Genomic DNA, 58135 nt, shown 5'->3' on the forward strand with positions numbered 1-58135 from the left:
GTCGATTTTCTTTTGACCTTGAAATTCAAATGGCGGCTGCCAATTATATAACACATTTTTGGCATATAGGGAGACAATTCAATCTTCAAAAACGCTCTTATCACACACTATAAATAACTCTTTTCACAGCAAGTAGCCCGTCTTGAGGAAAAATAGTTCAACAGCAGAGCTTAAGGTAAATTATTAAGATTACTGAAAATAGGCCAAAACACCACTATTTATCTATTTGTCTCGACAACATTTCTTTTACTCCGCCCAGATGTGTTAATAGTATCTAATATGAATATTTTTTTTAGTAATTGAAATGGCTTCATATATTTCAATTTTATTTATTTATTTATTTATTTTTTTGTTTTGATGTCAAAACATGAATAGTGATAAAACTATTTCTTATACATCATTGGATAAACGGTGAAAGTGGCAGTCTCTTTGTCATTCGTATTCTGCATGATAATGTCACTCGTCGAGTGTAAGTCAGATATATGAACTGAGGCAGACTGAAAAAGTCAAGAACTACGCTGATAGCTAGCTATGTGATACAGTTAAGAGTTTAACTTTTGTTCATTAACGTATGTTCATTTTTTTAACAGCACACACTATATATATATCAACGCATAACAAGAGGTTCCAGCTGTTTCGCATCAACATTATTTTTGTGTCTGTTTTTAAAATGTTGCAATATTTTTAAAACGAGATTTTATCCAATTTATATGTAGCAGATCATTGGTGAAAAGACCTATTGTTTTGTTCTGTTTCTCCTTCTTCTTCTTCTGCACTCGATTTTGTGAAAACATTGGGGCCAAAGTGGTAAGAGTTATGTCAATGGCATTTCTCTAACATTACATGACATATGTCAAAGGGGTATGGTCATCTTTTACCAAGTAGGTTACAAAATCCAATATGGCCGCCATGACGTTATACCTAAAAAGTTTAAAATGGCCATAACTCAAAAAGTATTCATCATACAGTGGTCATGTAATTATATTATTTGTAGATAATGACTAGGGCTAATTTTTATATAATTAAGTTTAAGGTCAAAGGTCAAATAAAAAAGCTCGCTAAGGGGTCAAGTTAGTCTGTTTTTAAAAAATCTTCATTTTTTCATTTTTTTCAAAAAATTTAAAATTATGATGCAGTACGTCATTCTGATGATTTTTATGTCTTAAGTTTTTTCGGTAACATTTGTCGTTAACGCGACACATTATTTTGAATATTTCCCTTTATATTTTATATATGCCGTCAACTCACATTTTAAGTTTCTTCCTAAATTCCACCAGTGGGATTCAGCACAAAAATGACTATAAGATGGTACTGACCAAGTCTTGTTGGGGTCGGTCCGAAATCCAATATGGCCGCCATGACGTCATGCATTGAAAAGTTTAAAATGGCTATAACTCAAAAAGGTTTTTATTTTCCAGATGTCATGTAATTATATTAATTGTAGATAATGGCTAGGGCTAACCTTTCTCTTTCTACAAGTTTTAAAGTCAGAGGTCAAACAAGAAACTTCACTATGAGATCAAAGTCACCAAATTTCCAACTTTTTCATTTTCATCAACTTCATTTTCTATCGAAATACAATAACTGCTTAGAAAACCATAGCTCAGTCGGCATAACAGCACATCAGACAGTGAACGTTACCAAAAACGTGTATGTAAAAAAATACAATTTAAAACTCAAATCACAATACAGACCAAGTACAGTGGAAATTTTAAGTGGAGTATGAATTATCACTCTTTATTTGTTAGCTTTCAAATCTAAATGTAAAATAGTTTGCAAATTTAGGAAACAGTTTCACAACATAAAATAAGAACCTGAGATATAGTATTGAATTTTTGAATGAAATACTGTTCTCAAATTATCAAAGTTGAAACCTGGAACAGTATATATATTTTAATACAGATGAGTTTCATCAGTTCTGCTTTAATATCGATGACATTTTCTTAATAATTTATTTAAAACTATGATCATTATACCTAACAACTTTGACATCCTAGATTTCAATAATGCCTTATCAAATATGTCCTAATTACATTCAGAAAATTGAGAGTAGATATTGTGTGAGAGTAGGGCAATATTTTTAAATAACAATAATTACTCTACAATGCATATATATTAGATTTCGAGAATGACATGAAATTACCTTAGTATTAAAAAATAGTGAACCTTGTATTTGTTATACTGAAAAACAATAAATTACCAATAAAGTACAAATACATTTTTTTTCGCTTTTCTCATATTGACCCTCTAAAGGCTTAAGCATAAAAAAATATAGATAATATATAATGGTTTCCCGTTGACTATATCATATATTTCACGAGTATGACAGAATATCTATATTCTCAAGTGGGCGAAGCACGAGTGAAAAATATCGATATATTCTGTCCTTCGAGTGAAATATAAGTTATATTCAACGGGAAACTATTCAATTATTTTATTGCATTGGATTGCATGGCATGAATGATTATTATTATTATGCAGATTACCAATTTATTGTAGATTTGTTTTCTGAACTATTTTTATTTTTTATTTTTTTTAATTGTAAAAGCTATGCGATCAGTACTACCCATGTTCAGTTCATAGAATTGGACAGTTTACTTTGTCTATACCGCTGCAGTCAGAATCGATATACTTTGTTTAACATGCGCGTACATGGCTAATTACCGTCTTTTGCTAAAATAATACTCTACATTACTTTGTTTTGATTTTCCCTATCACATTACTGTATGGAATTATATTCAGCATTCAGCATAATGTATCTTTCACTAAATTCATATTTGTTTTTTGTCTTGTACTTTGTTAAGCACGTATTTATTTAGTATATTTAACATCCTGGTCCTTATTTGAAATGCATTCTGATCATGTTATATTTTTAAATTTGACAGAAGCAACATAACCGAAATGCTGTAGATGATTTGGGATGGTTTAGGATAAATGTAACAACATATTTAACATGAATCTCAATGGATATCGTAACACAAAGAATCAAGTTCATGACTTAAAACTTTAAATTGTAATAAGCGTGAAAAAGATTCAACACACTGGATGTCCTAGATCTATATTTAGAACACAAGAATCCGAAAACAAAGTGATAGTGGTAGGCAAGTTGGCAAGGCTAAGCTCAAGCTCCCTCCATTTTACTCAATATGATTGGAAGGTGTATATTGATCTATGTAGGAGTGACCACTTCCCTATTTTTCACAAGAATATTGGGACTCCTCTTGATGAACCACTTCCTCGATGGAATGTGCACAAAGCAAAATAAAACAAAACCTACAAAATCCCTATTATCTCAATAATCTTTCATTAATAAATCCGGTCGAAATGCAGCTCTAAGACGGTTCTTTACTTCCCCTAATGTTGAATATTACCATAATGTTAAAATTTGTAGGGCGAAGGTTCGGTAATTTATTTAATCTGACAAAAAGAGTAGCTTGAGTGAAAACGTTTCTAAAGTAGCTTCAAACACATCATCTAAAAAGGTATGAGATAAGGTACGAAAAAATAAGGGGAAAAGAAAAACAGCAACATCCCTAGCCCACTTTATCAATAAAAACCAGGTTTTATCTTCTAAATTTGAAATTGCAAATGCATTCACCAAAAATATAGTTAAACTCCTAAACTTCCATACTCTCAAAAACAACTGGAAAGAAAAGAAACGTCTTCACTTTAACTCCTCCAATTCCAATTCAGAAACCGCAGAGGACCGGTAGACCATCTAGTTCGATTAGAAACCATTATTCGAGAAGCTTTCACAAAGATGGAACGTCTTCTTGATGTATTCTTTGATCTTGAGAAAGCGTACGATACTACATGGCAATATGGTACATGAAAGTATTATGAAAGACCTGAAAGAAGTTGTTGTACGTGGGAATCTCCCAAAAATAATTTCAAATTACATATCTGACAGACATCCTCCCTCAGGGTTGAATCCTATCCGTAACTCTTTTCGGTCCAAAATTCAACAATATAACTCAACTTCTCTGTAAGTTAACTGAACGGTCTCTATTCGTAGATGACTTCTTGATCTATAGGGCGAAGAACAAGCAAGCACACGGTAGAACGACAACTTGTTTAGGCAAACTACAAACATAAGCAAATGAAAACGGCTTTAAATTCTCCAGATCAAAAACTACTTCTGTCAAAAACGAAAACCACACAATGATCTAGATCCAACATTAAATGGTAGCAAAACTCGATTTTTAGAGCAGACTAAACTCCTCGGACTAATATTCGATTCGAAACTCTCCTTTATTCCACATATTAAACATCTGAAGGATAAGTGTTCGAAGGCTCTGAACATTTTACGCGTACTATCCCACATTGACTGGGATGCAGACCGTGAAATGCTTTTGCGCCGTTATAGGACAGATCCTGGATCCTATCCAAAATCAAGGACTACGCCTAGCATCACCAGTGAAAAGCCTTTACGTAGAGGCAAATGAGCCATCTTTAAATGACCGCAGGAAAACATTGGTTTTACAATATGCCGCTCCATTGAAGTCAAACCCGAAAAAAACCCGGCTTTTAATTTTGTTTTCAATCCGCAATACAGAGACATATATTCACTCAAAACCAAATACTCTTATCAACATGTCGCATACGAATTTCAAACTTTCTTCAGGAACATAAGTTTAGACACCGTAGGCGAGTACACCGTATCTGATGTACCGTGGCTTGTGGAAACACCTGATATCAACTTTGCTGACCTTAGCAGCATACCACACAGATCACCATTGCTCTTCGATCATTTTACCAGATGGTGCCACTATTTTCTCTGCGGAAGCATGTGCCGTCGGTTTTGCCCTCGACCATATCGATGAACACCGCATTAAAACGGCTAGCATTTGTTCTGACTCCCTTTCTGTCCTTCAGAGTTTATAAAAAATGCTTTAAATATCCATTAGATAAATATCAAGCTACCATTTACAGATCGACAACCTGTCATTTGTACTGTCATTAAAAAAAGGCAGATACGCTGTTTCTTGAGACGAACAACAACTTTTTTAAAGTTCAACCGAACCTTAAATCATCAATTCCAAGTTGGAAAGATCGTAGAGAAAAAGTTTACCCTCTCTCGATTCCGTACCGGGCACACACATTCTACACATTCATTCCTTTTTAAAACGAGAAGATCCACCAATATGCCATACATTTTACACTCAATTTACAGTGGAGCATTTTTAATAGAATGTTCCAATTTCGAGCACATTCGTGATAACTACTTTAGAGTCCTGGATATGCAAACTTCTTTTCAATTCCGTGGAATTCGAAAGCACTATTTAGCTATTTGATGACATCGATTCATTCTATAGACTTTGATGTCCATTTACCTTACTCTTTGACGTTTATATCATAAAGTTCACATAATCTATTCGTGTTGTTTTGTATTATTTCAACCCCGTTTTTTATCATAATGATCTAAATACACCATACGATTTCTTTTAGAAATGACATTTGTTATCTGATTTTAAACGCAAACAAAATAAAATAACAATATATTGTTTGGGCTTCAATGACCCTAGGTGTCGGTGCGACGTAAAACCTAAACAAACAAACTAAGCTAAACTCAAGCTTCAAGACTTTATCTAGACTTGTCTGTTCAACAGACGGTAATGATCATGGTATGTATAAAATGACACGGACAAATATATATTAAGTTAAACTCACTTTCCTCAAACTCGATACTCCAGGAGTTGCGTTCATTTTCGTTCTCTTTGCACTACTAGAATGTTCCATGGCGAAATCGAAGGCAGAGTCATTCCCATCTTGTGATTAAAGAGAATATCGAGGTCGTCATTCCGTTAAATCGACTGACGTTGGACTTAGTTGTCGTTTTCCTGCATTCCTAAACAGAAAATTGAAGCAAAGCAAATAGCTAGTATTGTGCCAACGATTATTTCTTGGGTGAATAGATCGAAAGTGAACGCCATTCCTTGAGTATCGAGGAAGCACTCTCCTTAGCTGCAGGGTATCCTAAAATTACATAACTCTCATGAAACATAGCGATAAGCTGGATAAGGCTGCTGCTTCTCTATGTTAATGTTGTATGTAACGTTTTGGTAAGAATCCGTCGGTCAAAATGCCAGCAAACCTCCATTTGATATAAAATGATGGTTTCTTGAAAAGAAAAAAACAAACAAAACAAAACATGTTGACTTGTAGTCAATAAAGGTGAGATATAGGAGATGGATATTGTCAGGTTTTTTTTCTATCATTTTATTATTTTCAGCAATGGACCGATTCCTGTGAACGACGTTGGGTTTTTATCCTACACGTCGATAGAATGGCTGACACCTATTGTCCTGAAAATGTTCAAAGACAGAAAAAAAGAAATCCGAGAAAGTGATGTGTGGACATGCTCAGAATTGGAGTCTTGTGTTACAAACACACAACGGTATAAAGCATGATTTTTTTGAAGCATCGTTTTCTTTACATGTATTCTTGATAGTCGTATTCATGTTTTGAATATTTCACTTGAACATCTGAAAAATATATAGTGTGGAAACAACAATGTACCACACTAAGCTTTTGAATTCATTCGAATAGTGACACGATGTTATCAACACTTAGGCATCAGTGATACGTTCTAGATGGACAATATAGATGTAGTGTTGTATAGTTTATTTTTGCTCTACTGCATCTATCCCTCAACTCGTCTAAAAGGATGCTTATTTTTTTATAATTATCTTTTTATTCAGCTTCCATGCAAAGTAAATGAAAGACAAATACTCCTTTACATACTTGCTTATGCATTTAAGTCCTATTTAAATATCTTATTTGCAAGTTCGCACATACATACAGAAACTATTATATGAAATTCGCACATATTATATTATATATACCTATTGCTTGCATACTCACACACATTGACATACTCTTATGATGTATAGATTTCGTACTTGCATACTCCCAGACATGTACACACATCATATTTGACATATAGATATCTTATTTGCATACTCGCATATAATCTTATGTAAGTATATATCTCATTTGCATACTCGCATACTTTTACTCGCATTTAATGATGTATACAAATGTACACACATCCTGTAAGATATTATATGTCTTAAATGAATATTCACACACACAAATATAAACAGACATATATATGATCGAACTTTTTAAAATAGTACATACTCCTCGAGATACTCATATTTATGAACCGCAAAACATCAAACACTGAGAAAAGTATGCTTGGATCGTATAAATGTCTATGTACATACAAAATTGGAGAGAAATGACACCACACATATCTCCACTATTTATGGATAATAATGGAAAAAATAAGTACATTGCATTGGTAATAGAAAAGGAATAGGAATTGATAGATGCAAAGAAAGAATAACAAGGACTACAGGAAAACAAAACAGAGAGATGGGAGAAAAAATAAATGGGGCAATTTGGGGCGTGATGGGGACGGAGGAACAGTATTGAACAAACGCTCACACAGATAGATGTATATTTCACATTTTAGAACTATACTATATTAGTAATGTTTCTGTTTATGGAGGGCTGAAGCTGAGAAAAACAAAAGTGATACATGTACTAGTAAATGAAAATATACATAGATGCATAAGAGAATGAACAAGCAGGCTAGGTGTTGCTAAAGCCCCTGCTAAAAATAGTAAGAGTGACATTGACTTTGACCCAAAAACCCTGAAACTCGAACTTCAGCTGTCACGACTCATACTGAAGTTACATAGCAACATACTTCGAAGCATGGCTAAAATCTATAGTTCCCCTAGCTTCCCCCCCCTCCTCCTATATATATATATATATTTATATTTTTTGACATTTTCTCCACTTATTTTTAAAGTTATGTTTTGTTTTTTAATCTTTACCAGTGGCAATGTTTTTTGAATTTATAAAAAATCGATTTTCAATTAATTATGCAATAATCTCATATTGTAAACATACTGCTTAATGATAATTTTGAATTCTTTACCTTTATCTTAAAATTTAAAATTCAATCGACTAGTCGACGCTGCATACTTTCAGCAGATTTTTCAAGAAAGTGTGCATCCGGGGTATTCCTGCACTATATGTGCTGGTTAATCATTACAAATCGGAACATTGGAACAGTACAGATCAGTTACAGTACTTTTTTTTAAACGATTGCACAGCGAAATGCCACAGTGGAGTAAAGTCGATATGATGTACAAGAGATAATATCCCGTTTAGTTGGGCGTCTTAAGTCACATGGAGATTTGGTGACCGTCCCAGCAGCGGATGTCGAATGCAGTGGCTGCTTGCAATGCTCCCAGGAGGTTTCGTATGGCCCATTTGAGACACGTATTGCTCACTGACGAGTCTCACTTTATACTTTACATGTCAGATGGACGACAGTGTATCTATAGACGTCGTGGTGAGCGATCGTCTGACGCTTGACTAACGGAAAGCGACAGATTCGGGGAAGGGTCTGTTATGTTAAGGGAAGCGATATCTCAAGGCGCGAAAACACAGGAGGGTTAGGAAGCGCGTCAACGTCCCATATGACGTCGCTCAACTCACGCTGGCCCTTATTCAGGAGTGGAATAATATCCCTCAAAGGGCAATAAACATCTTTTTGGGGTCGATGTTAAGGAGAGTAAGAGCAGCGACTAATGCCAGGGGAGGACACACACGCTACTGATTGGGATCAGGGAACGGCGTAAGGTACCCTTGTTTTAACGATATTCACTTAAACACCGTTAGTGATAGGACAACAAAAATCATCAAAATGTATTCAATAATGACGAAATAATCGAGAAACATACACCATGAACCCATCATCAAAGAATCATATAAAATGATAACTATCGAAAATAATCTTGCGTTTCTTTTTACTGCTAGTATATATATGATGTGTATGATATAATGTATATATGAATGATTTTAGCAAATAATGACATTATAGCTGAATGCCTATGTCTAATGATTCTCAAGCATATCATACGATAAACCTAACTTTGCTGTACACTTTACCCGGCCCCACACAGTCGAGTACATATACACGCCGGGTAATATACATCTAAATACTGCATTTAACCTGTAAGAATTGTCTAAACAACTACAGTAAACTCCGGTTTTCAAGAAGTCAGTCGGACCATGAAAACAACTTCGTAGAAACCGGACTTCGTGAAACACGACCAGTCCTCCCTGTCTAAAATTAGTATCGATATATATACCGTTCACCAGCTGGCTAGCTAGGCCTAGCGTAAATGTGTAAACACTAACTGTATGATTAGTATTTAAAAACAACAATCACTGGACATTTTGTTAAACTTGTGTTACATTTTGATTATTATTTACAAATTGTTATTAACACAACGTAAGCTAAACGCATGCATTGAATCATGTGTACATTAGCCTATATGCAGTACACGTGTACGTATCAGTTACACAGGAAAATATACCGGCGAGCGATCATCGAACATTGTTTTTCATACTTTCGTAAAAAGTCAGTCATTTGTTTCTGTTTTGAAGAATAATGATACTTGTCAGCAAAGTCAGAAAGTTTGGTGATACACGCAAACATTGTTTCATCGACATTCTCGCGTGACTCTACGAACATTTTTATTTTGTCAACACTGTCCACGAACTCTACGAGAGTATTATAAGCTGATAGATCTAGTTATACCGAATAACTTAACTTACCGCAAGCTGTGGTCTGCGCTTTGAACAGATATTTAGCCCTCACGCTTCAATGTCAGATGTTTTCGTCCTTTACCTGCGTGTCCCCTGTTCTCACCTGCTCGCGCTTGTGTAACCTACCTTTGTTATTACGATCTAACGAAAAAAGCGCGTAATTCAAAATACAAATACATAAATACATGAAATATAGACAATGGCATGTGACATTCACGAATACACGAGAGCAATATGCCCACCATTATTCAAAATATGTACAATGTTGTTATTATTGGTGAACAATTGCATGATATCTTACGTTATTTCTCTTAAAATGACATTTTCTTACCGATACATATGTGGTCATCAAACTTGTGTTGTGTTAAACATTAGCTTGGCCAATATCACCGTATTTCAAATTCACCTTTCATTAGATTGGAGCCAATGTGGATTGACGAAGTAGCAACCCATGGACGACACAAATGTTCAGTTTCAAGGATTTGGCTGAAATTCATATGGGTTCGGCTACTGATTGTATTCACTGGCATATGTTTTAACACTGTTGTTACCTTTCTTGTGACGGTAAGATTAACAACTTGTTTTTTTTTAAATTATTATTTGTTTTTTTCAAGTTACCCTACCTGCTCAGCTTTATGTATTATGCGTCTATATATATAGAGAGAGAGAGAAAAATTGTCTTATTGCGGCTATCCAATTTTCTTTTGCGCCATTTTCCCATTACACTCATTAACCTGCTCTGTTATATTATGTTTACCTTTGAAAGTGTCCTAGTCCCACACCGAAGACATTACATAGCTGAATCCCCCCTCCACCCCCCCCCCCCCCCCCCCCCCCCCCCAAAAAAAAACGAAGACGTTTACTCTTCATAAACATTATTTTTATATTTGTTTATTTGTCCCTAAATTTTCCAAATCAATTTTAGGGTTATATCACGGACGTCGTAACACAGTACTTAGAGGGATCGGAAACATCGGTAGCTTACGCTACAGGAATGGTAATAACTGTCGCTGTTGGACAACTTCTACGATGTGTTTCGTATACATTTCTCCGTATATATGGGACACAAACAGGCAAGTTGTTGACTTTCCTTGAAAATCTTATACATATTTACTAGTTTAAATGTATGTATACTACATGTAGCATTCAGATTGAGGTTGAGAGTTCGTGTGGTAGCTTGTAGATTTGATCTGAAGTAATGACTCCAGGCTACACACTTGATTCTGTTGCATTTTATTATACACACAGCAATAAGGTTTCGAGCTGGTGTACTGGGAATGGTGTATAAAAAACTCCTGAAATTAAAGAGTATGAGTGGAAAGGTTGCCTCTGAGGTAAGACATTGTTTTAATGGTACTACAAAGTTAATAACACGGTTTGCTTCATGCAATACAACATTTTAACGGCTTTCTCCTGCTGCATTATTTACCTAAATCGTTCAATAATTATGTAATCGTATAGTAGAACAATTCCTCCTTCTTAGTTTTTTTCACCTCGCAACGGAGCCGTAAAATCAAACGTTTTCGTCGCTAAAATCGATATAAGAAATTATTTTTTTCTGTTGTAGGTTATAACAATATTCGCGTCCGACGCCCTGAGGGTGTTCATAAACACTCAGCTGTTGATATACATATTGTCTATGCCAATATATCTGATCATCGGAATTGCCTACACCTACTACCTCATAGGAGCTTGGTGCTTCGTAGCATGTGCAACATTTGCCGTCTTCTATGCCATACAGGTATTGTTGCTTTTGATCGATTGGAAGTTTATGATAATGTTTGAGTCTGTTCTCGATTCCAAAGGAGTGTTGTCCGATATGGAAAAGAGTAATGAACAAATGACTTAAAATACGCTTAAAGAAGATTGCATATTACAAAATGTTTCCGGTAGCATGTGCTTCTCTATAGCTTAGAATGTTTTGGTTTAACTAAGATAATCATTAGCTAAACGTGCCAATGGCCATTCATGGTAGGAAAATACAACATGTAGAAACTGCGAAGCTCCCTGGCGTAAAACTAGAACACCTCTTCTTTTTCTGAGCATATAAACTCTATATTGGCATAGTTAAACGGTGGTCTAGGATCACTATGGCATATCAAGTAATTTGAAGACTGAATATTTTAATTCATGTGTGTATTTTCACATTTTGTGTATTGTTACATTGTATGGGGAGGCTTTACTAATATTGTAATGAAAAACAAAGAACACGCTTGATCTTTTATGCCTAAATGTTTTGACAGTTGAAATGGATACCTATAGAAATACATATGAAATACATATACACTTTAAAATCACTTTGTCTTTGTGTAAATGAACATGTGTAATGATTTGTGTCCTCGTTTTAATTCTTGTTAACAGTGTTCATTCTAGAGTTACACGCCAGACAAAATATCGTTTGTACATACCAAAGGCATAGGACTCAATTTTACTCAAGCAATTTTATCGCGCTGTTAAATCTGGAATAAGCTTCCTAATGATGCGTGATCGTCACCTTGATTGACCGTTTTCAGAAAGAGAACCATTCCGCATTGTTGTGATATTTACGTTTAGAATACAAAACCATATATGCTATTTTGGTATGCTTTCTAGCAATGTATGTATTTTTGCAAAATGTGCATGCATGTGTAAGAGGTTCCGGCCATTGAACTTTACTATAATAAGTATATTTGTGCTGTTTGACTTCTAGTTGTATATCATTGTATATAATGTTATTTTTATTTATATTCTTGTATTTTAGTGCATACATATATCTTTATCCAAACAAGTTTGCTTTTTTTAAATTTAGAATGTAATGTATACTAGTATTTAACTCCTTTTACTAATCTGGAGATAAGCCTTCGACTAAATCAGGTTTAACATCCTCATTTCATAAAGTCTATTTTTGTTTCATCATTATCATGGAATATGTGCTATATGTTTTATTAGAATGTTATCTTCGATTCCCCAATTTAACGTTAAATACTCCCACATGAAAACTCCGCATGCGCTTCCTTCAGGACCAAAAAGAAATTATTTATATAAGTTGTTATAAATTGTTGTACATTAAAATTTACATCACAATTATTTGTTTTTTCTCTCTAATATGCACATTTGTATTATTTTCTACCCGTCGATATAAAGAAGGACAAGAGTTTAATTAGATATAACCGATGGTGATGTCTGTATGTGTTACAATATATTGATATTCTTTAAAACACATACAGCTGTTTTAATCTAGAGTCACGCATGACCAAATACGGGTTATGAGGTACTTCTATATGGCACGTACTTCATTTAAAAAACAAAAAATTCATATTTTTGTGTCTAAAGAGTGTGCCAAAATGGTTGTAACGAAATCAGTTATACATATTTTTTTCTGTGTCCCAACATTTACCGAATGTGAAAATTTACCCAAAACATAGAAAAAATAATTTTACTTATTTTTCAGAGCAGTATTAAAATTGCAAATATTGTGTAGATTACAAACACATATGCTTTATTAGAGGTAATATGTAGGGTTAACAGGCAATGTTTACATATCTAAAACATATGCCATATTTTTCGAAATTGGGCATTTTAACTGTACACTGCTACCATATTCTCTAGAATTCGTTGCAATCAAATTAGTAATAGATACGGTAATCGCCGAAAAGCAAATGAGAATTAGAAGCGGTATTTGTCGAATATCAAATTATAAATAGGAACATTATTCGCCGAATTTCAAATAATTAATGGGTGCGATATTCACCCAATATCAAATTAGAAATACATTTAGATATACAATGTAGTGTTCACTGAATAGAAATTAGAAATAGATCAAGATTGTAATATACGTCTAACATCAAATAAGTACTTCAAAGACCGCAAACGTCTGTTAAAATATTAACCAAAAATCTGCTGTTTTTTTCTAGACTGTTCTTATTGAAATAATGTCTGTTCTACGCCGACGGACGTTGATCTGGACCGATACGAGGGTACGTACTAATGTTACGTTATACCAACATTTGATTGTTTGGCATGCTTTAGATCTCGGCCACACACTGTTTGATACCTACTTTTAATCTAACGTCTGTCTATAATGAAATACAATACAATCGAATGAATTTACTGCACAGCAACTTCGGAAAATAAGTATATATATATAAGTGTTTCTTATTTTTATTTACTTCTGCAATTTTCCACTTAGATGATCACGAGAAACAATAATCAGCAGAGTTTAACGTGTAAGCATATTACATTTCCTACTTGTAAAACGAATTCCATTGTACCATAAAAGTATGGTTATTCAACATTGATGTTGTCGCTAACAGATACGAAAGATGAAGGAAGTTTTGGCTAGCATTAAGATGATAAAAATGTATGCATGGGAGGAAGCATTTAAAACATCTATAATGGGTAAGTTTAATTTTACCAGAATAGCAGTGTAGAATGAATGAAACTTTTCGACTATATGGTCAAGCCAGAATCGATTGATTTTGGTTTAAAATAAATAAAAAACCGTAATAAGAAATTCTTAGAGTGAAAAACTGCGACCAAATTGTTGAAAAGATAATAAAATTGAAACATATCAAGTTAAATATGGATATTTAAATGACGAATGCAAGATGTACGCATGTGTGAGGACGACATGCTGTTAAAGAAATAAGCGTCTGTCCTTCTATGACTCCTCACTGATGTTAAGGACACCATACCGCTATTTCGTCCTTCTATGACTCGTCAGTAATGCTAGAGACACCATTCAGCTGTTGCGTCCTCCTATGACTCGTCAGTAGTTAGGGACATCACACAGCTATTTCGTCCTTCTATGACTCGTCCGCGATGTAAGGGACATCACACAGCTGTTTCGTCCTTCTCTGACTCGACTCATCAGTGATGCTCGGGTTATACAGCTATTTCGTCCTTCTATGACTCGTCCGTGATGTGATGTAAGGGACATCACACAGCTGTTTCGTCCTTCTAGGACTCGACTCGTCAGTGATGCTCGGGTTATGCAGCTGTTGCAAAGGGCTTAAATTGTTGATACTCAGGAAACGACTACGAAAACTCAAAATAAGTCAAACAAAATGTCAAAATCTGGATGCGGAAGTGCCGTAGGTCCCTTTTTCAATAAAGCTTTATCATATGTATAAAAACCAATGCCACACATAATTTAACGAATCACAAATTTATTTTTAACAGATATTAGGACCTGGGAGACGAAACCGCTGATACAAGCATCAATATTTAATCTAACTTTCAATGCCATCATGCTTATCACCCCATCACTTGCTACTGTACTCACCATAGCCCTGTATGTAAACGCTGGAAATGAACTAACAGTGTCCAAGGTAAATTTATCATCATGCATTATTCTATAATAATTCTTAAAATTTAACTAATGCTTTGGATCATTTACTGATACTGAGGTGTTAAGTTGTCTAAAGATGATAAAGGAATTATTGATTCACATAAGTAAGGGGAATTTTAGTAATTTCTTGAAAAGTACACGAAAATACTCCCAAAGACCCCTTAATGATGATTGGAGATTCATAGAATCTTACTTGAGTCCGTTCAATGCATAAACTATCTCAACACGAATGTAAGGGTTTGACTTGTAGACACAGTACGACAATTACCAAGGGCTAGCCAACCTTACTCTTATACAATGGTTGAAATATCGCTGTCAACAGAACATATCCATGTGTGATTATTTTTCTCACATACTTACAAATTAATATGAATCTTATTTGTCCGCCAAAAAGCAAAACCCTCATGGTTGAGAACGGGTTTTCGTCATGCACAACAACAATTGCATGACTGCATGAAAACATTACATTCATGTCACATTACATTCATATTATAACATTCTGTCTTTTCTTACCCCGCGTGAGATCGATGGAATCGTTCACCCTTGAAAGGGGGGGGGGGGGGGGGGATCTCCCCCGAGGGGAACGAATTTATCTAATAATGACGTTACATCGATGCGAGACAATGTTTATGTAACGTGATTGAATTATCGACATGACGTCATTGTACCATATCCATGTGCCGTGACGTCATCGTGTTGCTGTCGTGGCGTCATACAATTGTTGAGATCGTACAGAGAACACTTGCATCTTGTCTCAATCCTAGGGTGAGATTAACAGAGTCCATCATATGTAGGTATGTGGCATAGGGAAATTCTATCCGAAGGTGTAGAATTTCCGGTTCTGACCCCAAATTCTACACCCTCGGGTAAAATTTCCTTATCCAGAGTGTCAGAGTGTTAAGATAACAACAAATATAAATTGATGTTTGTCAGAGGCGATCGGCTTTCCGGAAACCACAGACTGATGCTTGATATCACGTCATATTCCTCCGCCTATGCTTGCTTGCACAAAAAATCAAATATCCCGTTGTAAAAAAAAATCTCGACAAACAATAACAATATGACTGAAATTATAGGTCAATGATCACAATTAATAATTTGTTCCATTGACACAGAAAAAATGATACACTGCATTTGTGAAAGTTACTATACATATAAATAAACAGAATGGTTTTCCCAGTGACGTCACACAATTAAAAAGTAGTCCTAGACTTGCTTGATGTCACTCGGTGCACCTATGTGGGATAGAGATTTCTCTTACCCTGGACAGGGATATCCGCAGCTTTACCGGGGAGAGATTTTCGTATCTCACCCTAGGGAAAAAAAGCTACACGTGCTCTGTGCACGTATTCAACAATTGTATTTCGTCACGTCAACAATACCATGACGTCATGGCAACAGTACAATGCCGTCACGTCGACAATGCAATCACGTCACGTCAGCATTTCCTTGCATTGATGTAACGTCAATATTAGATACAGTAGAGAGTAAACAGGGTAAAAGAAAAATAATCATCGAAGGGAGACAGGGGAATCTCAACCCTCGGGGTAAGATAATTAAGCTCGGCAAGGCTCGTGTTCGGCAATTTAAGAATCTTTCCCTCGGGTTAAGATTCCTCTGTCTCACCCCCAAGGGGGTGAAAGATTCTATTAATCCCACATGGTTGTTCCACATGGGACACATGTATCGTACATATGCAAAGGTGTGAGAAAAGAAATGCTCACATCGGTATAATTGCCCTAGCTACCATATGATCACCCTTTGAAGTGTATGATAGAATGAGGTTAGTGACATTGCCACTTGACCGACTTATATAAGTTTTTGAAATTAATAGAAACATTTCATTAAATATTTTGTCTATGATAAACGATATTCTAAAATATACTTACACAGCAAAATGCTACAGATAGTCGTTATTGCTAGGGTTACTATTATTTCCGATTTCTTCAGGGTTTTTCTATTGTCGCCACTCTTGGCTTTATACGGAATGGATTGTTCTATGTTCCGTACGCCGCCCGGATACTCGGAGAAACCATGATCAGTTTTCAAAGAATAAAGGTATTCTCTTGTCTTTATCGTCTAATAATATCTTTGTTCTTTCCATTTTTTGAAGCCGTGTTACACTATCAATGTTCCATACTGCGCATCCTTTATTCATGAATACAAATTTTAAAGTACTGATTTCAAAAAGTAATGATTACCAAGACTACCATTGACAGTACCAATATGGAGTTGCATTGACATTGGAACGGAAAATTAAATTAATATTTAAAAGAACTGACTTAAAACGATCTGACAAAATCATAAGAACACACTATGAAATACTTATGTTTATCATATCAGCATTTCATGTTGGAAGAAGAATTCATCCCACCTAGTCGTGATGTAGAAAGTTCCATGAATGCTATTGAACTCCGAGACACGGTGTTCATGTGGGATAGCGATGTCAACACCGCTCCAGGCGACGGAGGTAAATCCAACACATCCCGAGGTTCCTAAATATAGAGCTTTATGCTTTAAGGGGTTACGGTTTCGATGACGTTGATATTTGACGATGATGATGATATTTCAACAAAATCACAGCAACATTATATGCCATGAAATTATCGATGACGTTTTAAAGTACTGACGATCATAATCCAGATTGATTGATACGGGTCTCAATGAAGAAAGACTCCAGTTTAAAATACATTATATTATTACAAAACGTTTCTAACTTTTTGCAATTTGAATAGGTACAACATATGCTAGACGGCTTCTGGTTACTTTTAAAATCCATGCAATTAACTGATTGTCTTGGTAATTAATACACATGTATATCTAAAAGTGAATATGTCGTCTTAAGTAGAGTGATAAGCTGAGTATCTATAGTAGTATATATTATTATATATAGGGTGGTCGGGTGGCACAGTGGAAACACGCTTGCCTTTCACCTAGGTGGTCGGGTTCGATTCTCCGGTCGAGCTTGAAAAGGTTTGGTGTCCGACCATGTCTGTTTTCTCTGGATACTCTAGTTTCCCCCATAGTAAGACTACTCTGCGCTTCCATCCGAGCCAACAAAAGGGTTAATTTAAGTTGGTATTACTTGTTTCATAATTGTTGTAAAATAAAGTTTACATTTACATCTGGATTAATCTGTCGATCATGATATTATGTTTGGGGTAAGTGCTTCCTCTGTCACGTCGTAGTGTTGGTTTTTGTTCTGGTTTAGAGATGTTATGATAACTCACTTGCGGTGTTTATCTTTTTTTACATGAATGATATAAAATTCATCAACGCGTTTATGGTAACATTATGTTCTTCCATCTAGAAAAGAGGGGCTATTCGACAATGACGTCACTGGTACTACGGCATGAAGCTATAACTATAAGTAAGGTAAGAATTATGAAGAGGGCTATCACTGGCCAAGGTAAGTTATCACTGACTAAGGTAAGTTATCACTGGCCAAGGTTAGTTATCACTGACTAAGGTAAGTTATCACTGACCAAGGTAAGTTATCACTGACTAAGGTAAGTTATCACTGACCAAGGTAAGTTATCACTGACTAAGGTAAGTTATCACTGGCCAAGGTTAGTTATCACTGACTAAGGTAAGTTATCACTGGCCAAGGTTAGTTATCACTGGCCAAGGTTAGTTATCACTGACTAAGGTAAGTTATCACTGACCAAGGTAAGTTATCACTGACTAAGGTAAGTTACCACTGACTAAGGTAAGTTATCACTGACCACGGTAGGTCATCACTGACTAAGGTAAGTTATCACTGACTAAGGTAAGACATCACTGACTAAGGTAAGTTATCACTGACCAAGGTAAGTTATCACTAACTAAGGTAAGTTATCACTGGCCAAGGTTAGTTATCACTGACTAAGGTAAGTTATCACTGACTAAGGTAAGTTATCACTGACTCAGGTAAGTTATCACTGACCAAGGTAAGTTATCACTGACCAAGGTAAGTTATCACTGACTAAGGTAAGTTATCACTGACTAAGGTAAGTTACCACTGACTAAGGTAAGTTATCACTGACTAAGGTAAGTTATCACTGACTAAGGTAAGTTATCACTGGCCAAGGTTAGTTATCACTGACTAAGGTAAGTTATCACTGGCCAAGGTTAGTTATCACTGACTAAGGTAAGATATCACTTACTAAGGTAAGTTATCACTGACTAAGGTAAGTTGTCACTGACTTAGGTAAGTTATCACTGACCAAGGTAAGTTATCACTGACTAAGGTAAGTTATCACTGACTAAGGTAAGTTATCACTGACCAAGGTAAGTTATCACTGACTAAGGTAAGTTATCACTGACTAAGGTAAGTTGTCACTGACTTAGGTAAGTTATCACTGACCAAGGTAAGTTATCACTGACTAAGGTAAGTTATCACTGACCAAGGTAAGTTATCACTGACTTAGGTAAGTTATCACTGACCAAGGTAAGCTGTAGATGCTGATTGTTGCTGCTGAAATATATCAGTATTATTAACGTTATTCTCTTTATTTCTTCCAGTATGAAGATTGTATAATATAATAAACTGAATCAAATTGAAATAGAATAATAATTACATAAATCTGCTGTTTTGCAACTAATTATATTTAATCAATTACTTTCAATGATTCATGATAAAGTGGTTTATAATAAAGTTGTTCATATTTATTCAAACATAACAATAACAATAACAAATTGTAATTAGACTTATATTAATAAAATATCATCATTATACTATTATACATGTAATTTAATACGGACTGGTATTCAGACAACTATTTTGTACATGTAAACCATTGCGTAGTCATCTGCGATTTTTGAAAAAAAATTTTGTTAAGATATGACGTCCAAACCACCTAAAATGAGTGAAGAAATATCGTCAGATTTTAGTAACATTGACGACAGGAGAAAGCCGGTAACATGCACATGTACTTATACAGATAGGTGAAACAGGTATATCTTAATATGATATTAACTTCGTCGCATATCAACGGTTGAATGCACTACGCTACGCTGCACTTATCACCGCGGGTCAGCTCAGCGAAAAATCTTCGTTTCAATGACGTCACTCTATAAATAGAAACCAATCAACGTAACCCTTTCAGAACAAGAACTCTTCAGTTTAGAGTGAAAATATTTAAAACACAATATGGATGCGTCCGTGAAGACGTGTAGACTCTGTTATAAACATATAGTATAAGTCTGAATGTTTTAAGTGTTTTAAACGATTATAACATAGTATGGCACTGATTCTGGGATGTTAGGAATAGCCCAGGTGAGCGTAGCATATAATTTGTGCGTCAATAAGCTAAATAGAGTATAGGAATTGAACAACGAATCGGCGGTGTTCACATAAGCCGATATCATTGATAACGGGTTTTCCCATCGCCTAGACCTGCCAGGCAAAAGGAAAGGACATCAATATATAGTATTCTGCTGAAAGGTTTTAAACCATTGGTATAAAACTTCTGAAACATATTTTCGAGATCATCCGCCTTCATTGTTGTTGATACCCAGCCTTTATCAAGCATATGTGACGGAGCCAATCAAGTAGCATCTATTGAAACGAGGATTTCAATCGAGTTGACCCACGGGCGATAAGTGTAGCGTGAAGTAGTGCAATCAACTGTATGATCGTATTCAAGGTCATATACACACGATGCCACAGAAATACAGATCGTAGCATGTAATGGTCATTATACCGAACGTATATTGGCGCTGAGACATGGTAAACCTATAACCGCATTCCTGTTTATGTGTGACGGATCTACCAGGACCGACTAGCCTTACGATCTAGTGGAATCCGAGTCAGAGGTCATCTTCAAACTACCAGAAACCCCCAGAACACTAAAACAAAGCCCAGAAACTCAACAAAAATAAACATATCCAACATCCCATTATCAGCGGATGAAAATATTAACAAAACATTGTTATATGCAATCAAGTAGGCTATTTTTTCCCACACGTTTACCTTCAAGCTACCTTAGTTACTATACAGCTTTGTTTAAGCAGTGTACAACAGGGCACAGAATTCATGCAGCAATTATTATGATGTTATGTGAACTTTTACAACCTCATTTCGTTAATAATCCAGCTAATCAAGCTAACCACTGTACTTTGTATATAGGGGAAGCATATCGGAATTTGTGGAACTGTCGGCTGTGGGAAATCATCTTTGTTACAAGCAATCATCGGTAGGGTAAGTTGTTGCTGGGATGAAACAACTGATAATTGATGTAGTAGTTAAGCAAACTAACCTTCCACTCAACCATACAAAACGTACACATTTGGGTTAATGAGATTATTTAGTAATAAAGAATGATTCGTGGCACCAAGATGTATTGGTTTGAATAGGTGCCATCGGTGAAGGCTAATTGGCATTGGCCAGATTTTTACAAAGTTTTGTATACGAACATACATCTAAAATACACAGACAGACTTTGAACATTTTAATCCAGACCACGATTGTACTATTTTGAATGAAAGTGAATTCTAAGAGTTGAAATTATTTGAACACTAGTTGCCTCTGATTTCCGGTCGTATTGCTGTTGACGGTACTGTGGCATATGCGGCGCAACAGACCTGGATATTTAACGGGACACTGAGGGAAAATATTCTCTTCGGACAACCCTATAAACAAGACTGGTAAACTCCGGGAACACGACTTGAATGTTCATTTATTTCTTTATTTGACTTACATATATTGTAAGTATATCCTAAAAAATGACGTGAACGCAAAGGATTCGAAATAAAGGAGTAGACCAATATGCGAAACATAATCCGTAATCAAATTTATAATATGTTTAATGTTAGCAATTAGATATGCTTATGATAAAATGCTTTCTTTCGCAAATACTTGTAATGGCTTTGGGATCTTGTGATGGTACCTTTTCCACCTGCATATTCTTACCTGATTATAATTTCAAAACTTCAAACCTGTATCAGTGTATGAAACCTATAATTTTTTCAAATTCATAGTATTGTTGACAAACTACTTTATATATTTGATTTTGTATATTTCCACGTTTGTCATTATTTCATCAATCTAAGTCCAGATTATCTTCCTTTCAGGTATACGAAGGTTTTGCATGCCTGTAGTTTGGAGCCTGATCTGCGTACTCTAGCTAATGGTGACATGACAGAGGTAACGGGTCCTTAAGCAATTCTAAACTATTAATTGTGGACTTAAATAGATATAATTTGGTATCATATTATTTAACGCCCTATTAAAACATCAATACTATTTAATTAGAGGTGCCCGCGTGCCTGCCCTGCAAATAAGGCGTCAGAAATGTACTCGTTGCCTCTACAATGGGCTCATATATACAAGTTTAGTAATGAAACTAAAACTAGGACAAAACCAACATATTTTTGGATTGTTTTTTCTAGATTGGCGATAGAGGAGCAAACTTAAGTGGTGGCCAGAAACAACGCGTGAGCCTTGCACGTGCCGTCTACAGTAACAGTGATATCTATCTCTTGGATGACCCGCTCTCTGCCGTTGACGGCCATGTCGGGCAGCACTTGTTCCACAAATGCATTGATTCAGTGTTGAGAGATAAAACCGTCGTTTTAGTTACTCACCAACTCCAGGTGAATATCAAGCTTACATCTGAAACATGCAGCACAATGCTAAGTCAAAACCATTTCTTACAGCTCAGTGTCGTATGGATTTTGAATAGAATCTTTGCGTATATGAAAATAGTATTGTAACATTATTCAATATTGTCATTGACCCTTTAACATTGTGTGCATTGGCACTGTCGTATCGCTTTTTTATAAACATGTTAACATATTTATATGGTCAAACATTGCTTATTTTTTTAACAACAAAACAGAAACTCCAAATAAAATGTATTACAACTCTGACGTTACTATACATCGAGATTATAATCCTGAAAGCGGCTAGGAGTAAGGGAAGAGCAGTGACTATTCATGATATATATATCTTATTGTATTCTGCAGTATTTAAAGCACTGCGATGAAATTTACGTTATGGTCGATGGTGAAATGGTCCAACATGGAACGCACGAGACGTTGTTAGCCGTGGAAGGAAATTACTCAAAGTTAATTGGCAGTTTGGACACTACATGTGATAAAGGTAATACATCCTCATATATGTTGTTATGATAACCATGTTAACTAACTAGCTAATAAGTGATTGTTGAATTCTCCAGATGTCCCAAGGATCAGAATTTTCTGACCACAAAAATAGAATAGAAATATAAGAATCTTTGATCGAATAAGATTGCATCTTATCATTAACAAAACAATATACAATTTACATCACATTACATAAATAGTAATGAGTTTTACTCATTAAGATATATTGAAGTTAGATATTAAAAAAGTATTTTCATTTATGAATGAATTATGCATTACAAAAACGCTCACCAAAGCTCTACAACTTTCCTCTCAAATTTAGTCTTAGCCTCGATCAGAGAATAACAAATATGACAAAATGCAGAAAGTCCTTATGAACGGGCGTTGGCAAAAACAGGTTTTAGTGAAGATGCTACGCGCGCTTGACAAACCACAAACAACACCTCGTCATTTAAATTCAGATGAGAAAAGCATCCTTCAGATATATTGAAAATAAACAATTCCGAAATAACTGGAATGTGACAGGCATATATTTACCACATAAAGCTTGAAACTCCTTGCGCAGAGCTGAGAGGTGTTCACAAGCCGGGAAATCCACACACAGAGCACTTGAAACTGAAGGTCCACGGTCAAGGCCGCTACTAATTTCAAATTGGGAATCATTCAAACGTTATCATTCTCAGCGCTGATTGACAAATTATCTTGAGCAATCTCCCTAAATCTTGATTATGATCACTTCCACATTGAGCCCAGGTTTAAAGCACTGTCAGCTTCGGTTTTAAAAGCGAGTTCCACCCAAATGTCAAACATGACCAATGGGACCGAGTACATGTAGTACGTGCACAAAGAGGCCATTTTGTCTATGAAGGTCATGTTAACGTTGATCGCGCCTTGTAGAGTGACAAGTGCGAGTTCACTCAAACAGCTATATGGATGAATTGGAATGGAATAAATATTATTTGTTAATAGGAATAAAATAATAGCTTTGTTATTGTACACGAACATAGTCATATGTAGTACCTACTTAATACAGATATTATCATGTTTGTACTACAGACGATTATTCATCAGACGACGGCGATAGTATATATTTAGGACCGGATGATACACGTATTACCACACGACCAAAACATGAAGATCCTACCTGTAGCTATGGTGATAAGTATATGAAAGTTACATAACAATGGAATAAAGGATAAACGCTTGCAATGTTGGAGATGTACGTTTAATATTTTTCATTCGTGGTGTACAAAAGACACACACAAGATACTTGATAATTACCATACAAATTATTGATAAGATACAGCAAAACGAAAAATTCATGAAACAGAGTATACCTGTTTTGTCGTTCTATGACGCGTCAATGATCAAAGTGGCTTTAAAATGCCTGCTTAGATCAAAGTAGTTTGATTAAATCAAGGAAATCATCTTTATCTGATATTGGTATGAGATTAATCAATCTACTTTTTTTATTTTGCATTTTTTGATGCACCTCAATCAATCATTTATTTTAATGATCATAGTCCTTATCATGAATTGAAAATACAATTGCTGATGTAGTTAAATGTTACAATGGGTACGTATATATGCGGACGTTTTCCTTATCATCTGTTCGGTGATCCCTGCTGATCAACGTATCATTTAACTATAATTCGTGTCGCTTAAATAAGTACCCCGTTCATAGAAAGTGCACATATTTGTTTCAACTCTTTTTACATAGTGTTACAACAGCTCTTACATAACAGCGGGTGTAGTTGTTTACGTTCCTGCAAGATGCGATATTATTTATTTGACTGGCCATGTATGTTCATTTCCAGGTGTTCTCACAGACAGAGAGACGTCCCAGATTGGGGAAATCAGCATGGAAACATACATGAGCTACGTCCGTGCAGCAGGAGGCAAACTAGTACTAGTGTTTGTGCTCGTACTCTATGTATGTTTACTCTCGTCAGTCGCGTTCACTGAATGGTGGCTTGGAATCTGGATTAGGCAGCGGGTAGGTTTAACTCAATGTGATAAAAGGATTTTGTCAGTTTTATTCTTTAAAATATACCATCTCTCCCACCATCGAATTCGACGAAGCTGCAATTACATAAGTCCACGCCTTTTCTTTCAAAACTGACAGCTGATTTGCAGCTTTCATATCATCTACTGTTTATTTTATTTTATTCGCAATGAATGAATTATAAGGTTTTGCAAAGGTTCTAGAGTGGCGAAAACCGACAGCATCTACCTTATGTAAAGGTTGAAGAAAGGTGGATAACTAATAGAAGGCAATACGAAAGTGGCCGTTATTTCTAGTACATGTACTGTTGTACCCTTCACGGAATTGTGTGCTAACCTTGATATATAATAATGATAATGATTTGTTTTCCATTTCTTTTTGATGGTAGCGCTGTATTATATTGTCATAAAAAGATACAGTAGTTTTATAGAGTTAATTATTGCAGAGGTCGTTCAATATTTTCAGAACGCTCAAGAACAAGTAACCGTTTCGTTCGAACTAATCGACACTGCCAAAAAAATATCGGATATGGATAATGTCAGTAAATATCCAGTCCAGACAATTAACCTAACTACCTCCTTGGAATTGAAGGAAGAATTAGAAGAAACGGACTGGTATTTGACTGTTTATATTTACTCAACACTTGGGATAATTGGACTAGCAGTATTGAAAGGAGTGATAGCTGGCATAGTATGTAATCAATGGTGGATTTTTTTTTCATATAATGAAATGGCAATAGATATTTGCTTTCTATGTTTCAATATTGCTGAACAATAAAAACAAAAAACAACGTATGAAAACATAAACACTTCCGATAGTGTTATCTTATAAAAACAGAAAGATGAAACCCAGCAGCTAAGTTCAAAACATAATTGAATGATATACACAAAACTAGGCAAATTACAGAGATAATTCACAGGGTGTACCAGGAGGTGTATTAAACCAACACTGTTTATTACTTATGTTGTGATAGCTGTTCTTGAGTAATCCTTTCCTATCCGTTTCTCCAGAATTAAGAATGTTTATGGATGCCACAATTCACAGTTCGAGAATTCATATAGCTCTCCTAGACAGTATTAAAACCATTTCTAAGTAACAATTTCTCTCGTGGTATTTATGCTATATTGCCAAATCTTTCAAGCACATTTTGTAACAATCTCTTTTCTGGAATTCTGTAACAATCTTCTTGTAAACAACCACTTGTCAGTAAATATTTGTAAACAAAATATTATGACTCTCTTCGAGAACAATCCAGAAAAGTTTATTTACATGTAAGGTTGCAAGAGTTTTGTAATATAATTTGTAACATAATTATGTTTTCTGTGTAGGTTGTCGCCCTTTATACAACATTGTAAATGATTACGATTTAAAAACAACATGTGAAAGCATCGTTTCAAAACAATGTTTCAATTGAAAAAGTGTTTTGATATCTCGTACCCTGATGCTTATTTCACATCATTTGTTTATATATCTAAATCTGTTGACATTTTAAAAATTTTCAATGTTGTATTTGGATCAGAAACAATTGTTCGCTGTACCTAGGATGTCCATTTACTGTAAACGTTCTCTATTTGGGGTACTCAAAGTTTAGCATATAACCCAATTTAAACAGATTTGCACCCTGATGAATTGGCATTCTAATGATTGAAAAAAATAAAAACAAAATATGATTACTGCTTCGATATGTATGTTTGCAGTACTTGGATTACTCCGTCACAACTATGGGATGGTTTTACAGCAACGTCAAATTTAATCAGTAATCAGTATTTTGTATGTTATGCAGGTAATGATCAGGGCTTCTAAAACCTTACATAACAATGCCGTGAGGAGAGTGATGAGTGCCCCGATGCAGTTCTTTGACGCAAATCCGCCGGGTAGAATCATAAACCGGTTCTCGCGAGACATAGAAGACGGTTGGTATATATATATCAGCTAGATCATGTCCTAGTGTTGATATAAGTGCCTCTATTTATCAATAAGTAAATGAATTTTCTGAATGTCTTGTGCAATTCTCAAAAAACGATATTTCTATATTTCTATCAAAATAAAGTTACACTAATTTGTATTAAACGTTTATCAAGGAAAATTTTATTATGAATATAAATAATTGCCTTTTCTTTTAAAGCTGACATATGTATACCCCATACATTGGACATTCTACTTCAAGGAATCATCATGTGCGTTCTCTCTCTTGTCACCACGGCATACAATTTCCCTTTGTTCCTGATCGCAGTTGTTGCAATTGTCTTCTATTTTCATATGATTAAAACTATAGCGTCTGTACCTGTCCGAAATTTCAAGCGTCTAGAAAACGTTTTAAGGTCGCCACTTCTAAGTCATATGACTACATCATGCAGTGGACTTAGTACGATTGTTTCGTACTCGCAGCAAGACTTTTTTATGAACGGGTAAGTTAGGAGGCCGAATGTTTGACACATTCAGGCATTTGACATAACTCAACTTCTTGCCAAAAGATTATCAGTCAGTCCTAGATAATCAATTAATTTTACAACGTCGACATTCTATGTGTTCAGTAGGAGCTTCGATAACGTTAGGAATTTGTCACTCTTTTGCCAAAATGATATCAAAAATCGCCATTGGTTCACATGACACCATTGAGCTAATATAGATATTGGGTTTTAACAAAGAAGAGATAGATATACCAACCTCGATATATGCGGCCTATCATGTGATTAAACCAATCTTTCATCTTCTTTTTTACTGTGATATTTTTGAAGATGTTTCATAATATATTTAAAAAGCGGGGATATTTATTACACAATTATTTACAAATTACATGCTGATCAGACGACTCAATATTAACATACAATCTATGGCGTTTTACAACTTCTAACCCACAACGATAATGATTACGCTTCGATCACATGATACTCACAAAATGGAGAGCTTATGACTCAATCTAAGGTGTCTGATCTTTGTTGACTTTGTACTCCTTTGATTGTTTTTTGAGAAAAAAAAAATCGTAGAATCTGAACAGGTGCCACAATGTTCGTTCGAACTGACCGAATTTCTCTACCAATTCTGTTACCGTTCCTGTTTAAAATAAAATTCGTCAACATTTTATAATACACAGCCAAAATGACTAAGTTACTATCTATTTATTATATACATGTATAAATTACATATATTAGGATAAATGCTAATCAATAACACTATGACGTGTGTTATTAATATAAGATTAATTCAACAGATAAACTAAAACTCGTATAAGGTGACTGACACGTATTTAAAGTGCTTATCTACTGTAAATCTAATGAAGAAAACCTTGCATTTAGCTATCTTTATAAATATGGGCTACAATTGAAATACACAAGCAAAATGTCTCGAGGTCAATTTGACCTGAAAAAAATATTGACCTGAAATTAAGCTGAATTTGACCTGAATTGACATGAAGACAGTTTGCCTGCATACAATTTACTACTTTCAAGCAGAAGTAACCTGTACGCTAATCAACTGTAGATCAATAGGTATAAATCGGACACTTCGGGGGTCGTACCTGATATTGAATGTACCCAATTTTGATACGGTTTTCGACTTATTGCTTCTGGGGAACAAAAGGAATAAATCAAAACGATTTTCGTTCCGGGTACACTTTAAAGTTCATAATCTAAAAAGTAGATTAGAAACTATGTAAGCCTTTATATCGCTAGTTGGGCCAATTTCACAGAAATAGCAGATTGCATTATGTCTAATCGCTGGCCTTGCTTTTATAATGTAAGTTTCTAATGTGTATGATAATTTTGGTAAAATGATCACATATGTTGCACAAAACAACTATGCCGTCATGCTCACAAACGTTTGAACAAATATGACTCCATCAAAGCGTACACAATAATTATGTTTTGACCTCGAAATGTAAATGGCGGCAGTGAAGAGTGTAACATAATTATGCCGTATAGGTAGTTATTTCAATTATTGAAATTGTTGTAAACTTTTAAGACTTCTGAACAAAGCTAGGATGCTTTTTTAAGGAGAATAGTTTGGATTTTTTTCAGAAATCCGCAATTTCTTTTACTTTAAAATCAGTTTTTTTCTTGAAAAGAGTTCTTAATAGTGTCTAATAAGAGCATTTTGATGATTGAAATGCTTCTCTTTATGCTATGTTTGTGTGATTTTATTCGCAACAGCCATTTGCCATTCAGGTCAAATAAGTGTCTCTATTGCATGTTAATAAACTCTTGTAAGCATAATGGCATGGCTGTTTTGTGCAATATATGTGATCCAAAGCAGTTAAATATATAATATGTGCTCCTGAAATATGCATGTTTTCGCATGTTTTGCTAAAATTCACAAATTACATCTGTAATTATATATTATGCATATTAAGAATCTATTATAGTTATTTCTGTTAAGTTTGGCACGAGTAGCGATTTAAAGGCTTATCCGATTTATAACTGTTATCTTATATAGATAACCTTTTAGACATGGCGGCACTAAAATTTGAAATATCTGCATTAAAGATGTCAACAATACTCGGACATGACTTCAGTGGGAATGCTCCTGTTTGATTCGAGCATGCGGTGGATGAGCCTTCGAATGGATATTGGGGGAAGTGTGCTGGCAGTGATTACAACAATCATCGTTGTGTCCACCAAGGACGCCGTATCGCCGGCTTTGGCAGCCCTGTCACTGACTATGTGTATAAACGTAAGTCTAACTACAGTATATACATATGAAGCTATGTACACACAAAACTTTCTTCAGAGCGATTGTTCGTTTGACGGTTTTAGTATGTCCTTTTGACGCCATAACATCGTTTAAGGACAATATTCAAGACTGATGGACCTAATGATGGACGATTTTATACTGTCATCACATCGAAATTGCACACCTAGACACAGTAGCTCAATATTCATATCGGCCACATTATGGTGAAAAGGGCGAACCAGGCAACTTAATGGTGTCAATTGTTAAGCAGAAAGGAAGAAGTGTCAATTTTATTAACTTCCATAACTTGTTAAGGGGACAGATTCCATTACCCTCGTTACCTAGGTGAATGCTCAAAGAATAAAGTCACGCAGTATCCAGAGAGAGGTGGACGTATGAAAAAGAAGACGTTAAGAAACAAAAGAAAAGACAAACTCCAAAATTAGAAACAAAAGAAAAGACCTGATCCAAAATAGGAAACAAAAGTAAAGACAGGATCCAAAATTAGAAATAAAAGAAGAGAGAAGATCCAAAATTAGAAACAAAAGAAGTGACAAGATCCAGAATTAGAAACAAATTAAAAGAAGAGACAAGATACAAAATTAGAAACAACAGAAGAGACAATATCCAAAATGAGCAACAAAAGAAGAGACAAGATCCAAAATTAAAAAACAAAAGAAGAGACAAGATCCAAAATGAGCAACAAAAGAAGAGACAAGATCCAAAATTAGAAACAAAAGAAGGGAAAATATCCAAAATTAGAAATAAAAGAGAGGGACAAGATTCAAAATTAGAATCAAAAGAAGAAACAAGATCCAATATTCGCATATGTTTTTTAGACATCAGGTACTATTCTAATGCCCTATCTGACTTTAACGTAAGGTAGCGTGTGATGGAATGGAAACGGAAATAGCAAAACAGAGTGCTGTATATATAAATTATAGTTCCGAATTCTCCGTTGGTTGGCATATAACATTATATTTTAAACGTTTCATCATTTGATTAATATGACTGTTAATCACTGTTATCATGTTAACGTTCTGTCGTCTTAAATAAGTGCTGTTTATTTGTTACCTGATTTCAGATGACATCGCTTATCCAGTTTTTCAGCTTTACGATTACTGAAGTGGAAGCTACATTTACATCCATCGAACGTATCCATGAATACGAGGTATACGGATACATTAAAGTCTTTCCACTATTTATTAAAGGTATATATACATACCATTTCATAGGAATATTGCTAGAATGGGAGAAATGCTTCCTTTATGCGCGTTGTTTGTTTTCCGTGATACAGACTTTTAAATCTGCCTTTAAAGAGATTACTAGTGTGATGTTCATTATTATTTCCAGAATCTCAAGGTAGAAAAGGAAACTGAGACTTTACAGGTCGACAGCAAATGGCCAAGTCAAGGGAGGATAGTCTTTTCAAATGTGGAGATGAAATATCGCACTGACATGGATCCCGTACTCAAAAACATCAGCTTCGATATCCTTCCCAGACAAAAGGTTGGCATTGTTGGCCGCACAGGAGCAGGTACGTCACCTTTTATGTTTGAGTTGGAGCTGTTACGAATAAAACCAACTCAAACCGTCTTCCATAACGACTTTCCCCCTCTAATACCTAGATTAAAATATGTTGTAACTAGAAGAATTTGCAGTTTTATTAAGTAAAAGAAGATACAGCTCTAGTTAAATGTTGGTTTCTCAAAATAACATAATTGAAATGAATACAGATTTGACATTTATCCCGAAAATATGTTTCTGATGGTCGCTCGTAAACGCGTTTATGTAAATTCTGTAGTTGTCCTATTTTGATTCGAGTACGCCCCATTGATAAATACTGTAGCTGTCGCGATTTCATTTGAGTACGTTCCCATTGATAAATACTGTAGCTGTCTCGATTTCATTTGAGTACGTCCCTGTTAATAAATACTGTAGCTGTTTCGTTTTGATTGGAGTACGTCCCCATCGATAAATACTGTAATTGTTTCGTTTTGATTAGCGTTCGTCGATCCCCTTTGATAAATAACAAACAAATAACCTGTACAGGTAAGTCCTCATTGGCTGCTGCGCTGTTCAGGTTGTCTGATCTATCCGGAGGGCACGTGTTCATTGATGGCGTCGAAATTGGAACTATATCTCGAAAACGTCTTCGTTCGACCTTGGCATCGATTCCACAAGACCCTGTCCTGTTTGCTGGTACACTTAGGCAAGAACACACCCTTTTGCTTAAAGATTCCCGACACTGTATGGCATTTAAAAAGTAAAACGCGTAACAGTTTACCAACATATGTAATTCTTCTTTGTGGTAAATGTGATGTGTGTAATATATATAAAACATGTACATGTATGCAACTGATGTTGTAAAAAAAATATAAAAAATATCATGTCATGCAACCCCACACCGAATTTCCAAACTCAACACAAGCTACTACATCAAAAACGAACGTTTTGTAACACGTTTCCATTCATGTGTCACGTCTACAGATACAATCTGGATCCTTTTCACAAGCATACAGACGAAGCGATCTGGACAGCGCTGGACCAGGTCCATTTGAAGAAAATGGTATGCATTGATACATAAAAGAGCTTTCGATGTTAAATGTACTAGGCTAGATATATTATATCAACTAATTCCTTGTCATTCACAATTATCTATGTTAACTATGTTTATCATCCATTAGATGAATCCCATTTACCTTGACTTGACCATCGAAGAAAACGGAGAAAACTTCTCTGTTGGAGAGCGGCAACTAATATGTTTGGCGCGTGCGATCTTGCGTCAGAACAAGGTAGGAAAATATTTCAAAGAAGTCAAAATAGAAATGAAAATCTGCAAACAAGCAAAATAGACATACACTTATGTTGAAATGCTACTTGTACTCTGTAATTTGATCTATCTCATTGATTCACTTTCGTCTCTACTCTAACTCTGGATTTGTATTGAAAAGTGCAAATACCTGGTGTTGTTTGTGACGTCCTTCTTAATTGGTCAGTTGATTTGTTTTAATAAAGAGACATTTTTGCTTTATGTTTTCTGTATTATAATCGTAATTTGTACATTATGATGCACCGATCTGGTAGAATCAAACATTTACAGAGGGCGAAGCCCGACGTCAAATCTTTTAGATTATACCGGGTCAGTATAACACAATATCAACCAAACCAAATTTTCGTATCTGTTTTATTGATTAGATATGAAACTTCCATAATATTTACATGAATAAAAGAACATTTACATTGGGGCATTCTGAGGCCACAATTGTTTTTATGTAATAACCGCAATATTAATACCGTCATAACCGCGATATTAACACAGTGTTTCTAAAAATAGAAACATGAGGTTAATATCTCAAAATATTAAACTTCACGTGACCATAATTTAGCCAATGAGAATTGAAGAAAATTGGACCCGATCTGATATTGCCTGGTATATAGATATTTTTACCAATCATCGTATCAAAGATTTGATTAAAAAGTATGAACTTTTTACCAATAAGAAAAAGTTCGCCCTTTTCTGTTCCGTAGTCATATGTGCCTTCAGGTGTTACGACTATTGTCGAATGTACAAAAGATCTAGTATCGCATGGGAACTATATTTTATAACTACGCATTTATGAAAAAACCAAATAGGGATTTTGTCATTTCTTTGTCTCTGTGAACAGTAATGAAAACGTGTATACGAAGCGTAAAAATTGATTTTGATATTCCACAAGTGCAATGGCTATTTAAAATTTGAACAGATGGTTTGTCGATTGTCCGTTGTTAAATGAAGTAGCTTAAATTATTAGCTTAAATGACCAGCGTTAACTTTTAGTGTAAGGTTATGCCTAGGTGTGTGCTCTGAGGCTAAATCCCTTTCTACTACACATTATATGTATTCAAGAAAAAACATCAAATGCATTCCAGATCCTTGTTCTAGACGAGGCCACAGCGTCCATCGATACGTCCACAGATGCTCTGATTCAGGAAACTGTCCGGGACTGCTTCTCTGACTGTACCGTCCTGACGATTGCCCACAGACTCAACACCGTCCTAGGCTGTGACGTCATAATCGTCATGGAAGCCGGAAGGGTGTTAGGAATGGGAAATCCACAGACCTTTTTAAAGAATGCCTCTTCGCATTTCAACAAAATGATTCGCGCTCAAACTGTGCTGTCACCAGACGCGTCGTTGACTAATACAACGTCTGTGTAAAAAGTACATTATGTCAATTACCGATTAGGGCACGTTGGACACGTTTTGATCCTGATATATGAAATACAAGATGGCTTAATTATCGAATTATCCCAGTCTACGTTACTTCAACATGACGTATATATTCATTCGGAAATGTTAATACTCAGGAAAAGGACTTCACAATATAATACATGTATTGTAAATGCATCCCCCTTTGTCAGATATGCATGTACAGTCTCCACCTAGGATCAGTTACAAACAGCAGTGTATTTTTAGCGGGTCTTCTGTGAAGTATAAACCAAATATATTAGTTTTACAATGAACCGATGTTTTTGAGTCGATGTATTGATATGATGTTGGCAAATAATTTTCAATATACACACTAAATCGATATCGTAACTATTTCAGTGCCCCTCTCTTTCAAGCACCTCTTTAGGGTTGTCCATTTGTAATCACATTAGATATCAATTGAACATATCAAACCTGGCGTATATCCCCTTACAATGGTACATTTTTTGTTTTGCTTTATATACACGGTTGTATTAGCATTGTAGATATCGCAATACATAGGTAGAGAACTACAACAATATTCATGTGATGTCGGATCAATTCATATAATCCAACTTCTTAAATTGTTATGTTAGAGTCAGTGAGACACAATACAGTTATGTTATGTCGACTGCTCAGTAAAACAGACAAATACAAAAAACAACAAAGGAACAGCCTGCCACAATAACATTGTCATAGTTCAAATTGAAAATCTATTAAACGATGGCAAAATATAAACAAAAATATAGATATGCATGGAGACTTTAGAAAAAGAACAAGGTAAATATTATCAGGTGCTATGGAAGAGTAAGCGTCATCGGCTTCATCGACGACACTCCCCATGCAAATCTAGGTCACATCGACACTCATCATACAAATCTAAGTCATATATGGGTTACACCACAATCTCAGATGAGACTTAGAGTTGTGACAATAAAACCATAGACATATCGCATAAGGAAATAAATATTTCTAAACGAGACTATGATGTCGACCATAGAACGTGTCTGTGGTTTAATCATAATGCAATGTTCTCGAAACCTTATGTTGTGAATTTCTCTATCAGCAGTCGCCATCTGTCACGAAAATCGTAATAATGAAAACAAGCCATTAAATATCCAATTAACTGGGACATGTAAACACTGTAGGGGATGCAGGAATGTTGCTACATAGAAAGGGAAAATTAACGATTGGAAAATTAGAATCATCTTAATTATCATACAGATTAGTTGTAAGCCGTCCCTTTTGGTAACGTTGTAAGTAATGATCGAGGTAGTTGGCTGATGTTGAAAGGTCTGTAATGTTCTTTATCATAACTTATACATCTTATATCGGATTGACATGGTCAATCAAATATTTGTTATTCAATCTAAAACATATACTTATAGGCAAAACTGAAGGACTTTGCAATATCTGTTACTTATTCTGACAAGCTCTTCAAAAAAAGCCATGTCGACCAACAGAGGGGGAATCGAAGTGTAGGGAAAAAATCAAATCGTTTGACGGAAGAATCGTTCTTTGGGAGTGGGTGTTCTATATCAAAAATAATATATAAATAAAAGATAAAATTAATGCAGTTAATATTGTCCAAAGTGTTATACAAAATATCTATCTTTCTCAACTAGTAAATGGTCACGAATTACGAACCATGTTGTTAGTCCTTAATTGTGCCTGTAAACATAATTAGCTGTTCTACTCGTCTCCAACGATTGCATGACGCATACTTTACTATAGATTACCCTGTCCAGATAGGATACTTCACCTGTAATATACAGTACATACATGTAGGTCTACCTCGATGCGAATTTATTTAAGGACGTTGTCCACGGATTGTTTGGACCACTGATAAACTTGTTTATCAAACATTTGTTAGTTTCATTTTGAAATATTACGTCTGGACAAATTGTATTCCTTTTTCTGCTAATTAAGGTTAACGATTCTCTTTTAGAAGAATGAATTTATATGTTTGAGATATCGTTTCCTATTTGCCCTCTAGTTTGAATTTTGCGACCTATTTAATTTGATCAATAATATCAATAAAGCAAACGCTAGCTATGTCATCCCTATTTTCAAAAGAAAAAAACTGTTAAATAAGGCAATGGTAGGTCTGTAAGTGTGCTTCCTGCAACCTTAAAATAGACGAGCTTTTAATGATACATTAATGCATGCTAACACATCACTGGCCGCCTTTATTAGTCGTTAAGAAATCATTACATTTTGAAATATGGAGAATAGCTGTGCTCTAAAAGATGTTTAAGTCATTTATCTCTACCAATTGCAGAAATGATTTTTTTGAAAGTTTTATTTTAGATAATGAGGATGACAACATCATTACCACACACAGAGCTATTTGTATAGTGTTCAATTGTTATCATTGCGAGGTGGTTAGCAACACAGGTAAGGAACTAGGCGAAGGCTCTGACCACTCATCGTATAGAACCGATCAAAAGTCTTTCACTTTTAAAACTGTAATTCCCAATAGGGTGACATATAAGCAGGATAAAAATTTGAGGTCATCCTTGGAACTGGATTAAAGAGCCCTTATTTAACGTCGTATATATAACAATGATTACGTCAGATATTTTTGCGACAAACATAGGACAGCAAATAGTAAATACCACAGTATACCAAGCAGTAATAACTAGATAAGGGATTTGCGTTTTTAATTAACTAAGACGGGATGTTAAATCATAAGATGGATGCACTTTTTTACACTCTGAAGCTGAGGTCGAACTATATTGAACAAGAAATGAATAGATTAAGTACATATGTAATATGTCAAAATAGATGTACATAAAGGCCAGAGATTATGTGATTTGGAGAGTCCCTACCTAGCAAGCTCTTTACATAGTTACTACATAAATTATTACAATGACATCAAAATTACTATAGTTTAGTACATAGTAATATTACAATAGTGCAAAACACAGACAACTTTCATATACACACGCATACACAAACTGTATACCAGAGTTGTGTTGAAGTTTGAAGGTATAGTGCTGCAACAGAGGGCCCAAAAGTCCTCTATTTTTTACCAACCGGTACCCATTTTGGCACAAAGGTCCTTATGACTAATTTTGATCAGGTATATTCTGGGAAATGCTGGGTATTTTTTATAGCATTTTATCGGGGTACCCATAAGCGACTTAAATTTCAATTGACAAGGGCCAGGCAAACTATAAGAAAGTATATCTATTAAAATAAGATAGTGCTTTGTTTTCATGAGGTGTGTACATTTCAAATGTCCAATAACATAAACATACTTATGAGATACTATTTGCATTGCTTTGCAAACAACATCAGGGAAATTGTTATTATTGGGATGAATCTTATACATTGATTAGTTTGCTATCAGTTTAAGCTAATACTTAACAATGACATGCTATGACATTACGGATGTAAGATATTTGATGTCTTCAATTGTAACTTGTTTTTATAGACATATAAATCCCTCTTATAGATGTGAAAATATGTAAATATTGTCATCTGTATGTCGTTATCAAAATATCCAGAGACACTTGAGAATTTGTTCTGTATGTAATTTAAATGATGTCGAGGATGAATTTCATTTTATTTTAAAATGTCCATGTTATTCTGATATTCGTAAGAAGTATTTGAAAAGTTACTATTTTAAAAAACCAAGTATGTTGAAATTGATACAATTATTTAACGGCCCAAAATACCAAAGAATTAGAAAAATTGGCCAAATACATCAAAGTGGCAAATGTCAAATTTAAAGAGCTTCTTTAACATAGTTATGCTTTCCGAATATATTGTCTCTGGCACGAATTTATGTGTTTTGTGTGTTTTGTCTGATGTTGTCAATGTTATGTTTGTATATTACAATGTATGTACATGTATATGATACTGATGAGTCGGAAGACTCAAAGTCAATAAAGAACTTGAACTTGTATTAGTTTTTTTTTTTCTCCGTGTATAAAGTGCCATAGTAATTCAATCATTGTGTTATTTATATTATTTCAGTAAAAAATGGTATTTTTATGCATTTTCAGGAGCATTTTTATGTTGTTTTAGTTACCAAAGATATGAACTGTAACACGGGAGTATTATCTGTTATCATCAGATGCGGTCTGGCAACATAATGCGGCCCATGTTTGATCTATAAGATTTTTAGGTCCACTTTACTCATATTATTTTATGGCAATCAGTAGGCCTTTTTTCAGTATTTCCCAGAATGTCCTCCGGCATCTTTACACTCCAGAGATATCCCTGATCAAGATTAGCTATAAGGACCTTTGTGCCAAAATGGGTGCCGGTTCACTCCAGAAATACGACCTCTGTTGCAGCACTGGTAGTAGTTGTGTTAAACAGATAGCAGCATGTACAGTGTACATATTTACATGTATATATATATTTTAAATGCAATAGTATACAGTTATTGTGTGGGTGTGAGGGAAATAACACTTGTATTGTTCCCCGGGACATGAACTGCATTGTATTTGCCGAGGCGAAGCCGAGGGAAATTGCTAATGTCAAGAGGGACAATAAAAGTGTTATTGCCAGAAATACCCATACAATAACTGTTTTATTATACCAGCATTTAAATCATTCTACTTTTTTTCTCTCGGACCAGTCATCATGTCCTCCACTAATACTTATGATTTTTCCCGAAGATTGTCTTTCAGCATGCTAACTGGCGTTTTGTTACTCGTTGTGTGTTAGCGCTGTCTTTTTCTGAAAAAAAATCCTCTCTAGCATTTCTTCATCTAGGTAATCGAAACTTGTAGATTAAGCCATTTTCCGAAATGTTCCTGTAGCATTTCCTTGAACGATTACTGTGTCTGCTTCGTTTCGATGTCGAAAACGCGTATGCATTGTCCAGTCAGAATGAACGAAGCAAAAAAAAAAAAAAATGCGAAAATATGAATGCGCTCATTCCGGGTAAATAGCACTTATTTGACTATTAACCTGGTTAATAGCAATTTTGGAGGATGTGGTTCAAATAGCATTTCTATTGTCTACTTTTATATAGTGTAAAACAAAGAAAGGTATAATAATGCAAAGAATAAGAATATAAAAGTGTCACGGGCAGGATTTGGGTATAAAAAAAAGGAAATTGCCATCATTGTTTGCAGACCTTGCATTGACAGATGAGACCATACCAGGAGTGTAAAATGTAAACTTTATTTATTTTACAACAATTGCGAAACAAGCTTTGATGATTTTTGCCAGTGAATTATAGAAATTCGTTGCATTTTTGCCAATGAAATATATATAGAGGATATTGAATGGTTTCCCGTTTAGTATAACATATATTTCACAAGTATGGGAGAATATCGATATTTTCACGAGTGCGACAGAATATTTCGATAATTTTCATTCGTGCTTCGCACTCGTGAAAATATCGATATTCTGTCATACTCGTGAAATATGGGTTATACTAAACGGGAAACCATTCAATATCCTCTAATGTCAACTCATATTAATCACGCTTTTTGGCCCGGATGAAATCGCTCGAGGGGTCTTACTGTGGGAGGAAACTGGAGTACCCGAGGGAAACCCACGTGGTCGGGCAGGTGCTTGACCCCATACCTTTTCACGTCCAATCGGGGACGTATATATATAGGTGAAAGGCTAGTGTGTTGCCACTGTGTCACCCGACCACCCACCAGGAGTGTATCAGCCTCCAAATCTCCGTTAAGTTTTCAACTCTTCGAAAGACATTTGTGAGACTGTTCCACACCCAGCTAGGAGGTCTCAAAAGAAAATGACTTTAGTAATCTGCTGACTGTTCCTTCTAAAGGTCATATACTTGGAAATCGGCCGACACTGACAGGCATGTGATACATATTCAATATTTTGAAACCCTCACATGCCATATCATCCAGTCGCTTTACATGAAGCTATTGCTTTTGTAAAAATCCAGTATTAATTGTATAAAAAAATAGTATAAGTAAATATCAATACTCTTTCTCGTCTCTTCTCCATTTTCCAAATGCTTTTTTATTTATTAAATATTTATTTCATAGATGGTATATATTTGTGTTTGCTATTAATGAAAAATCCCGTAAGGCACTAAACACATAATATTTAGAATTCCGGATATTCATCCTATCCGAATCCAATATTATACACATTACTTTCGGTTTGTCCTGAAATACACAATTGCAAATGCAGCTATATTTAAATATACTTTATGGGTGTATTGTGTTATACTTTCATGTGAAACATAAATCATATTGATGTTGTTTAACGCTTGACAGCATCGGTTTTTTTCAAAAACGTCTACATCATAGGTCTATCATGAGGACACTTAACTTAATTGTCCAATTGCAAACTTCCTGTATTGGAACTCTTCTGATTGGTCAACAACAAAAAATGTACAACAGCAGCTTGGGTTGTAAATCAACAGTTTTTGGTGGTAAGTATATATATATATTTACAATAAATTAGGTACTGAATCCTTCTTTACTTATAGGAAGGAATTCTCGCATTCAGTAAATTTTAAGTATTACTTATTACGTATACGTAACAGTACTGGTGACATAACTCGTTAGATAACAGTGAATTTAGCATAGATACAGTTTGTATTTACCAATAATCTTGTAGATGGTCGAGGAGTGAAAGTGAATAAGTGGAGAAATAGAACACGACGTATTGCATATTGATTTTAAGGCAATGGTATGGTGGACCGTCGAATTACAATGATTCAATATAAGCTGTTGTTGGGATGTTACATAAGTCCTGCATGTAGCAGATCTAGAGGGTCGAACGATTTACCCAAAAACACCCCAAAACACATCAAATTCAAGCAATAGTAATAATTCAATCGTTAATAAGGTAAATGAAAAAAAATGTCTGGAAGATAGATGTGCGTGAATCGACAAACTACGCTAGATAATTGTCTTGCCGGTTTTATTGTATGACTGTTTGTAAGAGTTATCTCCCTGGCCGTCAAAACCCTACTCGCCGATAAGTCAACAAAAGAAGGTATCAATAGCTGTATTTGATATGTTAACATATACATATCAATTTCTAATGACGTTTTCATATAATGTGTTGATGTTGTGAGATGTTTTAAGGTGTTTTTTGTAGTTTTTGGGTAGTTTTTGGGTGTTTTTGGGTAGTTTTTGGGTGTTTTTGGGTAAATCGTTCTGCCGGATCTAGACCCGTTAGAGTAATGAACTCTAGACGGATGCTCTAACCATTTGACCTCATGGCCACCAGCGTCCAACCCAGTTCAGATCCTGAGATCTATAGAGAACAAACTTAGAAAACCATACAAGCTGTATTTATTAGCAAAGGAAGCAAATGACAGAATTTTGTTAGTGTCTTGTTATGTGGGTCCAAAAATAAATCAAAGAGTGGCGTGCTACATAAACAACAGATACAGTACCACAACTCTCGTTCAGTAACAAGTGTAGCAGGCCGGGTTTTAATTGTAAATAATGTCCACATATATTTTTTTAATTTTCATTGCGGCTATGAATACCAGTAGCTAGCTACATATCCCGTGGTGCGCGGTAGCGCGCCTCGGAGGATATGTAAGCTAGCTACTGGTATTCATAGCCGCAATGAAAATTTAAAAAATCTATTCATATATTTACATAACCTTGATTTAAAAAATTTATATTGAGAAAACGAAAAATTTTATAAAAAAAAAAGAAAAATTTGTCATGTATACGACGAAACGCCAAATTATTAGAACAGCTGCGAGATCCTATGCACCACGCCATTGTTTTAATGTCGTTCCGCATTTTCCGATCTTTTTTGTTTAATTTTGTATAAAACAAAAAGAAAGACGTATTAAAATAAAATAATATCAAATACAATCATTCAATATTTTTAACACTTATCTCGTACCAACATTATCGATCCAAGGGAAGCTACTCTTCCTGTCTTACTGTCGATGGCGTACTAATATGACACGATTAATCAGGTGATTTGCACGAGAGACAATGTTTTCATACGGTTTTCATAGTGTATTCATGGTCATATGTTTGTTGTTTTCACTTGGTATGTTCATATCAGCAAACCACATTAGGAATGTAAATATAGTTGTATGGTCGCCTTCTAGCTTCCGGCTAGAGGGAATTTCCCTTTAGCTCAGTTGGTAGAGCGACGGACCATTAAGCCGAGGGTCGCGGGTTCGATCCCGGCTGGCTGCACACTACTACTCCTTGAACTTTTACAAAGACATGATCTACAAACTACAATGGCCAACACTACAAACACTTTGCCTACACACAAGAATCATCTTCTTTTACAACATTGCACACCAAATCTTACCCATAAACCCAACACATATACTCACTCCTTTCAGACCCTCAAACAAGACATGCACACCCTCAAGCATACAAACACATAGCTGCTACAAGGGACACCTAAAAATACTCATTCTTTCCGCACACAATGCAATCTCCTTCCAACAGCAGCAGTATTTAAGCATTGAACAGCTTTCAGTTGGCATTCATATTGACTATGAATGCCAACTGAAAGCCGTTCAATGCTTATATTTAATTAACATCTGCAATTTTTTATTTGTCGTGCGATTTTTTTTTGAAGTTGGCAGTTCATAAGCTGGTGAACTCGCAACTGAATTGGTAGGGTTATATAGTGGCAGTGCCATACAATGGTAAATATACATGTATGTACCATTCACAACGTTAACACTAGAAAACTTCAAGGCATATATACCCTAAATGGTACACCGCCCTTGAAGCCTACATCACACAATAAACCACACCACTTTTTATTCTTTTACTTTTTATTTATACCCTGCACAACTTTTTATTTGAAAAATCACTAATAATAACCCCATTCATGCCTCTGCACCAGGACCCCTGAGGGTAATGGTATGATCATCACTTATGATGGCAACCCCATAAAATTGAAGAAGAGCTTTGCATCTTCTCATAGAGGGGGACTTCTACTACTAATAAATCAATTGGAAACAAAAACCAAACAGTAAGTCTACAACCTAGGAATTTTCAGACTGTATACAAGACCATTATCTATATATCGTGTAACAGAGAGCAGGATTAATTAAATTTAAATCACTGCCTCCGCTAGGGATCGAACTCGGGACCGCTGGCTTACTAGTCTTACGCTCAACCGATCGAGCTAAAGAGAAGATCTCTCTAGCCGAGCGGTGTATTGCGGCTAGTATTTACCAGGGTTACATACTACCCCTCCAGGAAAGAACTCGTCCTTGAGTTTCCAGGGATAACAGCAATGCTTTCGCAAGCAGCGTTGAGTATCATTCCAGAGTCCCTACATGGGCGCCAATGTAACAGAGAGCAGGATTAATTAAATTTAAATCACTGCCTCCGCTAGGGATCGAACCCGGGACCGCTGGCTTACTAGTCTTATGCTCAACCGATCGAGCTAAAGAGAAGATCTCTCTAGCCGAGCGGTGTATTGCGGCTAGTATTTACCAGGGTTTCATCATTTTATGCATGTACATCTCAGACTGTACAAGATTCAGGCATGAAACATGCCATCAATTTTAGACATTTTATTCGATCACAAATGAGGAAGGAATGATAGACAATTTGTTAGTGCACCAGTGGGGAAGAGCTTGTGCATGATAAAATAGCTGTGTTGGAGTCAATGTTTGAAATTGTATGTACACTACACAGGTCCAAAGGATTCTAACATTTGATGTTTTCTCCAATGCTATCAGTCAGTATTAGACGATGGCAATTATACATGTATCTACATAGTACATACACTCTGGATTGATGTCATAATCCATCAAATTAGGTCTATGATATCATATTAGTGCAAATTTTCTCTGTTTAAAAAAACCTGCAGACATACGAAATGTTATGACTGTATCTACTGTACTCGTTTCACTTTGTTCTGATAGTTGCATGCCCCTATAGCTACAAGTACATGTATGAGTCAGAAGTAACAGATCAAGATGGAACACAGATACAAGTGTGTAGTACATTGTATACATTTTCTTAGTTGTATCATGTGAACCTCAAGTACATGTACAAATGTATACGTATCTGTATCCTGTTACGTTTAAAGCCTAGAGGTTTGAAAGGATCAATCCAGTCTCTTATTATATATTTTGAATCCAGTTTTTATATGATGCATTGATTTGACTTTCACCGTCTGAGAGTATTTTTATTTAACTGTATATGATACATGTATTTTAAGTGTAAACTAACAGTTCTTTGTTATCAGAACACTAAGATACTATGAAGTGGAGTGTATGTTTCGGTGTGGCTGCTGCTCTCTTCGGAATATATTATCTCCAAATCCTCATGACTGTCACATTGAGCTCCATTCTTGCCAAACTAAGGGCAGGTGAGTTGGTATATATATTCCATGCATTTGATTTTTCTATGCTTCATTCTCTTGGTATTATTGTCATAAATAATAAGTGATTTTAGTGTAGGGCAATATAGGCCTATACATGTATATATATATACAGACTCATTCTATATAGACCTTTTAATCTAATTATCGATCATGATTGTATGGCATTTGAATTATTTTAGCTTAATTTATTGTATTTATACTGTAATTATGGGGCTAAAATATAAATGAAATTTGCCTCATAATAGAGGTTAAGTTTATACAAGGTTTATTGTCAGAAGTAGCATATAGGTGATAATACACATGTCTTTCACCTAGGCAGCTAATGTTTGATTCCCTGATCAGACATGAAAAGCTATGGGTCACTTGCCTGACCATATGTGTTTTCTCTGGGTACTACGATTTCCTTTCAAAGTAAAACCCCTCCCATCTGGACTAACAAGCATAATTTATATAATTTATAAGTTTATGTAACTTCCCTGTTTCCGAATTAAGGGTAAGTGAGCTTATGCCGCGATGCAACATCTGGCATTATCTTTTTCTTTAAACAATATCTCAATAACCAAGAGGTCCAGAGACCTGATATTGGGTCTGTAGAATGCGTGGGTGGTTGAATTTCATGCGCATTGAAATGAATAATTTTGATCTATAATCAATGCAAGGTAACAGAGGTCAGATAGGCTAAAATTTTAAAACAACTTCTCAGTAACCAAGAGGCCCAACCCTGATATTGAGCCTGCAGCCTGCTGAAGTGAAAGACTATCAAGTTTATTCAAATGAATGACCTTGACCTACATTTAAGGTCACAATAATATTTATCATTTTCAATTATTTTACTAGCAAAAAGAACATCTGATATACTGGTAATCATATTTATTTATGGTGTTTCGTGTCTGTATAGGTCCACGATATATGATGTACATTTTTTTTATTTAATCATTTTTGCATAAATCCTGTCTTCCAGCCTCTGTACTTGGTGTATGCATGCTGACAACAACCGTGACTTTAGACTTCTACAGAAAGGATATTGATGATACAAAATTCTACACCTTGCGAAGCAAGATTTACCAATACATCGCCAACAATGCTCTTGCTCTAGTTGGACAGTATCAACTATGGAAAATGGCCAGACGATCTAAAGATATCAAAGCTGTACAAAATGAAATTCTTTTACAAAGGCTTCAAAGAAATAAAGATACAGAATATGGTGCCAAATACAGATTTTCTGAGATAAAAACTAGAGAGGATTTTGTGAAGAGTCACCCTCTAACAAGGATAAATCATTATGAGGATTACATAAAAAGAATGATGTCTGGAGAGGAAAATATCCTGACATCCTCTCCCCCAATCATATTTGCTGTCACCTCAGGAACCTCAGGGAAAAGCAGTATATTGCCAATGATCAAGGAACAAAGACTATTATTTTTCTTGCAAGGAGTAGCTATAGCATACACTAGTATGGTCAAGACATTTTCTGGTACAAATTCGCTCAAGAAAAGTCTCAAACTTTTCTACACTCCTAAATTGAGAGAATCCCCCTCAGGAATACCTATTGGCCCAAACTCCTCGTCCCCATCAAACTCCAAGTCTTTGTTGAGTCTATACTCTACCCCAAGTGTTGGATATGAAATTCTCAGTGAACCGGAGGCCTTATATGTCCATTTACTGTTTGCTTTAAGGGATCGGAATATCGGAATCATAGAAGCTAACTTTTCCTCCATAGTGTACAACTCACTCCAGGCTCTGGAATGTCATTGGGAAAATCTTGTGGATGACATTGAGAAAGGTCACATTAATACATCTCTTAATATTGATGATAGCATTAGAACTGAACTGGAGAAATCGTTAAAACCAGACAAGAAAAGAGCAGATGAGATCAGGGCATCGTTCAAAGATGGCCGAATCAGTTTGGTGAAAAGATTATGGCCAAATTGTAATGTTGTTTTAGGGACTGATACGGGTACATTTGCCCTCCAAGGAGATATGCTGAGGGAAACATTCTGTAAAGGAGTACCCCTCTACTCTCCTCTGTATGCAGCCTCTGAAGGACTTTTAGGGGTCAATATCTGGCCCCTTGAGAGACCTAGTCATTACCTAATGGCCCAACAGTCAATGTTCTATGAATTCATTCCTGTGGAGAAAAGTGGAGAAAATCAACCAGAAACTTATTTCATGGATCAGGTAATTACTTATTGATTACTTCTATAATAGTATATTACAGACAATTGTTGGCTGATATGATATTGTCAGGCGATGTATAGATGATAACACATTTACAGGTAATTTATAGATATACATTTACAGGTATACATTTACAGATACTATATAGATTATATGATATTTACAGGTAATTGATATATAAATGATACAGGTTATATGAAGATGATATATTTACAGGTGTAATTGATATATAAATGATACAGATGATATAAAGATGATATATTTACAGGTATGTAAGGATGATATGATATTTACAGGTGGAGAAAGGATGTGTGTATGAACTAGTCATCACTACAGCTTCAGGTCTGATGAGGTACAGGTTTGGGGATGTTGTCAAAGTTGTGGATTTCTACAACCAGTGTCCTGTTATAGAGTTTATGTACAGGTGAGTATACTGCCAGTATTGTCATAGAGTCCATATACAGGTAAGTATACTGACGGTATTGTCATAGAGTCCATATACAGGTAAGTATACTGCCAGTGTTGTCATAGAGTCCATATACAGGTGAGTATACTGCCAGTATTGTCATAGAGTCCATATACAGGTGAGTATATTGCCAGTATTGTCATAGAGTCCATATACAGGTGAGTATACTGCTGGTATTGTCATAGAGTCAATATACAGGTGAGTATACTGCCAGTATTGTCATAGAGTCCATATACAGGTGAGTATACTGCCAGTATTGTCATAGAGTCCATATACAGGTGAGTATACTGACGGTATTGTTGTAGAGTCCATATACAGGTGAGTATATGCTGCTGGTATTGTCATAGAGTCCATATACAGGTGAGTATACTGCTGGTATTGTCATAGAGTCCATATACAGGTGAGTATACTGCCAGTATTGTCATAGAGTCCATATACAGGTGAGTATACTGCCAGTATTCATGTACAGGTGAGTATATTGTATACTGCCAGTATTGTCATAGAGTCCATATACAGGTGAGTATACTGCTGGTATTGTCATAGAGTCCATATACAGGTGAGTACATTGTATACTGCCAGTGTCATCATAGAGTTCATGTACAGGTGAGTATACTGCCATTATTTTCATAGAGTCCATATACAGGGGAGTATACTGCCATTATTGTCATAGAGTCCATATACAGGTGAGTATACTGCTGGTATTGTCATAGAGTCCATATACAGGTGAGTATACTGCCAGTATTGTCATAGAGTCCATATACAGGTGAGTATACTGCCAGTATTCATGTACAGGTGAGTATATTGTATACTGCCATTATTGTCATAGAATCCATATACAGGTGAGTATATTGTATACTGCCAGTGTCATCAAAGTTTATGTACAGGTGAGTATACTGCCAGTGTCATCATAGAGTCCATATACAGGTGAGTATACTGCCAGTATTGTCATAGAATCCATATACAGGTGAGTATATTGTATACTGCCAGTGTCATCATAGAGTCCATATACAGGTGAGTATACTGCCAGAAGCCCTTCGAACCCCCAACCAACCAACCAACCAACCAACCAACCATGCATCCAATTGTTCTACCTCAACATAATTGAGTTTAGCCAGGAAAAAATGTGTATTCATTTCATGTACAATGTCTATTTTAACAACAGTATTGCATCATTGAGTTCATATAAATACTAGACCAGTATGGTTTTTTTTTTTTTTTTGTTTGGCTTGTATATAAAATATATATATGTATCTACAGTATTAAGTGTCACCAGAAAAAGTCTAAATGCATTCACGCTTTTCATTTCTGTTATGAATACAGCGTTTGGTGATTGTGTTTGGGTGATGTTTACAGACAGGGCCAGCTGTTGAACGTAAGAGGGGAGAAAACGTCAGAAGTAGCTTTTTTCCGAGCTCTGTCGGAGAGTGTGGCTCACTGGTCTGGGTCAAAACTGGTGGACTATTGTTGTGCTGAGAGTGTGTTGATGGAGGTGGAAGAGGGTATGTATATTGTGTTGTCAACCATATTATTTGGTATACATTGTATTATAATTTGAAACAAAAAGATTTTTGAAAGTAAAGATACTCTAATCTGACTAGCCATATAAATTGTATTGATATTTAAGTAGCTGACTGTAGGGGAAAATGGAACTGTTGTATATGAGGTACGGACAAAAGCCCCCCCCCCCCCCCCCCCCCCGGACATTAGCCCCCCCCCCCCCCCCCCCCCCCCCCCCCCCCCCCGGACATTAGCCCCTAGGACAAAAGCCCCTAGGACAAAAGCCCCTTCACACTAATCAAAAAGTGGACAAAAGCCCCTTCATGAAAAAAAAAATGATATTTATTTTTCTGTTGATTTTTAATTGCTACATATACATATGTCATCAGTGGCTTCGACAATGTAAACAACCAGTTCCAACAACAACTACTTGAACTGTCTGTTACATAAACAATAAGCTGTTCCACTTAATACAACGTAGAGCAACATGTTTGGTTAGGTACTTATTATATTATAATTTGAGACACTGTAAATAGGGATCAAAATTTAATGTTTATTGCTTTTGTAGGCATTTCTTTGATTATATATAGCAATATTTGCAGTATATTAGGAAGTCAAAAATTATGTGTAATCAGTAACAATTTGTTCAACATGGAGAACTTTCCTGAAATTTTTAGCTGACTTGATAATATTAAGTTTGAAAAAATAAATTATGATGTTTAAACACAGACATATAATGCTACACTGACATTGAACCAAGGACCTTCATTTTCCATACAATTATTCTCCAAATTTCAGAGCTAAAAACAACAATATATATATATAGTTTCTGTTTTTCAAAAGTACAGATTTATTTAAAGTATACCAGCTAAATTTATAAAGAAGGGGCTTTTGTCCGGGGGGGCTAATGTCCAGGGGGGCTTTCGTCCGGAGGGGCTTTTGTCCTAGGGGCTAATGTCCGGGGGGGCTAATGTCCGGGGGGGCTTTTGTCCTTTTGTTGAAGAAACACATTAAATTTCAATCTTTTCATTAATGTTACCTGTTATACAATGTACTCACTAATTTGGCTGTATATACACATACTTCAGTGGCTGTATATGTACACATACTTCAGTGGCTGTATATGTACACATACTTCGGTGGCTGTATATATACACATACTTCGGTGGCTGTATATATACACATACTTCGGTGGCTGTATATATACACATACTTCGGTGGCTGTATATATACACATACTTCGGTGGCTGTATATATACACATACTTCGGTGGCTGTATATATACACATACTTCGGTGGCTGTATATATACACATACTTCGGTGGCTGTATATATACACATACTTCGGTGGCTGTATATATACACATACTTCGGTGGCTGTATATATACACATACTTCGGTGGCTGTATATATACACATACTTCGGTGGCTGCATATATACACATACTTCGGTGGCTGTATATATACACATACTTCAGTGGCTGTATATATACACATACTTCAGTGGCTGTATATACACATACTTCAGTGGCTGTATATATACACATACTTCAGTGGCTGTATATATACACATACTTCAGTGGCTGTATATATACACATACTTCAGTGGCTGTATATACACATACTTCAGTGGCTGTATATATACACATACTTCAGTGGCTGTATATATACACATACTTCAGTGGCTGTATATATACACATACTTCTATCAGTATCTTGTTTCCACTTTTAGATCCTAAGGACAAAGAGAGCTATGTGCCATTTTACCATGTATTTGTAGAACTTGAACTAGAAATGGAGGACTTTGTCTTGTCTGATGATCAAAAGGATTTTGTAAGTAAATATTCCTTATTATATACACAACAAACATAATAGAAATAACATGTTTGTCATGTAAATGTACAGATTTATAAAATTTTGTATGAATGCGTCCTAGGAGGTCTGCAGTATTTTATTAGAGATAGCTTTATCTATAAACTGGGGATATTCAAATTAGGTAAGTCAAATTCAGATTATACTGTGTGAATTATCTCCCATTACAGGTTGACGAATCTCTATGTAAGCAGTCATATGTATACCAGTCATTTAGGAAGAAAGGTAGTATTCGCCCAATGAGGATTCATATGGTCAGCCCTGGTACATTCCAGGAACTAAGGGACTTCACTATAGCAACTACATCTGCCTCATCCAATCAGTACAAAGCTCCGCGTGTCCTAAAGAGGAAGGATGCTCTGGAGATGGTGATGAAGAATGTGGTTAAATAGGGTTTTTAGCTCTCACAAGTGTCAGAACAGCTTTAGACTGAGTAAATATAGTACAGAAAATGTATGGTTTGTTTAGGTAGCAGTGTACAGTAAAAATGCCAAATTCTGAAAAATATGGCACATGCTTTAGATATGTAAACATTGCCAGTTAACCTTACATATAACCTCTAATAAAGTATATATATTTGAAATCTGTACAACATTTGCAATTTTAATAGAGCTCTGAAGGATAAGTAAACTGATATTTTCTGTGATTTTTAGAGCTGTGAATACCATGGTAACAGCTTAAAAAATTCTCAAAAATTGCAAAATATTATGATATTTGACCCAAAATGGCACAATTCTCTACACAATTTTTTTTCTGAAACCTATTTAAAATTAAATATCTCTATCCCAAAGACAGAATTAATCTTGTTTGGACATATGTTGTAAATTAAGTTTTTCCGCTATCTTACCTTTTCTGTGGGCTTCCATTTTGCGCTGTAGGCGAAACTAAATTTCCTGTGTAAACACACGTTCGGAAAATTCGGATATTTAAAATACGGAACCAATTTATTGATTTTTGTTTTAATAAATGTGAAGCCTGTATGCACTACTTCATACTGGATATACCAATTATAGTGTACATTTATTTTTTCATTTTTTATACATATCATAATACAGGAGTTATTTGCTTAACAAAAAAATTGCCCATGGCCAGGCTGTCTTACTGTGGTGTGCTACCTTATACATCACTTTTGTTAATTCTAATTTTACTAAAAACCCCTTGAATGTCTAGAATATGTTCCGACGAACAAAATGACATATCGGGTTACTGTGTATCTTTAATAGTCACCGAGTATTGCTGATTTCCCCGAGAGGTGTATTTTGACAACTTTTTCTCCCAATCCAGTAATAAGGGGAGGTAATTTTAAAGATGAAAACTCCCATAATTCTGTATATCTCTTGAATAAAGTTGTGTTTTGAGTTGAATGTGGTACTTTGAGTCTCTGTGCATGTAATCAAGCAAAAAATACTATACAACTATCAAATTTAGCCTTGAAATATGACGTCATAGTTACCATGACGTCATCAGTAACTATGACGTCATCAGATGGTATCTATGACGTCATAAATACTCAATGGTGTCATAATAAATAACCAAATTCCTTTCCAAACCTCAGCTTAGCAACACATGCAATATTCTAACTGATAAATCATGACATGACATCCAAGATTTCAAAATGTCATGCCTATGACATCACAGTCATCTGTTTCCACCCCGGTAATTCAGATATGTACCAATGATCATATGAAAGTGTCCGCTGATCCCATTTTATGCGGAAAATGCTATTTTTTTCTGCTTTACCGAAGGAAGTGACAATAATTGACAATATTGTATCAACCGTACACTCCATCAATTGAAATTACATGCTTACCAATGTATAAATAAATTGAAAATAATGGTTTCACCAAATATTTCAAAAAATAACACTTACTGTAATAGTTTCCATGGATACGGGGTAATAAATCAGGTAAAACCAACCAGAATTCAGTCTATATGGTTTGTTAGATACCCAATAAGTTATTTTGGGTTTGTTATAAAACATAGAATATCTTTTCAATTTACACTGACCCATTAACATTATGCTTAGGTAGCAGTGTACAGTAAAAATGCCAAATTCTGAAAAATATGGCACATGCTTTAGATATGTAAACATTGCCAGTTAACCTTACATATAACCTCTAATAAAGTATATATATTTGAAATCTGTACAACATTTGCAATTTTAATAGAGCTCTGAAGGATAAGTAAACTGATATTTTCTGTGATTTTTAGAGCTGTGAATACCATGGTAACAGCTTAAAAAATTCTCAAAAATTGCAAAATATTATGATATTTGACCCAAAATGGCACAATTCTCTACACAATTTTTTTTCTGAAACCTATTTAAAATTAAATATCTCTATCCCAAAGACAGAATTAATCTTGTTTGGACATATGTTGTAAATTAAGTTTTTCCGCTATCTTACCTTTTCTGTGGGCTTCCATTTTGCGCTGTAGGCGAAACTAAATTTCCTGTGTAAACACACGTTCGGAAAATCCGGATATTTAAAATCCGGAACCAATTTATTGATTTTTGTTTTAATAAATGTGAAGCCTGTATGTACTACTTCATACTGGATATACCAATTATAGTGTACATTTATTTTTTCATTTTTTATGCATATCATAATACAGGAGTTATTTGCTTAACAAAAAAATTGCCCATGGCCAGGCTGTCTTACTGTGGTGTGCTACCTTATACATCACTTTTGTTAATTCTAATTTTACTAAAAACCCCATGAATGTCTAGAATATGTTCCGACGAACAAAATGACATATCGGGTTACTGTGTATCTTTAATAGTCACCGAGTATTGCTGATTTCCCTGAGAGGTGTATTTTGACAACTTTTTCTCCCAATCCAGTAATAAGGGGAGGTAATTTTAAAGATGAAAACTCCCATAATTCTGTATATCTCTTGAATAAAGTTGTGTTTTGAGTTGAATGTGGTACTTTGAGTCTCTGTGCATGTAATCAAGCAAAAAATACTATACAACTATCAAATTTAGCCTTGTAATATGACGTCATCGTCACCATGACGTCATCAGTAACTATGACGTCATCAGATGGTATCTATGACGTCATAAATACTCAATGGGGTCATAATAAATAACCAAATTCCTTTCCAAACCTCAGCTTAGCAACACATGCAATATTCTAACTGATAAATCATGACATGACATCCAAGATTTCAAAATGTCATGCCTATGACATCACAGTCATCTGTTTCCACCCCGGTAATTCAGATATGTACCAATGATCATATGAAAGTGTCCGCTGATCCCATTTTATGCGGAAAATGCTATTTTTTCTGCTTTACCGAAGGAAGTGACAATAATTGACAATATTGTATCAACCGTACACTCCATCAATTGAAATTACATGCTTACCAATGTATAAATAAATTGAAAATAATGGTTTCACCAAATATTTCAAAAAATAACACTTACTGTAATAGTTTCCATGGATACGGGGTAATAAATCAGGTAAAACAAACCAGAATTCAGTCTATATGGTTTGTTAGATACCCAATAAGTTATTTTGGGTTTGTTATAAAACATAGAATATCTTTTCAATTTACACTGACTCATTAACATTATGCTTAATTAACCCACCCTTAAAATGGGTAAATATGCGAGTTACCTCCCTTGATTCCTCTAATATGACAAGCCTGATAATAAACAAGTTTTAAATTGTTTTTATGCATTTTTGGGCAATAATGAACTAAAATGAAGCTTAATCAAGCATAATTAAGCACAATTTCCAAAAAATAACATTTTTCAGCCCTTATAAGGTAGCAGTGTACAGTAAAAATGCCAAATTCTGAAAAATATGGCACATGCTTTAGATATGTAAACATTGCCAGTTAACCTTACATATAACCTCTAATAAAGTATATATATTTGAAATCTGTACAACATTTGCAATTTTAATAGAGCTCTGAAGGATAAGTAAACTGATATTTTCTGTGATTTTTAGAGCTGTGAATACCATGGTAACAGCTTAAAAAATTCTCAAAAATTGCAAAATATTATGATATTTGACCCAAAATGGCACAATTCTCTACACAATTTTTTTTCTGAAACCTATTTAAAATTAAATATCTCTATCCCAAAGACAGAATTAATCTTGTTTGGACATATGTTGTAAATTAAGTTTTTCCGCTATCTTACCTTTTCTGTGGGCTTCCATTTTGCGCTGTAGGCGAAACTAAATTTCCTGTGTAAACACACGTTCGGAAAATCCGGATATTTAAAATCCGGAACCAATTTATTGATTTTTGTTTTAATAAATGTGAAGCCTGTATGTACTACTTCATACTGGATATACCAATTATAGTGTACATTTATTTTTTCATTTTTTATGCATATCATAATACAGGAGTTATTTGCTTAACAAAAAAATTGCCCATGGCCAGGCTGTCTTACTGTGGTGTGCTACCTTAATTAACCCACCCTTAAAATGGGTAAATATGCGAGTTACCTCCCTTGATTCCTCTAATATGACAAGCCAGATAATAAACAAGTTTTAAATTGTTTTTATGCATATTTGAGCAATAATGAACTAAAATGAAGCTTAATCAAGCATAATTAAGCACAATTTCCAAAAAATTACATTTTTCAGCCCTTATAAGGTAGCAGTGTACAGTAAAAATGCCAAATTCTGAAAAATATGGCACATGCTTTAGATATGTAAACATTGCCAGTTAACCTTACATATAACCTCTAATAAAGTATATATATTTGAAATCTGTACAACATTTGCAATTTTAATAGAGCTCTGAAGGATAAGTAAACTGATATTTTCTGTGATTTTTAGAGCTGTGAATACCATGGTAACAGCTTAAAAAATTCTCAAAAATTGCAAAATATTATGATATTTGACCCAAAATGGCACAATTCTCTACACAATTTTTTTTCTGAAACCTATTTAAGATTAAATATCTCTATCCCAAAGACAGAATTAATCTTGTTTGGACATATGTTGTAAATTAAGTTTTTCCGCTATCTTACCTTTTCTGTGGGCTTCCATTTTGCGCTGTAGGCGAAACTAAATTTCCTGTGTAAACACACGTTCGGAAAATCCGGATATTTAAAATCCGGAACCAATTTATTGATTTTTGTTTTAATAAATGTGAAGCCTGTATGTACTACTTCATACTGGATATACCAATTATAGTGTACATTTATTTTTTCATTTTTTATACATATCATAATACAGGAGTTATTTGCTTAACAAAAAAATTGCCCATGGCCAGGCTGTCTTACTGTGGTGTGCTACCTTACAGATTTTTTCAATATATACATTGTACATGTACATTCTCCATATAATGAAAACCTCTAATTTTGAGAAATTCCAAAATATTTAGTATAGATTTATTAATGATGTGTTTACATATATTTAAACATTTTTGAAACATGCATAATTTATTACTTATATGTATACTATTAATTATTAATTCTCTGCTAATTTAGCTGAATCTACTGGTCTAGACTGCTTTTATAGCTGTTACAGTTGTAGTGTTTCACTGATGAAGTTATATTTTGTGATATGGAATATTTTTGTACGTTGATATTGGCGGGTGCTGTAGTGTTGCCACAGCCAATTTGATTAATTGTGATTCATTTTGACTGATTGGGCCAGAGCTGTTTGTTTTTGAAATGAGGACAGACCAAGTGAGCTTTGTTGCTTTCAGGGTAATGTATCAAAATCTGCAGGTCCATCAAAAAATTTTAATGTGCCTGAAATTGCATTTATATTTCAAAAATTTACTCGCATTGAATAACATTGTTGCATCCGTAAAATCTTTCCTCAAATGATGACCAGAATCGGTCACATAACATTCCTTCCTGGAAAAGTGACCAGAATTTGTCACATTACAATCCTTACTCGAATGGAGAACAGAATTTGTCACATTACAATCCTTACTCAAATGGTGACCAGAATTTGTCTTACAATTCTTACTCAAATGGTGACCAGAATCTGTCACATTACAATCCTTACTCAAATGGTGACCAGAATTTGTCACATTACAATCCTTACTCGAATGGTGACCAAAATCTGTCACATTACAATCCTTACTCAAATGGTGACCAGAATTTGTCACATTACAATCCTTACTCGAATGGTGACCAAAAACTGTCGCATTACAATCCTTACTCAAATGGTGACCAGAATTTGACACATTACAATTCTTACTCAAATGGTGACCAGAATTTGTCACATTACAATCCTTACTCGAATGGTGACCAGAATTTGTCACATTAGTCCTTACTTGAATGGTGACCAGAATTTGTCACATTACAGTCCTTACTCAAATGGTGACCAGAATGGTGACCAGAATTTGTCACATTACAATTCTTACTCAAATGGTGACCAGAATTTGTCACATTACAATCCTTACTCGAATGGTAACCAGAATTTGTCACATTAATCCTTACTCAAATGGTGACCAGAATCTGTCGCATTACAATCATTACTCAAATGGTGACCAAAATTTGTCACATTAGTCCTTACTCAAATGGTGACCAGAATCTGTCGCATTACAATCCTTACTCATTTACTTATTTTAGTTCCCCTTTGTCCCTAGTTTTGCATATTGCATTTTGGCACCAATCGAAAAACAACATGGCCGACTGGCAGCCATCTTAGATTTTGACAATTAACTTTTGTTATCTTATAATTACTATAATTTACCATTACACATACTATTATCTATGACTATTGCAGGTTGCTCCTGCTATATTGTACTATATCAAGTTATTAAATGTTTTGAAGAAGAGTGAAAGATGGAAAAAGAAGAGAAAAGATCGGTCTTTCATTTGACTGATATATCAATGTTTTGTGCCATGATCCCTCGTGAATCTCTTGTTAGGAGATTATATAACTTTCAGGTCTTTTTTGTTATACATATATGTAACGGTAATACTTATACTCATTTGATATACCTCATTTCCCCCCCCCCCCCCCCCCCCCCCCCCCCCCGGTAATTGGTAATTATATATATAATCTGTGATGGAATAATACTGGTTATGTATTTGGTAATTATATATATAATCTGTGATGGAATAATACTGGTTATGTATTTGGTAATTATATATATAATCTGTGATGGAATAATACTGGTTATGTATTTGGTATTCTACAATGGAACAATACTGGTAATATATTTGGTAATCTATGAAGGAACAATACTGGTAATATATTTGGTATTCTATGAAGGAACAATACTGGTAATATATTTGGTATTCTACAATGGAACAATACTGGTAATATATTTGGTATTCTACGAAGGAACAATACTGGTAATATATTTGGTATTCTACAATGGAACAATACTGGTAATATATTTGGTATTCTACGAAGGAACAATATTGGTAATATATTTGGTATTCTACGAAGGAACAATACTGGTAATATATTTGGTAATCTACGAAGGAACAATACTGGTAATATATTTGGTAACCTATGATTGAACAATACTGGTAATATATTTGGTATTCTACGAAGGAACAATACTGGTAATATATTTCGTATTCTACGAAGGAACAATATTGGTAATATATTTGGTAATCTACGAAGGAACAATACTGGTAATATATTTGGTAATTTATGATTGAACAATACTGGTAATATATTTGGTATTCTACGAAGGAACAATACTGGTACATTATTTGGTATTCTACGAAGGAACAATACTGGTAATATATTTGGTATTCTACGAAGGAACAATACTGGTAATATATTTGGTAATCTATGATTGAACAATACTGGTAATATATTTGGTATACTGTGATGAAACTATTCAATGAACTGTTAATGCTTCCCTCAGGAATGATTTTTCATTATTTCATAACAAATTCTGAAATATAAAGCAATATGCTATCCTGTTGATAATG

General features: G+C 35.0%; 2 protein-coding genes across 3 annotated transcripts; both read left to right on the top strand.

The window, feature by feature from the left end:
- Positions 1-10910: 10910 nt before the first annotated feature.
- On the top strand, positions 10911-33920 carry LOC117330049 (multidrug resistance-associated protein 5-like). Its single transcript, XM_033888269.1, has 23 exons — positions 10911-10967; positions 11201-11374; positions 13527-13589; positions 13926-14010; positions 14794-14942; positions 17306-17432; positions 19783-19859; positions 21072-21143; positions 21465-21589; positions 22016-22088; positions 22334-22537; positions 22910-23045; positions 24865-24980; positions 25518-25742; positions 26836-26965; positions 27328-27460; positions 29534-29720; positions 30805-30891; positions 31074-31257; positions 31773-31932; positions 32211-32289; positions 32408-32515; positions 33633-33920. The coding sequence occupies exons 1-23, from the start codon at positions 10911-10913 to the stop codon at positions 33918-33920; spliced, it is 3039 nt and encodes a 1012-aa protein (XP_033744160.1).
- Positions 33921-40236: 6316 nt separating this feature from the next.
- LOC117329027 (GH3 domain-containing protein-like) lies at positions 40237-56176 on the top strand. 2 transcript variants are annotated; one of them, XR_004533092.1, is made up of 8 exons: positions 40237-40332; positions 44109-44231; positions 45208-46424; positions 46721-46848; positions 48244-48389; positions 50120-50220; positions 50430-50723; positions 55519-56176. XR_004533092.1 is itself a non-coding variant. In XM_033886713.1 (7 exons), exons 2-7 carry the CDS (start codon positions 44123-44125, stop codon positions 50649-50651), a joined length of 1923 nt encoding a protein of 640 aa, XP_033742604.1. In that variant the 5' UTR covers positions 40237-40332; positions 44109-44122; the 3' UTR covers positions 50652-50796. The 2 variants fall into 2 exon arrangements, 1 of the variants encoding a protein (XP_033742604.1); XM_033886713.1 differs by lacking the exon at positions 55519-56176 and having other exon boundaries at positions 50430-50796.
- Positions 56177-58135: the final 1959 nt, after the last annotated feature.

This window comes from Pecten maximus, chromosome 6 (genome assembly GCF_902652985.1).
Source record: "Pecten maximus chromosome 6, xPecMax1.1, whole genome shotgun sequence".
Lineage (NCBI taxonomy): Eukaryota > Metazoa > Mollusca > Bivalvia > Pectinida > Pectinidae > Pecten > Pecten maximus.

Coding starts and splice junctions, on each gene's coding strand:
- LOC117330049 (XM_033888269.1), top strand. CDS start 10,911: ATGGTGTATAAAAAACTCCTGAAATTAAAGAGTATGAGTGGAAAGGTT. Junction 22,538..22,909: donor TAGTTACTCACCAACTCCAG/GTGAATATCAAG, acceptor TGTATTCTGCAG/TATTTAAAGCACTGCGATGA. Junction 23,046..24,864: donor GGACACTACATGTGATAAAG/GTAATACATCCT, acceptor GTTCATTTCCAG/GTGTTCTCACAGACAGAGAG.
- LOC117329027 (XM_033886713.1), top strand. CDS start 44,123: ATGAAGTGGAGTGTATGTTTCGGTGTGGCTGCTGCTCTCTTCGGAATA. Junction 44,232..45,207: donor TCTTGCCAAACTAAGGGCAG/GTGAGTTGGTAT, acceptor CCTGTCTTCCAG/CCTCTGTACTTGGTGTATGC. Junction 48,390..50,119: donor GTTGATGGAGGTGGAAGAGG/GTATGTATATTG, acceptor TTCCACTTTTAG/ATCCTAAGGACAAAGAGAGC.